The 72,089-nt window shown below is 35.7% G+C and overlaps 2 protein-coding genes and 1 pseudogene across 5 annotated transcripts; all 3 read left to right on the top strand.

Moving 5' to 3' along the window:
* Positions 1-37,719: 37,719 nt before the first annotated feature.
* Positions 37,720-40,290, top strand: LOC125492342 (putative pentatricopeptide repeat-containing protein At3g15200; annotated as a pseudogene).
* A 3,475-nt stretch (positions 40,291-43,765) lies between these two features.
* On the top strand, positions 43,766-54,089 carry LOC104906195 (putative pentatricopeptide repeat-containing protein At3g15200). Of its 4 annotated transcripts, none has more exons than XM_057393819.1 (3): positions 43,767-43,906; positions 47,526-47,958; positions 52,173-54,089. In XM_057393819.1, exon 3 carries the CDS (start codon positions 52,332-52,334, stop codon positions 53,871-53,873), a length of 1,542 nt encoding a protein of 513 aa, XP_057249802.1. In that variant the 5' UTR covers positions 43,767-43,906; positions 47,526-47,958; positions 52,173-52,331; the 3' UTR covers positions 53,874-54,089. The 4 variants fall into 4 exon arrangements, with proteins under 4 accessions (XP_057249805.1, XP_057249802.1, XP_048498094.1 ...); XM_048642137.2 differs by having other exon boundaries at positions 43,769-43,906; positions 47,529-47,958; positions 52,178-54,089; XM_048642157.2 differs by having other exon boundaries at positions 43,769-43,906; positions 47,529-47,958.
* Positions 43,766-66,507, top strand: LOC125496611 (uncharacterized). Its single transcript, XM_048642115.2, has 2 exons — positions 43,766-43,906; positions 64,837-66,507. The coding sequence occupies exon 2, from the start codon at positions 64,936-64,938 to the stop codon at positions 66,490-66,492; it is 1,557 nt and encodes a 518-aa protein (XP_048498072.1). The 5' UTR covers positions 43,766-43,906; positions 64,837-64,935; the 3' UTR covers positions 66,493-66,507.
* The last annotated feature ends 5,582 nt before the right edge of the window (positions 66,508-72,089 follow it).

The following is a 72,089-nucleotide window of genomic DNA, read 5'->3' as shown; positions in this document are numbered from 1 at the left end:
TTTGACAAGAGCGGAGGACTAAAAATCCGCTTGCCCCGACACCTGTTCAAATCTAGCTTTAATCGACTAAAGCCTCCAACCTATTGTCAATGTGTTGGCAAGCTTAGATTTATATAGTTACTTGCACCAAATTTGACCTAGTTAACAAATGAAGCAAATTATGTTAAAGCTTTCGTAGTAGTTAAATTCACATGATGACATGTTCTTAGAACATACTAATCATTTAAGTCGTTATAAAAACCAAAAGAGGCCTCAACACAATGAAAAGAAATGACGACATAACAGATTAACATTTGGGATTATTGGCATTTGTAAAATCCCACCATAGGCTAAAAACACGCACTACATCATTGGACGGCAGAAATCGTTTAGGCATTCCAAAGATCTTTATAATATACAACTTTGTAGTTTGTACAACCCATTAATATATGATATCCATTACTAATTCATTCCCTAATTAGTCAATCACAGCAAAACTTATTCTCGGCTAGCTAATCTTATTGGAAGGCCATGATATACTGCACTTCCTGACTTTAGGGCATAAATATTAATTTAATTATGACTTCTGAAGGATTCTATCATTTTAATTAACATATCAACCAGCACATTATAGTATGACGAATCTATTTGTGAGTTAGGCAACTAATATATACCAGCTAAATTTACTATATTGTCCCTATACAAAACTAGATCACAGCTAGGTTATTATGGCTGAAAAATCTAAACTAAGGAAATAATAGACTTTTTACTCTCGATTAGGTGTCTGACTGTAACACTTATTTGATAGATGAAATAATAGACCATGGCAATGCAAATATTGTAGAATTTTTTGGTGAGAAAAAAAAACTTGAAGAGTTAAAAAGACTACATTTTTATATATAAATGAGTAAACAAAATAACTTTTAAATAAACATACAAAGCACTACTAATAGCATCTTAATTATTAGCCACTAAATAGAGAAATTGAAAGCATGCCCATTACGTAACTCACTATTTGCTATCCCACTAAATATACAATTATGAGATCACTATTTGTTAGCCCACTAACTAATTATTAGCAGCTAATCCTAACTATTAGGAAAACTATTTGTCTAATTTTGAAACATAATCCAACAAATATAGCTCCCATAACTTACTTTTTCTTTTATAAACTTGGCCGGTACTACATATAATGATGAAATATGTGAACAACGATACCTTTAATGTATGTTCCAAAAATATTTGCAATAGGGATGTGTCACACAATTTGTAGTAGCTCATGTGATGAGAAAACTGATGGTGGAAGATATATAAGATGGACTTGTGCAATAATGAACACGAGATATAGAAATTAGGATCTATGTACATTATCTATATAGTATAATGTTATAATGTCAAAATCGGTCTCAACACCATAAATTATGGCGTGGATACATCCAGCACCACCAACTTTGATTAGTAGCGAAAATACCACAAATTATTGGCATGGGTGTAATGAGTGTCATAAATGAAGCCGAATCTATTTTTTCTCCACAAATGTTCACGTGACTTAGGCTTCTAATCAATGAAAAATAATAATAAAAAAAAAGGAAATGCAACATTAACATGAATTCCTCATCGCCGGCAAGGAAAGTTAGTTGTGGCCTCTTTCATGACACTTGTTGTACCGAGACCAATAGTTTGCGGTGTTTTAACTAATGACTACTAGGATGATGTTGAGTGCACCCGCGTTATAATCTATTGTGTTAGACCTCAGTTTTACCTATTATAATTAGTTTGAAACTTCCTTAAAGAAAAGGAATCGTTGTTATCATTTTTAGAAGAATAATGTAGATACACTCTAAGACAAACAAACAAATTAACCAGCCAATATACTATTACATCTACATACATTTATCTACTTGCATGTCATGATTATGGATGTGCAACAGTGCAAGTATGCAAGTCATAGAAGCGATTTAATACCAAAAGAAGCTACTCCATTAAAATCTAAAAAGGAGTCATTTCTATACTACATATGAGTAATTGAGCATGTTAGCCAGATACTTGAGAGAGAGAAAAAGGAGGTGGGGAAAGAAATCCAGCTCATTGTCCTGGAAGACTTGATACTGACCCCACGTGGAGCGGTGCTGCCAGTTCATGGAGTACAAACACAATTGTAAAGATTTCAATCATACTTGGGATTTTTTTTTAGGAGACCCTTCGGAGCTGTCTCACAGCTCAGTTAGTTAAATGGACTCCCTCAAACTATACGTTATACCCTACATGCACCCTGATGCCCTTAACTCCTTAAGTAATATACTGAGTAATTGTTTGATGGGAATGATTAGTATAAGTGTCCTTTTAAACATTCTTCTTTCATTGCTATTGCTATACCCTTTATGGAAGTTTTCAAATGAATTCCCTCGTTTTTCTCTTAAACCCTTTTTGCTTTGACTTGAGAAAAAGGACTTCAAGAACGCATGGTTTCTAAACTTTTTCAAGTTTATCCATGTTTCATCTCGTTTTCATATGTTAACTTTTTAGCTCAACTTGCTAAAGTATGATCATTAATCTATCACTCACTAGTCACTAGCTCAAATTGCTTGTCCTTGAAAAAAGAGGCCTTAGGTCAAGTATTACTCAGTTTGAAGGTAAGTGATTTTATAGCTTTTTTGGAGCCAAACTTTCAATAATTATTTTGAGGACGGATGGAAAAAAGAATGTCATTTTCGTTTTATGATAAAAGTAGCATTTTATAATGTACCCTCTGAGTACAAAGGTGCTTCTTCATTTCTAAACAATTACAACACTTTATTTCATGAGTCAATATCACAAACTTTCAGTTTCAAAATCTCATTAATGTATAAGAAAAAGATTATATATGTCTAAGGAGCTCTTTGATACTAGTATTTTTCATCTATTTGTGGTTTTGTATTTTAAGATAGTTTACAGGGTTTTAGGGAATTATTTTCATATAGGAGGCATGTGTGCGAGTTCTCGAGGCCTGAGGCTGCATCCTAAAGCCTTCGGATATGAAGATATTTGAAGAATTGGTGTCAAGTGCCAAGATAAGCTCATTTGAGGGACCGTCCAATCTGGTTTGGCGATACCCGCCCTTCGAGCGGTCGTTTTTTACATTCCCCCTTTTTGTCCCGGGCACGATCGGGAGCTGCTCGCCGGGTCGTGAATCACTGATGTTGCCAGATCAGGGTGTCTGCTCGATATGATCAAGCGTCTTGCTTTGCTGTGCTGGTGAACAATTTGTGCTGCTGAAGTCCCGCCCGCTAGGGTCGGGCGCCCCACGCCCGATCGGGTGGCTGATATAAAATCCTATTTACAGACTTTTTATTTCCTAATTAGTTCGTTTTTAGGAATTAATATAAATAGTTTAGTGAAATATTTTTTGCAAGGGACCTTTTTCAGATATTATTTTCAATTTATTAGTTTTCCTAAACATTAATTTTCTCTCTCTATACCTAATTAGTGTATGTTGGAGACTGTTCAAGTTTAATTCAAGTTCTTCCTTTTTCTTTTTGGTAAGTAAGAAATATATTGAAAGAGAACACCATTACCGCCTGTGTCTAGAGGACAGCTATCATCACAAACTATATACAACCAGAAAGGCATCAGTAGCTAGCATGAGCTACGCTAAACCATCCCACCAAACCATATCTTTTAGGTAGTTTAGACTCATTACGTTTCTTAACAGTATATTGTATGTCTTTAATTACATGTTGTATAGTATGTACATGTTGATTCCAAAGAGAGTTCTTTCTTTCATGCCACACCTTGTAAACAAGAGCCAGTATACTAGCCCTAATGATTTATTTCATGAACTTGCTTCCTTTGCATCTTATCCTGATCCATGTCAATAACTGATCAAGCGTATTAGAAGTTGTTCTGATGCCTAACCAGTGTTTTAACTTTTGTAAGCATTGCATACTAAAATGGCACTAGAACAATAAGTGGCCCTGATCTTCAAGAACATTATCACACAATAAGCATTGATTAACAGAGCTGATTCCTAAGCTGAACAATTTGCTCCTTGTTTGTAGTATCTGGTGCATTACAAGCCACCCCATGAAGCTGTGTTTAGGTATGTTGTGAACATCCCAACTCCAACTCAATTGTTGCCCTGAGCTATTAACTGTCTTATACATTTTTGATGTACTAAACAGAGGATCGGTCATCCACGCACAACCGCAAGTGCTGGAAATCTCTTGCTTAACCTTGCATATGAATTTCATAGCCCAGCTACCAGACTTGGGAGCTGTAAATTGGATCCAGTTTTGCTCTTTTATATACATTCCATGAACCCATTTAGCCTAGAGGTTGTCTGCCTTCATTTCAATACTCAAGGCTTATTTACCCACAAGGGTTTTATTCCAATGAATTAAGGATCTAAACCCCAGCCATCCACAGCTTTTAGGTATGCACACCTCCTCCCAACTAACATAGCCAGTCTTGAGAGAATTACAGGTGCCAGTCCACAGAAAGGATCTGCATATAGAATTCACTTGTTGCAAGACTTTCTTAGGCAGTAAAAAATTTGGGACCAGTACACACTTATACTTAGCAACACAGAGTTGATAAGTTGTCTTCTCCCTGCAAATGAGATATGTCTGGAGCTCCAAAGTCTTATTATGAGCACCATCTTTTCAACAAGTTGCTCACAATTAACTATTGAAAGCTTCTTAGTACTTATAGGAACACATAAGTACCTAAAAGGAAACTCCCCTTTCTTGAACCTAGAACAGTCAACCACCCTTTGCATCTCCTGGTCTTCCAGCCCACAACCATACACTGCTGATTTTGTGGGACTAGCAACCAGCCCCGTTGAAGCTGAAAAAAGTTTCAGGCCTTGCATTATCATGAGCACAAAGGGATAATCACCTTTGCTGAAAAGGATTTAATCATCTGCAAAACATAGATGATTGAGACCCAATGATTTGCATCTTGGATGGAATTGAAACTGAGGTTGTTTACCCACGTAGCTCATGATTCCAACAAAGTATTCCATACATAGGACAAAAAGCAAAGGTGACATGGGGTTACCTTGCCTTAGCCCTCTATTTGAGTTGAAAAAACCTGTTGGGCATCCATTAAGTATAAGTGTGAAAGTTGGACTTGTGACACAAAGCATCACCAACTTTATAAACTTATTAGAAAAATTGAGCAACTTCATCACCTCTTCTAAGAACCCCCAACAAACTGTATCATAAGCCTTTTGTGTTGAACCCTAGTTTTGATAATGACAAAGAAACAAAGACGCAAACTAAGTAGTGAACTAATGAGTTATTTAAGTGTATGATTTTTAAGGTATCAATGAAAGGAACTAGGAGAATACGAAGTCAAGGAAGAAGTCACGAGAGGATTTCAAAGGCTAAGTAAAGAAGTTTCTATAATTTCATACTGGAGCAAGCATTGGATCAAGAAGAATAAAAGCAAGGCGTTTTATTTTCTAGTTCCATTGTAAAGGAACAAAGTAAGGATGGTAAGGAACATTGGCAGTTTTATTTGAGAATGAGAGTTTGTTCCTTTCTAAGGAACAAACTAAGTGGCACTAAACGAATCTGTTAAAGGAACTTGATTTATAAAGGAACTAGACTTAGGCGTGCTGTAAACTAACGGTACAATAATGAATTGAGTAAGTCATGCCTAAATAATAGGAAATCAGTTTAACTTAAGTGAAAATCAGTTTTTAAATAGAAAATCTTTTTAAAGAAAAGATTTTTTTTTCGAAAAAGATAAGAAAAATATTTATCCGGTTTTTATGAAAAGTTTATTTAAAAGATAATATTTTCTTAAAGATTAAAATTCATTTTTAATACTAAAACTGTTTTGATATTTAAACTGATTTTCGGATAAAACTCAAGAAACTCCTAATGTTTAGGAGTTGTGGCTAAAATATATCCACGTTCAAAATGAGATCATGGGACATGATGAGGAACGTGTTCCTTAGGGGAAGGAACATCATGGGTTAATGGACTTAACATGAACTCGATTTTAACTCCCACGTTCTTTGTGTTTGTCACTATAAATATTGAAGTCTAAATAAGTTCCAAATGTGGCTATAAGTAATTAAGTGGGTTTAACTAATTAAGTGTCAGTGCCTTCATTCCCTCATAATAGTCATTTGTTCTTTGCTTTCTTACTCTAATTCCACTAAGCTTACTTTGATCAATTGTATTTTGGTTTTTGGGGTAAGGGAACTTTGAGTGAAGTTCTGTAAGAGAAAAGCTTTGAGTAAAGCTTGTAAGAGTGAGAAAACTTCGAGTGAAGTTGACAGGAACTACATGTTAAGGGAACAGTGGCTCAGGAACTTGAGTTTAGGAACTCAAGGTGTTTGGCCTAATTAGTGAAAGAGTTGAGTTTAAAATCCCTAGTGGTCGAGGTTGTTTCTTCTTTATGGACCCAAGAAGTTTTTCCTCGTAAAAATCTCTTGTGTTCCTCTAGCTTGTTTATTCGTTTAAGTTTAAATTTTCGCAAAAAGTTACGTTTATTTCTACACCTACAATTCACCCCTCCCCTTCTCTTGTAGTGTTCCTAGGGAAATAACAATTGGTATCAGAGCTAGAACTCACCTAAGATAGGAAACCTGTAACACCCCGATAATTCTCTCTTTCTAGAAAATACTTTTATAACTAATCTAGAGAATTACCCAGGCATTATCGCCCGTGTGAAAACGTTTCGGCTTACTCAGAATTTTGCAGCGAAAAACAAATACTAAAATAAAATTAACTTTATTAAACTTATGAAATAAATGACAACTGTTTCGAAACTAAAGCACACCAACTAAAAACCTCAAACTTAGTAAAGATGTCCCTACGAAAACTACTTCAACTATACTAAGTATAAGCCTCTCCATTCCAGATTCCCAATGCAATGCATCTGCAAACCTGTAATGTCAATGCAATACTGACTCTGCTCACCAGAAGGATCATCACAGGATCAATAGGCAAAGCCAAGATCACACACACAAACACGCACGTAATCAGCAAAGCTGAGTACTACATATCAGGCATAAATAATCCTAAACATGATACTACAACATAAATAATAATAATAAGCATATAACAAACTGCAGATGACTCTTATTGAACTAGACTCTAAACTTTTATTTCTTCTTTAAATGGAATAGTTATGGGACGAGTTGTCTATACTGAAGTAGGAGATATGGGAGCTAAAACATATTCCAATTGACCTGCTATATCGAGGAACCTTTGAGCTAAAAAGGAAAGGTGATCAATCCAATCCTAGGAAAATACATATCACGGCGGACTATGTATCCCAACCCTTAGTGTCCAACTCTAGACGTGCACCAGTCTAAAGTATATAACCTATCTCGTTTCACTTTACGTTGCATTCATTTTTACACTTGTGTTGACACCAACCAAGCACATAACACTCACAACTAACAATCACATAAACATCACAAACTCCTTTTTAATCTTAGAATCAACAAGTGTTCACAACTTATCATTCAAGACTCTTTTAACTTCTTTTATTCTTTACTAACTTGTCTGTTGAATCTAGCCAACAGTAAACTGTATCTTTATAGAGATATAACTCATACTTACCAAATAAGATCCACGGTTCTTATAAGATAAATAAATAACTTCAAAGAATCTATGTAACACATGATTCCAACCTACTTACATTAATTCACTCACGAATTAACACCAAAAACTAAACTTATCTGCTTGCATCAAACTTCCATACAACCAGTCATACTCATACATATTCTTAGTTTACATGTAGCACACAGGCAAGTAACATGTAAAGCAATTTCAGTGAATCATATATATGAACAACAAGGTCCTATACATGATACTACAAAATAAAAACATCCCTAAAGCATGTTTCTAACCATATAGCACGTAGACTATGTACGTACTTTGTGTAAACACAACGGTAGGCCACTTTTATGTTCTAAAAGTCCCCTACTATAAATTCTCCGCCTACAACAATAAAATAATCAAGTAAATACTTGAACTAAAAAAAAATACAGCAACTTTAAAACGTCCCAAACCTTTTTAAACGTCTTTAAAAATCGTTTTTATAATTTAAAATCTCGTTATTTTTAATCCCTAGTATAGTACAACTATTCTAGTGATTAAAAATCATTAAAAGCCTTAAAATACTAACTTTCTGAATTTCCAGCATTTATAAAATTTTCTAAACTTTCTAAAAATATTTTAAATGCATATAAAAATCGTATTTCAATCAAAATTCATATTCATACTCTAAATATACGGTTTCTAGTGATTTAAAACCCTAAAAACCATATCTTTCATGATTAAAACTAAAAATAATAAATCTGAAATTTTTTTCTTTTTATACATATGAGAACCGAAACTAAATTCTTCATAATAAATAATAACTCAAATCATAATCATGTAAATAGTAATAAAATAACAATAAAAATTAGGACTTTAATGGAATCTTAAAGGAGAAGTAAAGAAAAACAACCGAAATTGGAGGAGGAAGAGCAGCGCCGGACTGAAGGACAGCAGCAAGGACCGGCGGTAGCAGGGTTTCGGCTTCAAGAATATATTTGTGACGTTTCTTGTTCACAACAAGAAACGTTACTTAGCGAAGAAGAAATAATTTTTGAGAGCAAAATAGGAACTCACGCCCAAAGAGAGAGGAGAGAGAAAATGTCGAGTGAGAGGAGAGAGAGAATTCAGAAGTACGTGCAAGGGAGGAGAGAGAAAATAGAATGTAGGGCAAAATAATTGGGTTTTTAGGATATTTAAATAGGCTAATCCTTTTAGGCTTAGGAAAAGAAATTTCAATAATTAAAACTTTGATGACTAACAAGATGGGCTTATTAGGACTTTAGTCATCAAATTATCCTTTCCCTTTTTTATTACTTTTGGGCTTTCGATTCCATTAAGTTTTCTTTTTAAATATGCTTTTAATAATTAAACTCTTATTCACTACAAAAAAAAGCTCATATAGCAACGGATTTTTGGCGACGGATATATATCCGTTTCTAATTTAGAGACGGAATACTGATAATCCGTCTCTAAATAAATTTAGAGACGGATTTTAAAAATCCGTCCCTAAATTAGAGACGGATTGTTAAATCCGTCTCTAACTTAGAGACGGATTTTAAAAATCCGTCCCTAAATTAGAGACGGATTTTAAAATCCGTCTCTAAATTAGAGACGGATTTCTAAAATCCGTCTCTAACTTAGAGACGGATTCTAAAAATCCGTCTCTAAATTTAATTATGAATATTTTATTGCGCTTCTTTAATTTAGGGACGGATTTTAAAAATCCGTCTCTAAGTTAGAGACGGGTTTTACAAATCCGTCTCTAATTTAGGGACGGATTTTTAAAATCCGTCTCTAAATTTAGATATGATTATTTTATTGCACATCTTTAATTTAGGGACGGATTTTGAAAATCCGTCTCTACATTAATTAAAATCCGTCTCTAAATTAGGGACGGATTTTTGAATCCGTCTCTAAATTAGGGACGGATTTTTGAATCCGTCGCTAATATTTCTTCTACATATTACCAATATTACAGAGAGAAGTATACAAGTTGTATTTGGTGTAGTTGGTTAGAGCTTCTTCTCGTTTCTTTGAGGTCATAAGTTCGATTCCTACGAACAGCGATTCTTGCGACTGTGCTTTCCCGTGTAGAGCTGAACCGGGTTTACTTAAGGGATATTCCAAAATGATAATGAGATCAACTTGAACTAGGTAGGTAATTAGGTGATTAAATATAATCATGATAATATTAGGAACTATCGTGTTATTAATTTCGTTTATATATTTTTCATATTTTCAGCGAATTTAGAGACGGATTTTGGAAATCCGTCTCTAAGATTAGAGACGGATTTCCAAAATCCGTCTCTAAGTTTAGAGACGGATTTCCAAAATCTGTCTCTAAGCTTAGAGACGGATTCCCAAAATCCGTCTCTAACTCGAATTAGCGACAAGGGTTTTAGAGAGGGACAATATCCGTCTCTAAATCCGTCTCTAAGCCCATATAGCGATGGATTTGACCTATTTAGGGACGGATCTTGTCCGTCTCTAAATGGACTTTTTTTTGTAGTGATTTAAAACATGCTTAATTAAAATATTACAAGTTTTGTTATGCCATGCAAAATATTTTTAGTTGACTTTTAAAATAGTCAACCTTTTTTAAAAGTCAAATCATTTTCCAAACTCATTTGGATTTAAATATAATTACATAAATACTTAATATATTTATGAAAATCCTTTAAAAATGTGGGGGATTACAGTCTACCCCCCTTAAAAGAAGTTTCGTCCCGAAACTTAACACAAAACCCTCGTGCTTTCGAAAGTTTGAACTCATCATTTCGAAAATCTTTGAAGAAGGTAGTGCTCTCGTGCACTTTCCCATTTTTAAAACACTTGTGTCACTTATGAACACTTTTCTTATGCGGAGACTCTACTTCTTTTGCACTAACATGTGCAAATTGCCCAACATAGGCATACATATACATGAAAATCTCATAAAAATAGACAAAAAGCGCGAAATTTATCGCATTCTACCCCCCTTAAAGAAAACGAGTTACGCCCTCGTAACTCACCTCAAGGAATAGGTCTGGATACTTTTTCTTCATATCCTCTTCGGCTTCCCACGTTGCCTCTTCTGACTCGTGGTTAGACCAAAGAACTTTGACAATATGAACATCCTTGTTACGCGTACTACGCACTTTCCTGTCGAGAATCTTGACAGGTCTTTCCTCATAAGTGAGGCTACTATCTATCTGACTCGTTCAGGCTCTAACACATGGCGCTCATCAGGGATATAGCGCTTCAATTGGGATATATGAAACACATCATGCATCTTTTCAAATCCATTGGCAATGCCAATCTATAAGCTACTTTCCCAATGCGCTCCAAAATCTCATATGGGCCTACATATTTAGCACTCAGCTTGCCCTTTTTCCCAAATCTCATAACGCCTTTGGTGGGTGATACTTTCAGGAATACTTTATCACCTACAGCGAACTCTTTTCGCGCCGTTTTAAGTCTGCATAACTCTTCTGCCTATCTTGCGCAGCTTGAATTCGAGCCTGAATCAATCTAACGTTCTTGACGGTCTCCTCAATGAATTCGTCCCCAAAACTACATTCTCACTATAGTCATTCCAGCAAATGGGACTTCTACACTTCCGTCCATATAACGCCTCAAAAGGTGCCATCTTATACTCGCATGGTAACTATTATTGTAAGAGAACTCAATCAAATCTAATTGGTCCTCCCAACTTCCTTGAAAATCTATAGCACAAGCTCGCAACATATCTTCCATAGTTTGGTTAGTCCTCTCAGTCTGACCATCGGTCGCAGGGTGAAAGGCGGTACTCTGTTGTCCCAAGGTTTGATTGACCTTTTCCAAAACTTAGATAGAAATCTAGAGTCACGGTCTGAAATAATGTCCTTTGGGACTCCGTGCAATCTCACTACATGCTTGATATAGGTTGTAGCGAGTTGCTTCTTCTTCCATGTCTCCTTAATAGGTATGAAAACAGCGGACTTGGTCAGTCTATCCACTATAACCCAAATGGTATCATTTCCACTCCTCGACTTGGGTAAGGCAGTCACAAAGTCCATAGAAATCGAATCCCACTTCCATCCAGGAACCTCTAGTGGTTGGACTTTCCCCATGGGCCTCTTATGGTCTATCTTCACTTTCTGACAGGTTAGACACTTAGACACATACTCAGCTACCTCTCGTTCATGTTCGGCCACCAATATATCACCTTAAGATCCTTATACAATTGTCACCCCCAGGGTGCACAGAATACGGAGTATTATGCCCTCATCCATAAGACGTCTCTTTAAGGTCGTTCACTTCTGTGGTACACACCACCTCCTTTAAACCTTAGACTCCCATCTCATGAATCTTGAAGTCTACTTCCTTACCTTGCTTCATTTTCTCTTTATCTTATCTAGATGCTCATCCCCCTTGACCCTCAATGATCTCATCGAAAACTGACACTCCCAAAGAAAGATTACTATCTAGCCTCACTTTCCCCAGGATTTAAAATTTCTAGGTTCAACCTTTGCATATCTCTACACAACTCCTCAGGGACTATCAAAGCACTCAAGCTATGACTCGATTTTCGACTCAAGGCATCAGCAACCACATTTGCTTTCCCCTCATGATACTGGATGTCTAGATCGTAATCCTTAATCAACTCTAGCCATCTCCTTTGTCTCATATTCAAGTCTTTTTGGGTAAATGTATTTCAAGCTCTTATGGTCTGTGAATATCTTGCAAGTTGCCCCATAAAGATAATGTCTCCAAATCTTCAATGCAAACACTATGGCAGCTAACTCTAGATCATGGGTAGGGTAATTAGCCTCATAAGGTTTCAGTTGACGCGATGCATAAGCTATTACCTTCCATTCTGTTGCAATACACAACCCAAACCATTCTTCGAAGCATCACTATAGACCTCAAATCCCTCATTCCCTCAGGTAGGGTTAAGACAGGTGCAGTGGTTAAACGATCTTCAAGATCTGGAAGCTTCCTCACACTTCTCATTCCACTCAAACTTGGACTCCTTTTTCATTAAATTGTCATAGGTCTCGCTATCTTTGAGAAATCCTCACAAATCTCCTATAATAGCCAGCTAAACCCAAGAAACTTCTAATGTCAGTCACACTCTTTGGAGTTGGCCACTCACTCACAGCTTGAATCTTAGCAGGATCTACAGAGACTCCTTCCTTAGACACAAAATGACCCAAGAATGCTACTTTCTCCAAACGAAACTCACACTTAGAGAACTTGGCATATAGTTGGTTCTTCCTCAAGGTTTCCAAGATAATCCTCAAATGTTCATCATGTCGGTTTCATTCCTCGAATAAATCAAAATGTCATCAATGAAAACCACTACGAACTTATCTAAAAACTCATGAAAGATTCTATTCATCAAATCCATAAATATAGCAGGAGCATTGGTTAACCCAAATGGCATTACAGTGAACTCGTAGTGACCATAACGCGTTCTAAAGGCAGTCTTAGGTACATCCTTATCAGCTACCCTCAATTGATGATATCCTGAACGTAAGTCAATCTTCGAGAACACACTCGCTCCATTAAGTTGATCGAATAGGTCATCTATTCTAGGCAAAGGGTACTTGTTTTGATGGTAACATTATTCAACTCCCTATAGTCTATACATAACTCATACTCCCATCCTTTTTCTTCACGAACAAAACAGGAGCTCCCCAAGGCGATGCACTAGGTCTGATATAACCCTTATCCAAAGTTCTTGCAATTGTGTCTTTAACTCACTCATCTCAGGAGGTGCCATTCTATAAGGTGCCTTAGATATAGGTGCAGTTCCAGGAACTAAGTCTATGGTAAACTCAACAGCTCTTGCAGGCGGCATCCTGAAATTTCACTCGGAAATACGTCCATAAACTCATTCACTATTGGAACATCCTCAAGTTTTAACTCGCTTCTTTACTCACATCTTGCCACCTACAGAAAAACAGCTCACACCCCTTTCTCATCAACTTCTGCACTTGCAGAGCAGAGATCACCCAAAGTTTTTAGGTTTCCCAAATCGTCTATATGAGGTAAATTTTCCCGAAGGGTTTCTCAACACTACTTTCTGGACTTCACAATCGATCCTGGCCTTGTAATGACTCAACCAGTTCATCCCAAGAATCACATCTAAATCTCCTAAGTTAAACTCGATCAAATCGGATGGAAAGACACTCCCTCCTATCTTCAAAGGTAAGTTCTTAACAACTTAGTACACTTAACGACTTCCCCAGTAGGAATACTAACAGACAAGTCAATTGACTCATACTCCACCAATCCCAGACTCTTTAAAACAGAAGGCGAAATAAAAGAATAAGTAGCCCCCGAATCGAATAACGTTTTAACGAAAACTGAGTTGATAGAGAAATTACCAGTTACCACATCCGCAGATCTCTCTGCCTCGTTATGACTCATCACGAACACTTTTCCTGCAGGTTTGTTCTGGGTAGGATTATCATTAGCAGAGGCCTACTATGGTTCCCTTGGTTATTCTGACCTCCAGGCTTAGGACCCTGGTTCCCTATTTGATTAGACCCTGGTCTAGCCTGATTACCTGTTTCCCTGATCTCAAACCTTTTCCGTGCTTAGCGTAGCACTCATACTCTCTGTGCCCTTCTTCTGCAATAATGCAGTCACTGCTCTCCTTACAGTCTTCCCAGGATGGTTTTTGTCGCAGATTTTGCAATTGTGAACCCTCTCAGGTCTACCCTGACTACGGTTATCCTGGTTGTTCCTTCCTTGAAAGTTCCCATTCCCATTCCGGTTTTTCTTAAAGTTACCTTGGTTTCCCCAGTACTAACCTCTTTTTCTTTCACCAACTATTCCAGCCTTCTTATCCTTCTCGATTGCAACCATAAATATGAGAAGCTCTCCCATACACTACATCTAAGGATGTAAAGGTCTCACCCCCTAATCCCAGCTGGATTCATCAGTCAACCCTGTTCGAACCTCTGAGCCTTAAGCTCCTCAGTAGCTACCACCTCAGGTGCAAACCTAGACAAGGTTATAAACTTACTATAGTATTCAGAAATGTCATACTACCCATTCTAAGGTTGATGAACTCTTGGGCTTTCTGCTTTCTCATGAAGGCAGGGTAAAACTTTCCTCTCAGCACAATCACAAAGGCTTCCCAATTGAATCCCTCAGCAGCACTCAATCTAGCCCCATTTTCTCTCCACCACAATCAGCCTCATCCTTTAGGTATAAAACAGCTTGTCCTACTCTCATATCAGCAGGGCAATTACTACCTCAAAAACTTTTCAAATTCCCTAATCCAGTTTTCTAGGAAAGTAGGGTCAGCTTGTCCCTTAAAGTATGGTGGTTTCACTTTGGACAGTCTTTCAAACATCTCTCCAGCAGTCTCTGGACGTTCAACCTTGTCCTGGTTCAGTTTCTCCGCCAATAGGCGAATAGCATCAGCTAGTTCAGTGTTGTTAGCCATTCTACTTCGGGACCTGAAAGTAATATAACTCTACTCAGGTTCCAGAAAACTTTTATAGTCATCTAAGCAAGACAATACTTGATTTGATCACTAAAGATCGCATCAACATACAATTTCACTAAGTTTCAACATGGAATGTTCACTAATATTCATACAGTTATTCACGTAAATAAATTCATATTCATATGAATTTAAGCAAGAAAATTGTAATCACATAATGAAAATAAAAAAAATATTCCCCATTACGTGCCCAAAAATAAATTCTTACTCCTTGAATAAACAAACTAAATTTTATTCTTCCATAGAAGGGAAAAAGAAAAATGTGAAATAAAATAACACACTAGTTATATATATATTTCCTAAAATGCTAATCCTATAAAACACTTTGTCTTGTTGGCACATACCCAACATTATTCTTATAACTAAAACCTTATGTACGTCTATATATATATATATATATATAATATATATATATATATATAGTATTATAACTATGGCACTACACTGCCATCCTTATCCTTATCTTCCTTATATTGTTGAGGTACAAAGTCTTCATCACTAACTTCGTCCTCTTCGTCAGTCTCATAGTAGTCAACGAATTTTCTCTTGATCTTAGACTGCCTAGTAGGTATGGTGTCCAAGTCTTCCTCAGGTTCAGATTCCACCCTCATACATGCATCATATATGTCTTCCCTGGTAGTCCTCTAGCATGATCCATTTCTATGATGACTTCATCATCCCTAGCATATGTCTTCTCAAGATGCGACGCATTATCCAATGCAGTTCTTCATATTCCCTATGGTCAATGGGTGGATGATGGTCGTCGTCTTCATCGTCAGTCAGGACGATAGGGTTAAATAGTTTCCTAAATTTGCAGCCATAATAGTAGAGCTACATCACAATAACCAAAAGGTTTAGCACTCTTCCTTAACGTTTCCCACCAAAATCAAAGGTAAAAAACAAAGGCATGTAAAATATAACACCTTAATAGGCAAGAAGGATATAACAATTAGCAGGGAAGAAAACATTCATGCATCGTTAGTAGGGAAGAAAAATAATAATGCACTTATTTGCAGGGAAGAAAATAATGATGATGCTGAACTAATTTTCAATGCAGGCATATAATATTTCTATCCTATATGCCCTTCTTATACTACCCATTCTCACAATGTCATGCTATAAACCTTAAAGGCATGAAAAATAATGCAGACACTTTTTATAAATAACATTACTTTTGTCCTAAAATAAATTTTCTAAGAAAAATTTGAACTCCAGTACTCGAAAAAAAAATTTACTCGAAAATTTTTTTTTTTTTTTTCGGACGTCGCACATTTTTCGAAAAAAAAAAATTTCGAACTCGTAAATTTCGGAAAAGAATTTCGAACCTCAATTTCCGAAAATATTCGGTTCTAAAAAAAAATTTGATCCTCAAAATATTTTGTCTCACTTTTCGAAATGAAACGTAGGAGCATACTAAGGTTTCCTTCAAATAACCTAAGCTAGGTAACTTAAAACTAAAGTCACTTAATAAGCTAGTTAGTTAGGCGCCTATAAGTCTTAAACTAACCTAAAGCTCCCAGATACCACTTTGTAACACCCCGATAATTCTCTCTTTCTAGAAAATACTTTTATAACAAATCTAGAGAATTACCCAGGCATTATCGCCCGTGTGATAACGTTTCGGCTTACTCAGAATTTTGCAGCGGAAAACTTACTAAAAAAACAACTTTATTAAACTTATGAAATAGATACAACAATGTTTGAACTAAGCACACCAACTAAAACTAAACTTGTAAAATTCCTAGAAACAACTTAATATACTAAGTATACAAAGCCTCTCCATTCCAGATTCCCCAATGGATGCATCTTGAACCTGTAATGTCAATGCTTTCTTGACTCTGCTCCCCGAAGGATCACCACAGGATCAATAGGCAAAGCCATGATCACACAACACAGACCACGTAATCAGCAAAGCTGAGTACTACATATCAGACAAAATAATCCTAAACATGATACTACAACATAATAAATAATAACATAATAAAACTGCAGATGACTCTTACTGAACTAGACTCAACTTTTATTTCTTCTTTAAATGGAATAGTTATGGGACGAGTTGTCTATACTGAAATAGGAATATGGGAGCTCCAACATATCCAAATGACCTGCATATCGAGGAACCTTTGACTAAAAAGAGGTGATCAATCCAATCCTAGAAAATACATATCACGGCGGACTATGTATCCCAACCCTTAGTGTCCAACTCTAGACGTGCACCAGTCTAAAGTCTATAACCTATTCTCGTTTCACTTTACGTTGCATTCATTTTATACTTGTGTTGACACCAACCAAGCACATAATACATCCAATAACAATCACATAACATCACAAAACTCCTTTTTAATCTTAGAATTAACAAGTGTTCACAACTTATCATCAAGACTCTTTTAACTTCTTTTATTCTTTACTAACTTGCCTGTTGAACCTAGCCAACAGTAAATGTACCTTTATATAGGTATAACTCATATTACCAAATAAGATCCACGGTTCTTATAAGATAAATAAATAACTCAAAGAATCTATGTAACACATGATTCCAACTTACTTACATTAATTCACTCACGAATTAATACCAAAACTAAACTTATTGCTTGCATCAAACTTCCATACAAACAGTCATACTCATACATATTCTTAGTTTACATGTAGCAACAGGCAATAACATGTAAAGCAATTTCAGTAAATCATATATATGAACAACAAGGTCCTATACATGATACTACAAAATAAAAACATCCCTAAGCATGTTTCTAACCATATAGCACGTAGACTATGTACGTACCTTGTATAAACGCAACGGTAGGCCACTTTTAAGTCTAAAAGTCCCCTACATGAATTCTCCGCCTAAAACAATAAAATAATCAAGTAAATACTTGAACTAAAAAAAATACAGCAACTTTAAAACGTCCCAAACCCTTTTAAACTCTTTAAAAATCGTTTTTATAATTTAAATCTCTTATTTTTAATCCCTAGTATAGTACAACTATTCTAGTGATTAAAAACATTAAAAACCTTAAAATATAACTTTCTGAATTTCCAGCATTATAAAATTTTCTAAACCTTCTGAAAATATTTTAAATGCATATAAAAATCGTATTCCAATCAAAATTCATATTCATACTTAAATATACGATTTCTAGTGATTTAAAACCCTAAAAACATATCTTTCATGATTAAAACTAAAAATAATAAATCTGAAATTTTTTCTTTTATACATATGAACCGAAATAAATTCTTCATAATAAATAATAATCAAATCATAATCATGTAAATATAATAAAATAACAATAAAAATTAGGACTTTAATGGAATCTTAAAGGAGAAGTAAAGAAAAACAACCAAATGAGAGGAAGAGCAGCGCCGGACTGAAGACAGCAGCAAGGACCGGCGGCAGCAGGTTTCGGCTTCAAGAAAATATTTGTGACGTTTCTTGTTCAACAAGAAACGTTACTTAGCGAAGAAGAAACGATTTTTGAGAGAAAATATGAACTCACGCTCAAGAGAAGAGGAGAGAGAAAATGTCGAGTGAGGGAGAGAGAGAATTCAGAAGTCACGTGCAAGGGAGGAGAAGAAAATAGAATGTAGGGCAAAATATTGGGTTTTTAGGATATTTAAATAGGCTAATCCTTTGGGCTTAGGAAAAGAATTTCAATAATTAAAACTTTGATGACTAACAAGATGGGCTTATTAGGACTTTAGTCATCAAATTATCCTTTCCCTTTTTATTACTTTTGGGCTTTCGATTCCATTAAGTTTTCTTTTAAATATGCTTTTAATAATTAAACTCTTATTTAAAACATGCTTAATTAAAATATTACAATTTTTGTTAAGCATGCAAAATATTTTTAGTTGACTTTTAAAAATAGTCAACCCTTTTAAAAGTCAAACCATTTCCAAACTCATTTGGATTTAAATATAACTACATAAATACCTTAATATATTTAAGAAAATCTTTTCAAAATGTGGGGGATTACAAAACCCTATTGAGAAAAAGATCCAAGGAACAATGAATACCACCGAGAAACTTGAGGAAGGTTACTCCACTCAAAGGCCTCCTATGTTCAATGGGAAGTACTACAACTACTGGAAGAACTGCATGGAGATATTCATCAAATCTGAAAATTATCAGGTATGGAGAGTCATTGAAGTTGGTGATTTCGAAGTCACAACTACAAATGACAAAAATGAGGTAACTCTAAAACCCTTCTCTGATTATGACAAATCTGATTTTGAAAAGATGGAAGTAAATGCCATGACTATTAAACTATTGCATTGTGGACTTGGACCCCATGAACATAATAGGATCATGGGATGCAAATCCGCAAAGCAAATATGGGATTACTAGAAGTAACCCATGAAGGAACTAATTAAGTCAAAAGATCCAAAATTGATTTACTTATGAATCAATATGAACTGTTCTGCATGAAATCTAAGGAAAGCATTCGAGACATGTTTACTCGTTTTACTAACATTATTAATGAGTTGGCTTCTCTTGGAAAGTTTATTTCATCTGAGGAACAGGTTCGAAAGGTTCTTAGGAGTCTTCCTAAGGACAGATGGATGGCCAAGGTCACTGCTCTACAAGAAACAAAAGACTTCACTAAGTTCAACTTAGAACAGCTGGCAGGGTCACTAATGACTCATGAGCTTCACCTTGATACTGAATATGGTGAAAGCTCCAAATCAAAATCAATTGCTCTCAAAGCAGATGATGAAGATGATTCGGATTCAGAAGAAGAAGCAGCCCTCATGGTTTGAAAATTTTGAAAGATGTATAGGAACATGAAGAATGGGAACTTCAAAGGTAAAACTAAGAAATTTTCTAACAAAGCTGCTTGTCATAAATGTGGTAGTACAGATCACTTCATCAAGGAATGTCCTCTTTGGGAAAATGACAAAACTAAAGAAAGGAACAAGGAACGCTTTGCTGAAAGGAACAAAGAATCAAAGGCACATTTCTCTAAGGCAAATGTGCGCAAAGCTATGATAGCTGCTTGGGGAGATTCAGAGATGGAAGAGGAACAACAAACTGAAGAAACAGCAAACCTTTGCCTCATGGCAAACACTGATGAAAAAGAAGATGAAGAAAAAGTTGAGGTAAGTTAACATGGTCTTGAGTCAGACTTAGATTGTAAAACTAGGCCTGAAATATATGATCTTCTTTATGATGCAATTCTTGAATGTAGAGATGAAGTGAAAAACGTAAACAAACTGAACAAGCCCTAAAGGTCTGCAAAGAACACATAGAATGGCTTAAGAAAATGAGAACAGATGTTGAAACAAGATTCTTTGATTTATTTGATAAAAACTTGAGAATCAAAGAATGTTATGAAAGCTTGAAAAATGAGAATTATCTAATTAATTTAGAGATTTCACACTTGAAGGAGTTTGTCCCTATTCTGAGTTCCTTTGATATAAGATCAACTCCTTTGAAAGGATACAGATCTGAGATTGAAAATTTGAATAAAGAGAAAAATGTTATAAAGGAACAGATCTGTAGTCTTAGAAAGGAACTGGTTGTCGCAAGGAACAGAGGCAAAATTATGGCAGTTCCTAAGTGGATTGAGAAACCACAGACCAAAAGGAAAGAAGGTCTTGGTTTTGAAAACTACAAGAAAAGGAACAAGACAAAGAAATATGTTGATCTACCTAGTGATAAATTATGTATGTATTGTGGAAAGGTAGGTCATTACATAAATCAGTGTCAACTAAAATCTGAGATGATTGGCAAAAATGTAAAATTAAGTAAGAAAAAATGGGTTATCAAAACAAGTCCTAGTCAAGAACAGGAACCCACGAAAGATGGGGTTCCTACAACTAACAACTAGTTGATTTTTGCAGGTTAGAGTGAGGGGGAACAACACATGGTATCTCGATAGTGGTTGTTCCAAGCACATGACAGGAGACAAAACTAAGTTTCTCTTACTCACAACCTATGAAGGTGGAAGTGTAACATTTGGTGACAATAAGAACGGTAACATAGTTGCCATGGATAAGGTTGGTAAGTCACCACTACACTCCATTGAAAATGTATTTTTAGTTGAAGGTCTAAAACATAATTTATTGAGTATTTCTCAATTCTGTGATAAGGGAAATACTGTAATATTTGATAAAGAAAAATGCTTGATCATCAACATTAAAACTAAGAATGTTATCTTGGAAGGAACAAGGAAAGGGAACACATACATTGTAGATCTTGACCTTGTTCCTCAAATCAATTTAACCTGTCTTAGTGTTTTTGAAGATGATTCACTTCTTTGGCACAAGCGTCTAGGACATGCTAGCTTTTCATTACTCGAGAAACTTAGATCAAAAGATCTTGTTTTAGGATTACCATCCATAAAATTTCATATTAATCAAGTTTGTGATGCATGTGCACGAGGTAAGCAAGTAAGATCCTCTTTCAAATCTAAAACGATTGTAAGTACCACTAAACCATTAGAATTAATTCATATGAACTTATGTGGACCCCTAAGAATTCAAAGCAGAAGTGGAAAGAGGTATGTACTTGTTATTGTAGATGACTACTCTAGGTATACTTGGGTTATTTTTCTCTCTAGTAAAGATGAGACTTATGATGAGTTCCTTGTCTTTGCTAAAAGAGTTTAACACTTGAGTGGTCATAAAATAATGCACATTAGATCAGATCATGGCAAAGAATTCGAGAATTATAAATTTGATGATTTAAGTAGAGATAATGGCCTAGATCATAATTTTTCTGCCCCTAGAACACCACAACAAAATGGTGTTGTAGAAAGGAAAAATAGAACTTTGGAGGAAATGTCTAGAACCATGCTAATTGCTAGTGAGCTTCCAAGGAACTTTTGGGCTGAAGCTGTTAATACTGCTTGTCACATAATTAATCGTGCCATGATGAGACCTATCATTAATAAAACTCCTTATGAACTTTATTTTGGAAAGAAACCAAATATCACCTATATTAGAACATTTGGCTGCAAGTGTTATGTGCATAATAATGGAAAAGATAATCTTGAAAAATTTGATGCAAGGAGTGATGAAGCAATATTTTTAGGATACTCATCACATAGTAAAGCTTATAGAGTATATAACAAGAGAACTATGTGTGTTGAAGAAAGCATTCACGTAATCTTTGATGAATCTGACAAATACAATCCAAGCATACAGGTTGATAACTATGAGATTGGGTTGGTACAACAAGTGAGAAAAATGCAGATTCACAAGAAGATCAAGAAGAAGTGAAAGAGGAAAGGAACGAGGAAATTGGAAACAATAACATCGATGACGTTCCTGTTCCTCAAGGAGGAGAAGATGTTCTTGTTCCTCAAAATGAAGGAACAGAGTCCACCGAGGCTAACAGAGGAACAACTGATCAGAGTTCCTCATCTACTCAAGGAACTCATGAGGAACAACATGTTCCTATAAGAGAGTTTCAACCAAAACCTTGGAGACAACAAAAGTCACATCCAATGGAACTCATAATCAGCGACAGATACAAAGGTACGTAAACTAGATCTCAGTTAAGGAACTTTTGTGCATTTCATGCGTTCCTATCAATGATGGAACCAAGAAATCATGAAGAAGCCTTAACTGACTCTGCTTGGATTATTGCTATGCAAGCTAAAATAAATGAGTTTGAAAGAAACAAGGTATGGCATCTAGTTCCCTCATCTAAACAACAAAAAGTAATTGGCTTAAAGTGGGTGTTTAGAAACAAACTAGATGAATATGGAACCATTGTCAGGAACAAAGCTAGACTTGTAGTAAAAGGTTATAATCAACAAGAAGGAATAGATTATGAAGAAACCTTTGCTCCTGTAGCTAGATTAGAAGCCATTAGAATTTTAATTGCATTTGCTGCTTACATGGGATTTAAATTATATCAAATGGATGTTAAGTGTGCATTTCTAAATGGCTATCTAAATGAAGATGTATATGTTGAACAACCCCCAGGCTTTGAAAATAATAATCTCCCAAATCATGTCTACAAGCTTGATAAAGCTCTTTATGGGTTAAAACAGGCACCTAGATAATGTATGAGAGATTATCAAAGTTCCTTTTAGAAAATAATTTTAAAAGAGGAAAGGTTGATAAAACCTTGTTCCTAAAATCTAAAGGAACTGACATTTTGCTTGTTCATATATGTTGATGACATCATATTCGGAGCTACAAATGAAACATTATGCAAAGAATTCTCAAGTCTCATGAGTAATGAATTTGAAATGAGTATGATGGGTGAGCTAAATTTCTTTCTTGGTCTACAAATCAAACAAACTGAAAAGGGAATAATTGTTCACCAACAAAAATACATAAAGGAACTATTAAAGAAATATGGCCTCGAAAACTCAAAGATAAATCACACTCCTATGGGAACTTCAACTAGATTAGATGAAGACCTCATAGGAACAAGTGTTGATCAAACAAAATATAGAGGAATGATTGGTTCACTTTTGTATCTAACTGCTAGTCGTCCAGACATATAGCTTTCAGTGTTGGTTTGTGTGCTAGATTTCAAGCAAATCCAAAAGAGTCTCAACTTACTGCTGTGAAGAGAATTCTTAGATATCTTAAAGGAACAATTGATCTTGGACTCTACTATCCAAGAAGTGATACATTTGAGCTAAAAGCATATGCAGATGCAGATTATGCTGGAGATCTTGTAAATAGGAAAAGCACCTCAGGTATGGCACAATTCCTTAGTCATAGTTTAGTTTCTTGGAGTACCAAGAAACAAAACACAATTGCTTTATCCACTGCTGAAGCAGAATATGTAATTGCTGCTGCATGTTACTCTCAAATGCTTTAGATAAAACAACAACTTAGTGACTATGGAATAAACTTTGATTATGTTCCTAATTATTGTGATAATACTAGTGCTATTAGTATTTCTAAAGATCCAGTGCATCATTCTAGAGTTAAACATATACATATCAGGCATCACTTTCTAAGAGAAAATGTTGAAAAAGGTTTGATCAAACTTGAGTTTTGTCAAACTGAGAATCAGATTGCTGATATACTAACTAAGCCTTTGCCAAGAGATAGATTTGAAAAATTAAGGCTTGAGTTAGGATTAATAAAAATTAAGTGATTGTTCCTATGTCATTCCCCCATGTTTGAAACAATTTGAGTGACTTTGTGTGCTAAAAATAATTGTGTTTAATTGCCTAAGACCATTGCAAATTGGAATGTTACAAAACATAAACATGAATTCAAAGGAATTAAACAACTCACAAATGTCACATAATACTCCACTTACTGTTCCTAAGATAAAGAAACATGCATGATATGAAGAATATTAGCATTAGCTGTTCCTATAGCACAAGTTCCTTAGCATTTACTTTCCTTCCAAAAATTAAAACTCATAAAAATTCGAAAAATCCGAAAAATCCCAAAATTATAGGAATCGGATTTAACTAAATCTTGATCCTCATTTATCATCTTTTTGTTTTCTTTTTCTTTTTATTTGTTTTATTTTTTTCCGCGTGTCAAAGACACTGTTACATACAAATTCCCTCTTTAATTCTTCATTCAAAGAAACCGTGTTCCTCCAACCTTTCATCTTCGCCATTGCCGAAAACTCTTCACACCTCTTCACACTCCATAAAAACCTCAACTCTTCTTCAAAACATGGCAAGAACCTTACGCAACTCTCCTTTTCCAACATCCAAAAATTCCAACTCCTCTAAAATGGAAAATTCTCCTTCTCCTACCAAAATCCTAGAAATCGACCCAAATCAAGAAACCCCCATAAATGAACAACAATTAGAATCTCCAAGAAGGAGCATGCGCAGAAGAAAATTAATTGGGGAAGATGATGAAGAAGAAACCCCGGAACAAACTCAGGGGGAAGAAGATGTCACGCCTGTTCCTTCCAAAGGAATTGTTCCTTCTTCTTCCAAGAAACGGGTTGAACGAAGCGAATCTAGGTATGTACTGGGTTTCTCTGTAGATCTAGAATGGGCAAATAAAGTAGAATTTCATGAATTAACAACCATTCTAAAGGAACAGGGTATGGAATTCTTATTTGAATTCGCGTTTAACAATGCACTTGTTCCTTTAGCAATGGATGAATTTTGTGCGAATTTTACAAATGTTGATGGACTTTGCACAACTGAGGTTAGGGGAAAGAAAATTAAGTTTAATCAAGCCACATTGGGAAAGGTTTGGGAAGTTCCTTGCAAAGGAACCGATTTAGAGACTCCTTTAACTTTTTCAATTTCTGGCAGACTTGATACATGAGACATCCCCTGATAGGCTTGGTCCAAGCTTGCTGAACTAGATCCATGAACCTAGCTATAGGAGCTTGAACCCACATGTAGAAGAATCTAAAGGGTTTCTTCTTCCCACCTACCTTAGGATATACACACAGAAGACTAGGGCAATGATCAAAACCCTCAGGGAAGTAAGAGACCTCAACATTTTCATAGCAAGACATCCATTGCTCATTAGCCACTGCTCTGTCGATCTTAGAGAATACCCTATTAGGCCCCTCTTTTTATTAGTCCATGTGAAAAATCTTCCATTGTGTTTCACATCAGTCAAATAACATTGCATGAGACAATCCCTAAAAGTTCAAAACACTATTGAAATCCCCTAGAACAATCCAAGGTTCAGCAGTTTTCACAAGATATCCCTCCACAAATCTTCTCTAGCACCTCTCTCATTGTATCCATAGACAAAAGTACAGTAAAAAGCATGACAAGGACCAACTGGATCCACCTTGCAATGACTAACTTGAGTTGTGACATGAATGATATCAACATTAAAAGCTTCAGGCCTCCACCCCATAATTATTCTACCTTTATCTACAATACAACTATTAGTAATTGTAAAGCACCACCCTAAACAAAGAGTTTGGTAAAGCATTCCCATCCTAGGAATCTTTACCTTAGTTTCTAGGAAATTGCATAGCTTAACATTGTGGTCAGTAATGGATTTCCTGACCTCTAACTATTTAGCATGTCTATTCAGCCCCCTAGTGTCCCACACTAAAATATTATCCATGTTGGTCAGGGGATTTCAACCCCTGCACACCAACATCCATATGTTGCTCTGCACCATAGAACAAGTCAGTAGTGCTTGTATCATTCAAAACATCAAATTGGTTCTTCAAAGGAGTAGGAGCTCTTACCTCACTACCAGGCTTTGGTACATTGGTTGGGGAACCTCTTTGAACTGGAAACCCATCCTCCTTAGGTCCATCATTAGGCCCAGATGCTACTATCAATAGATTGGTTGCAATCAACCCTTGGGAAGTGCTTGAACCCTTTGACATATCCTGCTTCTTAGCCTCCATACTTTCTTTACTGGACCCTTCTTCACACATGTCTCCATTTTGTGTCCATATCCTTTACAACTAGTGAAAAGTAGAGGTTTCCATCCATAAGTAACTCTCTGGTCCATTATTACACCATGTTAATTTTTGAAATTAAGCTTTTTAGGGAAAGCTTGGTCAATTTCAACTTCAACCAGAATTTTGGCAAATTGTAATCTATCCCTACTATGCGTAGCTTGATCAATTTGACTATTTTGCTCACAATTTTGGTCAAACTCTTCTCACCCCAATACCTCAACTCTAATCCGTGGAGTTCAGTCCAGATGGGTAAATTTTTCATACTTTTTGATTGCAAATCCATCTCCTCCCCCATGCTTGCACAATTAGTGGTTTGCCATCAAAAAAATGGACCACCATTCAAGATTTGATCTCTACTATAAATTGAGAAACATCGCACAATAAAGAAGCCCCTCCCAATGCTAGCAACCTTATCGATCCTAATTTTCCCCCAAATCCGCCGCAAGAACCCTTCTACCACCGACAATGGCGGATTAGCACCCAGAATATAACACACAACATATGATTCCCAAAAATTAATCTCATCTTTAATATCATCCAATTCAATCTCCAGAATATCATCATTCAATTTTTCAGGAATTGATCCAAATTGAATATCAGGCAATTGACCCACATTAACATTCAGATGTGCAGAATTACCATTCAAATTCTCAGAGTTAACATACAAGTGCTTAGAATTATCATTCAATTGAGTAATTTGAACATTCGATTGTTGAATAGAATTATTCAAACTAACCTCATTTGATTTCTCGTTTTCTTGCGCCCAAGAACTTGGAACAGGGGTTTTAGACCCACTATTAATCACCGTCAACCACTCCGAGAATAGTTGCTTATCCTTGGATTGCTGTTGTAGATCCTTCAGTGAAGATCGAGGAGAGAGAATTTCGCATTCTTCTTCACTTTCGAAAATGGGGACATCCAACATTCCAACACCAAGTATTTCATCCATGGATTTCGTCTTACGAGCTTGAGAAGGTGATGGCCCAATTGCCTTCCCCTTGCCTTTTGCCACACTTTTGGAGTTCTTCGACCCTCGAGGTCTGCCCATTGCGCCCATCGAGAACCGCTAGAAGACCCGCGAAGAGAGAGAATTCAAAAGCTCAACTTAAGTTCTTCCTTTTTTTCCTTTCAATTGGTAAGTATTTCTTCTATTATTCTTTATTGATTTCAAGTATTTGTGCCTTTATTATTTTTAACTGCTTCAAAGTTGAATATCTCAATAGTTATTATTTTTGCCATGAGTGAGTAGATTCATTTTAGAGGTGATCAAGATTAGCCCTGCCCGACCTGATTTTGGGCGGGTTTCAGGCACGTTTTTTCGGCCCACGGACTCAACTCGATTTCTTGGGCAAAAAAAATTGGGCTATGGGCAACCTAGATTTGGAAAAAGATGCCAATTTTCGGCTCGGTCCGAAAATGGCCCGAAATACCGGGCTTTGGCATGAATTTTTTTGGCCCGAAATAGGGCACTTTTTTGGGCCAAATGATCACCTCTAATTTATCTCTAGGGTTTAGTGAGGGAAGCCATGCTTATGCCATGATTCCTTTTAATACTTAGGTTGTGATTAGAGCAATTATAATGTGATTCATTATAATTTGCGATTTACGTTAGTATACAATCTCATGAATTGTAATCTGACTCATATTTGTTTATATTGACCAAGATCTTACGTTTAGAGGCTAGAACACAGTGGTGTATGATTATGTTACGTGACCATACTGCATATGCTGCCTTGAGAGTGTCAAGAACCAACTGTAGGATTAACGCCTGCTCTAATTGCTCGACCCTATATCTAAGTATTATTAGTTGTCTGAATCTCCCTAATTGGTATAAGCATGATGGATCGATCAAATGCCCTAGGTTTTTAATTATTTGATAAATATCCATCTCTTGTGATCTAGTCTATTTTGGTTTAGCTATTAATCATTCAACATTTTTTTCTCTTGGAGTAGTTAAGTAATTGAACATCAATCTATATAATTCATCTACCTGTGGATCGACCTATATTTTCTAAGTATCTGCTAACAACAAACACCGTGCACTTGCGGTATTATTTTAAAACCCATCAAGGTGATGTGAAATATATTAAATCTTGTTATTTTGTGGCTTCAAAATATCTACTTATGATTTTCGCAAATACATAGTACAGATAATACCCTATTTGTAATTTTTTTCACAATATATTTTAAAAATAAACTTACTGAAAATGAACGTTTTACAATAATTTTAACACTTACATTTTTACTTAATTTGGATTGGTTTTCTTTCTGTTGCTCTCCTACCACGTGGCCAAACCTTTTTTTATCGTGTTAGTTTGGCCAAGAATAATGCTAACCTTATTGTGAAACCGAGAAAACATTACTTTGATAATGTAGTAGACTAAAAAGCATAAGATATAGACATATAGTATAGTAGTATGTGAGATTGCGATGACTGTTGCAATCTTAGACACCTAGGGACTGTGAAGTATGAACGAATTTTCTACGATAAATTTTTGCCATCTCATTGTTGTAGTCCATTTTAGACTTCAACAAAGGATTCTAGTAATTTTATCGACTAAATGTACCGAAGTAAAGTGTAAGTAGATACCCAAATGCAATCAAGTAAGAATCATTTTGGTATTAGTATCATAACTACTATATCGTTACCAACTTTACATTCATTTTCGACTCCAATAATTAGATGTCAATCATCCATCATCCTCAATCTTTACGATTTTCAGCCAATACTATGAATAAACAAAGACCCCTATGAAGCCTTTTTTTTAACTTAATTTCAATTCAATTCGGTTCAATTGGTTTCCTCTCGCTCTGCACGCGTCCAAAGGTTTGAAAGCCGCAAATACGAACATGCACCCAATTGCATGTAGAGGATGCTGCACTCTGCTAAACGGTGTAGTTATAATATTTAAAGAGTATGATTTTAAGAAAAAAATTGTAATTTTTTTCCATAATCCTGCAACTTGTTAATTTATTTTAAAAAATACTTGTTAGGATATTCTTTTATGAATTTTAATTTAAAAGATATGTTCTTTTAATTTAAACTAGATGTTTATCTACAATATGTATTTTTTTCTTTACCACTTATGTTCTTTTACATTTAGAGATATACATGCTCTTTAATTTTATATTGTGCATTCTTTTTATGTTGAAAAATTGTTAAACAAAGTTTGTGTTTTTTATATGAATGATGCGTTATGTTTGGTGCATTATAGTCTTTAGAGCCAGTGGCGGATCTTAATTAACGATTTAACAGGGGCCGAGTTGATAAAATAAAAATTTTAGTGTAAAATTTTAAATGATGAATAAATACACTAATACACAACAAAATATTAATATACTATTATTTATGGTTACAAAGAGCTCGTAGCTAATGTAACAAATCAAAATCTCGAAGGTGCAATTTTTAAGAAATTGTTTCAATTTATTTGTTTGACCATTATGGAAAGTTCAAAAAATTGAGTAATTTTTTAAGAAATTGAAGGTATATTTCATTAGCAAGTAAATAAGTTACTCCAGTTAAAAAAAAAAAATTGCCAAATTGGTTTCGTAAGTCACAAAAAAGAGATATACTTATATTTTATGATGGTTAGGAATGAGTTTGAGGAAATAAGAAGTAATATTATAGTTAAATAAAAAAGAAAGTTTTTTGGAGAAGAAGAATAAAAGATAGTACAATCAATGAATTTTTTTTTCTAAATTAGGCAAATTGATATAAGCCAAAGATAAAGGAGAAGAAGAAACAATTAAGTAAACAAAAGAAAGAACGAAAAGAAAAAAGGAAAAAAGAGAAGCATTTAAAATGAAGAAAAACAAAAAAAAAATCCTAATGTGTTGATGCAAGGTTTAAACTTGCAACCTCTAGAGGTCAAACTTCTTTTTACACACCTTGCTTCAAAGTCACTGTGTCATAGTTTGTTTAGTGACATAAATTACAATAATTTATCTTATACATTTATAGGGGGCCAAGCCCCCACCCGCCCCAACCAAAATCCGCCCCTGTTTAGAGTAATGCTAATGGTGATGGGTTTGATCACCAAATTTCCCTACTTACTCATGTTTTGTTCATTTTATGAACAAATGTATCACCTCCATTCCACATGAATAAAAAAAGGGTTTTTTCACCAGGTACCCCTGTGGTTTTTCAAAATTCATGGGGTACCCCTGGTTTTAAAAAAACGCACAAGGTACCCTTATTATTTAAGTTAAATGCACCAAATACCCTTAATGACTAACAGTGTCAAGTCTCCGTTAGTCATTAGGGTTAATTAACTCCTCTAACCCTAATCAAATCCTAATTAAGCCCTAATTAACTAACTAAACTCTAACCCCATAACTTGAAACCCTAACCCCACAACCACCACCCAACCCACCTCCACCCCCACCCCCACCCTCGACAGCATACCCCCACCCCCACCCCCACCCCCATGCCCACCCCCGGCAACATCTCCCCTCCCCCACCCCTACCGCCGGCAACATCCCCCCTCCCCTAGCAGCAACCACCACCTCCTCCCTGTAGACTGACCACCACCGCCTCCTCTAAAACTGATTTCGAAAATCATTTTCGAAAATTAATTTCGAAATCATTTTCAAAAATCATTTTCCAAAACATTTTCGAAATCATTTTCGAAAACTATTTTCGAAAACATTTTCGAAAATCATTTTCGAAAACATTTTCGAAAACCATTTTCGAAACCATTTTCAAAAACCTTTTTCGAAAACCTTTTGCGAAAACCATTTTCGAAAACCAATCTTGAAATCATTTTTGAAAACCATTTTCGAAACCATTTTCGAAATCAGTTTTTGAAATTAAAAAAAAAATCAGTGAAGAAGAAGGAGAGAGAAAAAGAAATGAAGAAGGAGTTCCTGGGTTGACTTGCGGTGAGGGGGAGGGAAGAACGTTGCGGGTTGGGGGAAGGGTAGAGGGGTTCTGGGTGAGGGGAGGGCAGAGCGGCTACGGTGGGTGTGAGGTGTTAGATGAGGCGTTAGGGTTGGGGTTAGGGTGTGGGGGCTGTTGGGGTGGGGAGGGAAGGGGACTGGGGTGGTGGGGGTGGTAGGTGTTAGGGTTAGGGTTAAGGATTTAGGGTTAGGGGGTTAACAATGGCAAAATGGTAAATATGACTAACGGAAACTTAACACTGTTAGTCATTAAGGGCATTTCATACATTTGTTTGAAATAATAAGGGTACCTTGTGCATTTTTTAAAAACCAGGGGTACCCCATGAATTTTGAAAAACCATAGGGGTACCTGGTGAAAAAACCGATAAAAAACCATCAAACTCCACTTTATCTCTCCTACTTTTCACTACCCCACCTCAAGTTTCTCTTTCTCCTATTTCTCTTTCCTATTCCAATTAATAATATCATTTACATAAAAAAAATAAAAATTAACCATCTTATGATTACTTAAAACTATAATAATTAATTAGAAAATATGATTTTTTTTCTTCTTCTTTTTAGGTGAGGAGAAGGTAAAAAATTATAGAGAAGATGGTGTATAAATATTTTTAGAGAGAGAAAGATTGAAGAAGTGTTTTTTTTTGTTCAGATATATACCAATATGGGTATCATTTTATAGAGGGGAAAGAAATATGAATTTTGGTAATATTTTTTTTTTGAAATAGGGATTTTCTGGAAAATTCCGTGGAAATTTCCACGAAATTTCCCAAAAATACACAGCAGCAGCCACGTGGTAGCGTGCCACTGGCTGGCTATGTGTCATTCTTCCCCTTTTTCTTCAATGCACGGTGATGAGTTTGTTCACATGATGAACAATGATATATTTTGTCATTTGGTGAACACTTTTATGTCACCAATGGGATCCAAGTTTTTTTTGTTCAATCCAAAATTTCAGATTTTGGTGATCAAATTCATCACTATTGGCATCGCTCTTATAGACACCCGTGCATAAACCATATGCTTGGTTGAAGCCTTGAAGGCAAACAAACAGCACACCAACTTTTATCACTCCTTACCGTCACACACACATGCAAGTGACACAACCTAAGTCCTAACTCCTAACCAATCTAACCACTTTTTACTCTGTTACGCTCTCCTACTGCATCCACCTGCGTCTAATATGTTGTGCTTGTGCGAGTAGGCAGGCCCAGGGGTGAATTTACAAGGAGATAGTGGGTACATTTGTATCTCCATTCCAAAAAACAAATTAAAGAAAATAAAAGCTAAAATGAAAAAAATAAAAAATTATTATATCCATGTCTCCTCTCTTTTTCTAGTTGGTCTTGTAAGAGAGCATCTACTTTATTTTTAAAATTAAGCACCACCCAAGTCCAATATTAAGAAGAGAACATGCCACCTTTTTTTTTAATATTGTGACTAGTTTAATCTATTTAGGGACTAGTTTAATCGATTCAGTAATGAAGTGACTAGTTTAATCCATTTAGTGACTAGTTAATCCGTTTCATAAGACTACCGAGTTATTTATCGAAATTGTCTATTGTAGTTCGAGAATCAAGAAAATAAAGAAAGGAGAAAAGAAGCGATACCTAAAATAGTCTTCGACTAGAGTGAAATATAATGGGCTTGTTAGAAAAATTCAGTATTAGGTTCGTCTAATCTATACTAATATATTAAAAGGCGTTCCTAAATAAGGAATGGTGCCATGTGACACTCTAGTTCATTTTACTCCAAAAAAAAAATTAAAAATTACATAGTGTAATATTCAATCCCATAATAATTTTAAAACATAATATTAATAAATGAAATTTTTTCTTACCCATAGCATAACCCGAACCTAATAACTAGTTTTATGTTAAAACTAGTTTTTTTTTTTGCCCGGGCGATGCCTCGGGCCAGTTACAATAAACAAATATGTTATTATTTTTTATTTTATATTTTATTTTGCTACTTTTCGTAATTTTTGTCCATTAAGAAATTGAAAAATTCACGTCACGTAATAAGATTGTTAAAGATGTACTTTCTCCTTTTTTTTTAATTGGTACATTTTCCTTAAATGGTTGTTTTTTAAAATTTCTACATTTTTCTTATTTGGCCCATCATAAATTGATACTTTTATATTTGTTTTTCTCTTTTTCGATCCAAAATACTACTTTTTCACTTTTTCTCATTATTTTACATTAAATGGATCAAAAAATACACTCCAATTTGAAAGTAACATTGCATAAATGGTTGCGCATACAACAATGTATCAATAAAAAAACGGAGGGACTATATACTTGTTAAGTTTTTTTAGTTAACTACAATTATTACAAGACTTTATCATATTTTATTTCAAACATTAAACAACAAAGTCATAGTGTATTGATGGTTAAGCTCTTATTTTTCATTTTAAAGGTCACGTGTTTGATACCTTACACTTACACTTTTTTTAACATAAACGTTCTTCCGCACGCCTTTTAATATATTTGTATAGATTAAATAGGCTATTCTAATAATAATTTGTACCAATGATGTCTTGGTCTAGTGGTTAAGATTGAGGTGCTGTGAACGATAGGTCACAGGTTCAATTCCCCCTCCCCTTCTTTGTATTTTGTACCACCTTCGTGGCTCATATGGATAAAAAAAAATAATAATAATTTGTGCTCTTTCTTAGTTTCTCTCTCCTCTCCTCCCTCTTTCTCAGTTTCTCCTCTTCTCTACCTTTCTCTCACCTTTGGGCTCCTCTCTTTCTCAGTCTAACGTTCTTTTTTTCTGGCTCCCTCATACTCTTCTTTTTCTTCTCTGATGTTTGTTGGACGCACTGCCGCCTGCCGGAGCTCGGAGAAGGAGCATTGCGGTCTGCCGGAAGCGCGGAACGAACCCATATATAAGGCCAGATTCACAAATTCATCGGTTCTAGGTATATTTTTCCCGATTTTTTTTATTTTATGTTAATTTATAGACTTTTCAATTTTCTTTAATGGAATTTGGAGTATGATTAGATGTTGTGAAATTAAAATCAGATGTGAAATGATATTCTGAGTTGAAATCATAAATTATGAAAGGAAAATTAGATGTTGTGTAGTTGTGATTTTTTTTTTTAATTCTTGGATTATTTACAAAGTGGTAGGTATTCGTTAGTGAGTAGTGACCCACCTTCCATAATTTCCAGGATCCGCCACTTCAGTCATTAATGGATAATGTAGTACAATGAGAAGCTTAAGATATGACATATGAGTGTTGTAATATTAGAAAACTAGGGAGTATGAAGTATGAACCAAGCTTTCTGCAACTTTCGGCCAATACTATGACTCATATGAATCACACACAATGGATGATGAAGGATATCGAAACCCTGAAGAAATAGTAGAGTGGTTAGGGGATAAGGTTAATAGACAGACCTAATGCAAGAAAGAGTTGTGTCATATGAACTCCCATATTTCCACGAGCATATAGAGGGAGTATCGTTTTTTTCTTTTGGTGTAAATGAGCAACTAAGCATAATGATATAGACAAGGTTCGGTTCCAGGTCTTGGGTACCACCTCTACAAGGCTTTACCAACTAAGCTAGATAACAACCACTAGAGGGAGTATTGTGTAATTGACTAAATGCTTTGTGGCTGTATTTCCTTTTGTGATTTTAATCTGATATTAACAAACAACAATTTTGCATTTGCGCACAACCTAGAAAATAGAAAGCTTTTGGAACCAATTATGAAATTAATTTGGGTTTTTTTGTTTTTTCATTATATTGTTTTTCTTTTGCTTGTTGGTTTGGTAGCATTAGGTTTGGTGCGCTAGACATTATGCTTGGTTTTGGGAAGAAAATTTGTAGCTCATGAATGTATCTAGGTCATAATTAACAATTCTGAAGATATTGCTCTTTAGACTTTCCCCAAACTGGGAAATACATGAGGTGTGAGAAATTGTACATCAGCAAATGGAGGATGTTGTTTGTTTTCTAAATCTTCCAAGTATGTCGGAGTAATCATGGATGTTCGTAATTTAGGATTGTGTTCGCAATTATCTTCATTTCTTTTTGATACGACTTGGTTCTCATTGTTTGTTGTGAAAGGCTTACAACATGATAAGAGTCTGCGAATTCTTTTTTCTTACTTTATATAGAGAAACATATGCTATACTGGAATAATTTATCAAATTTAGCGAGCTGTGAGAAACTTGCTGAATGGACGAGGCAACTTACCTTATACAGTTTGATGCAGAAAACATTCAAGAATCGTATTTCTGTCTTTCAGCTTGGTTATTTTGTAGTGCAAAGGAGGGCTTACAATTAACATAGTATTCAATTGTCCCCACTTTTACAAGCTTGAAGAAAGTGAAGTAAGGTCGCAATTTCTGGTAAATTTCACCTTTAAACTATTAGGATAGTTAAGGAAAGAAGAGAAATAAAGTGTGCTTTGAATTATCAGCGAGTCAATCTGTTTGAGGCGATATAGCAGAAGATTCTAGGAGTAAAACTACTGACTGTAATCTCAAAAGTATCTAAAGTCATTAGTTGATGTCGAATCATAGAACATAAAATATCTCATCTACAGTTATATAGGTGGGATTTTTCTTGTAAGATGGCAAAATTTTTGGTCATAAACTAGAAAATAGTATTTTGCTGATGAATATTAAATTATATTCTTTGATGCCTTAGTAAGTTCGATTTTGTCTCTTTGCTGAGCTGCTCTGTCCTGTCGTGTAACAAAATCTGTCTTCAACATTGTTTCGCAAAGTAAAGTCGTTCAAAGGAGGTTGTGAAATGTACATATTAGGAGTTGATAAGCTCCACATAACTACAGTTTCAGAAATTGAAGATGTAGCACTTGAAGCCACTCTTATTAGTGTAGCGCAAGATATGAGCTTCCCAATAGTAGCCACTAATAAATTTGATGGTGGATGAATGTGCTACCATAAATTGCAATTATGTTGTTTCCACCTTGATTCTCTAATCATCTTGTATGTCTCCCACATAAAGTTTCGAATTGGGTGGCTAAATTGACATAGTTGGCCTTTCAAAGAGTCTCTTGCTTCTAGTGCTTTACCACTAATTTTCTCGGAATTGAGTTCTTTACATAGTACAAACTCTAACTAATGAATGTGATCCAAGAGTTATGACTGAGGGTATGCCTATATTCATGATAGAATCTGATGGAAGACAAGATTATAAGTTTGGCGATAACTGTACCTAGAACATTGACCTGTAGGATCTAAACTTGAAGTTTTTCGATGCCTATCTTAGTGAAACTGTAGCCCTGATGGTTATTTTAACTCCGGAGGGGGTTATAGATTAAGGAACTTGGTGATTGGCTTAGCATCAACGTGTGCTCTAAATGGTTTTTTCATTGAACTAATACATTCTCAACTCTGTTTGATGAGTAGATCCTTATTGTTATGCAACCCCCCCCCCACCCTGTTGATTAGGTGGGTTGAAAAATGATTGCTTAGATTCCAGTTATTGTGCCTTGGACATTCTAGCCCCCTACGATTTCCTTTATGCACAGTCTAGGCATGAGCCTGATGCTCTTCAAGAGAAGATGAGGAAAGGGTTAGTAGCAAATACCTGAGAGGCCCGCTATTTTGGATCATGAATCACAAAGTATCTACACAAGGGGTGAGAGTGAACTTCTAGTTTGTGTATTAGGTCAACAAATTCTTGCTCCTTTCATCATATAATTTGCGCATCATTGAAACATTGATTAAGAAAGACAATGTGTATTGTTTTGGTATAAGTGATATAACATTATAACATTTTGTAGTTGATTAAACGTCCGGAATAGTATTAATTTTGGATGGGAATATGATGAAATCACGCTTCTATCGTTGTTTTAAGGCTTAATTTATATATTTTTAACTTCTTATACATAGCCTCTAGAAGTATGTTTATTATTATCCTTAAAATTATATGGATATATAATGAAGTATCAAATCAAATGATCGATAGAGATGTTATATACCAATTAGTGTTTAGCATTGTTTAGTTGGAACGCCTTAAGATAGAAAATAGGAACATCAATGTTGGCAAATTTAGGAAGTAATAATTTAATTTCAAGTCAAACTAGGCTAGCTGGCTAGTAGAGTAGTTCCATAATAATTCATGAATGTAGTGTATACATGACTCATCTGTCCTATGGGTGATTAGAAGGAAGATATACGTTTGATTTTAACAATTGTAGGGTAGTTGATAAATTATCTAGCTGAGTGCTCTTCATTTCTTGAGGACAAGGATCATCTGTATCCTCGTAGTTTTACTGCTCTCAGCAACCTTTGGGTGCAATAGACTTGCTTCTTGTAACGCTTAGGCTTTGATCTCATTTTTTGTTACCTAGTTCCAGTTCTTATGTGAAATTATCACTGTAGGACAGAGTAAATCATTACTTGTACAAATGTCTTTTTTCTGGTTCCAAAATATATTGATTCTTATTGGGAGAAAATTAGGGTGCCCTTTTTCTTTTTTCTTTTCTTTGAGAAACTTCAAATCTGAATTGGAACAGAAAATGATAAAATTAGTGGTTAAACCTTATACAGTTTTCTCCTTGGGGTATGTGCTGAAGTTGATCTAGTGGGGTTGCCGCCTTCCGTTTATCAAGGACACAGATGATCCTTGTCCAGATTAGGCAGCAGTACTGTTGACAGAATTTGCATCTGTCAACAGTATTTTTCTTATTCTATTATCTTGCTGAAGTTTATTATCTGTCCCCTTGCCTATGTGTCTCTGTGCACTCTGTAACCCTTCCATCCTATGCCCTGTCACCCATGACTTTGTCCTACCCTTTCTTCTGGACTCTGTTCATTGTATTATTAATTTTTCCTTTTTATTTTTTTAGGTGATATCTCTTTTTATCAGCCTGATTGATTAAATCTGTGGTTTAGGACTTTAGGTTATACTGAATTGATTTGAGTATTATTATCTGAACATTGTTGTATCAGGAAGGAGATTTTGGATAGTACCCATTTATATGTAGCAAAAAAGTATATCAGACTGTGTGTTAATATCTATGTTGCTGGGCCTTTGCTCCTGGAAACCTTTGCTGATCAAAATGATTTTTTTATATTACTCTAAATTATCGAGATCTTCTGGATTCTTTTGTTTGATGCATATGTTTCCTATCTAAAATTCTTTTTGTTGTCACATGATTATTTGCAGTATAGTTTGCTGGTTTGTGCTAAGTGAGCATATCGTGGACTACCTTTTCCTTGGTTTTTCTCCCCTTCTTTGATACTAGGGCCATTATGAAGGAAAAGAGCTTTAGCATTGCCTTTTGAGAACTTCATTTGGCTTCATTGAGATTCAGAGGAGACTACAATGCATCGTGAGTTTGGACGGCTACTTATCATATGCCGAGGATTTGTACAACACAATTTGAAATGTAAATTAGGCGGAGTACCCCAGTATCAATTTCTCAATGCTCCTCCATGTTTTCCCTCCAAGTTGGTCAAATTCCGTGCTTTCCACCTTGAAGAAGTTTCAGTTTTAACCAATCAAGGAACTGAGTTCCAAGAACTAAATGATTCGAAAGAGCAAACTATCAACATTGATAGGATTGCTTTAAAGGCTCAGAACTTGGTCAAAGAGTTCTCAAATAGCTCAACTGAAGAGCTTGTTCAAGCTCTTGATAGTAGTGGACTTTCTTTAAGTGAGAATCTTGTCCTTGATGTTCTTAGACGTCTTCAATCTGATTGGAAGTCAGCATTTCAATTCTTCAGCTGGGTGTCTAATAATCCAAGTGGGTCTTTCCTAGGGATTAAGGCTTACAATGAAATGCTTGGAATACTGGGCAAGGCAAAGCGGTTTAACGAACTCGACCAATTATTTGACGATATGTTTAACAGAGGAATCATGAATGAGAGGTCATATGGGATTGTGGTTCATCGATATGCTGTTGCTCATAAGATTGATGATGCAATTGACTTCTTTTATAAGAGGAAGCAGTATCGCTTAAGGTTGATTTAATTGCTTTCCAAACACTTCTTATGTCTTTGTGCCGGTACAAGCATGTTGAGGCTGCTGAATTTTTGTTTCATTCAAAGAAAGGTGAGTTTCAGTATGATACCAAGACTTGGAATATTATTCTTAATGGATGGTGTGTGTTAGGCAATATACGTGAAACAAAAAGATTTTGGAATGAGATCATCCGTTCTAGGTGTAGACCCGACAAAATCACATATGGGACTTTCATAAACGCACTATGCAAGTCCGGAAAAATTAGTACAGCGGTGAAGTTGTTACATGCAATGTGGCAGAAGGGTTGCAACCCTGACGTCGAATATGTAACAGTGTCATTGACGGGCTGTGCTTTAAGAAAAGATACCTGAAGCAATTCAGATAATGCGTGAGATGAATGAGAAAGATTGTGAACCTGAGTGGTTACTTACAACTGTCTTATTAAGCACTTGTGTAAGATTCGAAGGATGAATATAGTGTTCCAGTTCTTGGATGAAATGGAGAAGAAGGGAGGGAATGTTTCCCCAAATTCTAGAGCATATAGTCACTTGTTGACATCTGCAAAGAGTCTAAAGGAAGTTCAGAGTCTGCTAGAAAGAATGAAATCAAATGGATGTGAGATGACAGGTGACTTGTATAATTTGCTACTTAAGCTGTATATGAATTGGGATAATGAGAAACTGGTTCAATGAACTTGGGAGCAAATGTCCAACGATGGTATGGGACCTGATCAGCGATCTTACATGATAATGATCCATGGTCGGTATGACCAAGGGAGAATAGTAGAGGCGTTGGATTATTTCAAAGAAATGACTTCAAAGGGAATGATGCCGGAGCCAAGGACGAACTTGTTGATTGATGCCATGAAAATGAAGATGAGCGTGAAAGGTGTCGAATAATCTAGCAAATACCATATTGTCTGCCAATGTCTGGATAGACGAAAGTTGTTGAACATTGCTTAGGACTTTGTTGCGTATAACCATCCTCTGATATATGACTGTTAGGTTTTAGTTAGTTAATTAGGTCTCTGTATATTAAGGTGGATCTAAAGATTCTTAGGTACAATTTTGTAGGCCTGTTTAATCATCAAATAGTAAAATGTTTTTCCACCACATATCTCCGACAAATCGAAAAATTCACCATATACCCCCAATGTGTTTCAGATATTCACCATATACCTATGAGTTTCCGAAAACGTTCACCAAATGCATTTTTTCTAATGGACGTTAACTTGCCTTTTGTGTTGTTTACAATTTTGTCATTATTTACCCTTAATTCTGATCCCTAATCCTAACCCACCACCCCTCCATATGCTACCCCCAGCGTAGCCCCCAACCCTTTTCCCCTCCCCTCCATCCCCCGCAACCCCCCAACAGACAACACACCCACCATCACGCAGACCCCCCAACCGCGACTCCTCCCCTTCGATTTCCCCAGCCCCATCCATCCCCTTAATTTTCCCAGCCAGCCACCACCAAACAGACCTTAATGATGTTGCATCAAACCCCCAGCCCCCAACTTCCCTCCCCCTCCCATCCACCCCCGCAACCCCCTCCCCACACACACAAACAACCCATCCACCACCACAGAGACCCCCCAGCCGCCACCCTCGCAACCCGAAACCTCTCCCTTTCGATTTCCCCAGCCACCCACCACCAAGAAAAACCTTAACCCTATTGTAGTAAGAAATTGAAGGGGAGGGGGACTCGACAACAAGAAATTGAAGGGGGAGGGACGATGTGGCAAGGACATCGAAGGGTAGGGGAACGGTAAGAGACTGCGGGGGGTTCCGGAGGTGGAGGTGGAGGGGAGGGGCGGTGGGTTAGGGTTAGAGTTAGGGGTCAGGGTTAGGGGTTGCGTTTAGGGGTTAATAATGACTATTGTAAAAACGCAAATGACAAGATAACATTCGTTAGAAAATGGTTTTTGCCTTTTTGGTGAACATTTTCGAAACTCATGGGTATATGGTGAATATCTAAACATCGGGTATATGGTAAATTTTACAATTTGCCAGGGGTATATGGTTAAAAAATCGTTAGTAAAAACTCAAAAAGTTGAAAGGAAAAATTTCATAAAAGTACCTTTATAACCAAGTTTTTTTCAAAAAACTATCTTTTAAAAATTTTCTTTAATTTCAAAATACTACCTTATATAACAAATTTCTTTCAATATACCACCATTTATGATTTAACCTCTTAATGAGGTTTAACCACCAATAATGGGGGTCACCACAAAATGCTTATCACTCCCCCCTCTACTTTCCCTCGTCTTTTTCCGTTGCGCATGCCCCGGCCACCAGTAGCAACCCTTAAGGCGACGATCGTTTAATGATTAATAATAACTATAAACATAAAATGGTAGTATATTGAAAAAATTTGTTATATAAGGTAGTTTTTTAAAGGAAAAAAAGTTTAAAAGGTAGTTTTTTTGAAAAAAAAAGGTCATAAAAGGCCGCTTTTTGAAAAAAATGGTTATAAAAGGTTGTTTTTTTTTATAAAAAAAAATTCCATATTGAAAATATACATGGGAAAATGTTAAGCATTTTATATACTAACACTTGTTTTCATGTACTATTAGTTTTTTAAAAAATATGGTTACATAAAGAATTATCTCTATAAAACTATGTCACAAATGGTAGACGCTCTTGTAGAATGATGCATGATTCAATGTACAAACAAGGGATATGCTATATTGTTAGATTTAGTTCATTATTATCCTAGTTATATATTTATGTGAACTATACATGGGGAAAGATTTAGCATTTTATGTACTAACACTTGTTTTCATATACATTTAGATTTTTTAAAAAATATGGTTACATAAAGAATTATCTTCTCAAAACTAGGTCAGAATGGTAGATGCTCCCGTAGAATGATGCATGATTCAGCATACAAACGAGGAATATGCTATATTGTTAGATTTGGTACGTTATTATCCTAGTTCTATAGTTGGGGCATTTTATTTGATCAATTTAGATGGTATTTCGTTTAATATAAATTGTAGATGTCGTACGCCTTTCGATTAATGAAATTTATATTTCCCTTTAAACAAAGTTAGAATATAGTCAAAATAGATATGTGAATTGTATAGAAGCTAAACCATTGCAAGTAAATTATGATGAAAGGAGTTTAAATTGTTGATTTTTCTAAAAATATCGTTTTTAATTTAAATGAAATGGATTTTAAAATAGTAACCTAATGGCGGTGTTGCTGTAAACATGAAGGGAGGTTATAAGTTATTGTTATATCAAATTAATTACAAACTAAACCTTGTCATAATATTCGTTTACCCTTTTTGTTTTCTCATGTATAATAAACAAATTGGTGTATGTTGCAAAAGATATAACTTCTTTAATTTGATTAATGAAATTCATAACTTCTATGTGTAAAAAGTCTTGCATTCAAGCATTGGTTACACCTTTTTCACTCTTTTATTTGGACTTATCTTTTTGGCCAATAATAATAACACAAAATTACTCCCTTCATTTCCTTAAGATCTTCCCACTTACTATTCCTATAGATACCAAGGAAAATCAAGTTGTGTGGGGCATGATGTGAGTAAAGTAGGAGAGAGAAAGGGGTTAAAATAAATAAACAAAGAAAAAGGGGTTAAAGTAGGAGAAAGAAATGGAGTAAAATTGAATTAATAATGTAATGATGGACCATATGATAGTGACATGAGAGGGTAAATAAGGAAATTTGTTTTGCCAAATAAGGAATAAAACAAAAGAGGGAAGATCTTTTGGAAACACCCTTAAACGGAAAGAGGGAAGATCTTTAGGAAACGGAGGGAGTATAACACAACATGGTATTTAGAGTATTTGATAATAAATAGAGGTCATGTGTTTAAAACTCGTGTCTAGTATTTATAATAAGACATCCCAAACATATCAGCAAATTATGACGTGGCACCATGTTATTGCTGAGAAAAGGTGACATGTCGGAAACACTATCAAGAATTAACTTGTCATCATATAAAGATCCACAAAGAATGGTTAAAGAGTTCTACCTCAATCTAGGTTTTGCGTACAACTAGACATGAAATCTTATATGATTTTAAACTCTATTCAAATTAGTTAGAATTGAAATATTATACAAGAAATTAATCTGACTCGAGATTGACTTAGCCAAATTATTATCATATAAAAAAAACATAAACGACCAATATTGGCCTTAACATTTAAGATACCCTCACAAAGTAGTAGTAGTATACTTGTAATCTTATAATTCTCTTTCTTGTTTTTTTTGAGAGAATTATCTTTCTTGTTAAACATATATACTCATCGTCTTAGAAATTTATAATTAATTTTTAGCCAATTGATTTATTTTATATTTTCTTTAATCTTGAACTTAGCCTACTTTTACTTAATTAAATCTTTATTATCATGTTCTTCTAATATTTCAATTTCAACATATTCACCATTCTCAAAGATCATAGACTTAAATTTTACTTGAATCCAAATCATATGACCCAAAACCAACCTTAATCCTAATCCAAAAGGAAGACAAAATCAAATCAAACTCGACATAGTACAAACAGAACTTTGATTCGTACGGAGTATACCCTAAATTCTCTTAACATTTCCTACTTCCTCCACTTCCTTCAATTTTACTGCTAAAATCGTAGCGCCACCAGAAAACCCCTTCTTCTCTTTCTTTATCTCTCCTCTCTCTCTCTTCGCATCTTTCTCTGAAACTCACAATCACTCAATTAAAACCCAGGTTACTTTCTTGTCTCTCTTAATAGTATTCATTTTGCTCTTGATTTTATTTAATTCGTAGCTTCTTTGTTGTTCTTTTGTGTTTCTTTAATTTGAGATCAGTAGATAACAGTTTTAAATTTGCGGGCAACCTATAAAGTTTGAAGCATTTTAGCATGAATTTTTAATTTGGATTAAGGTTTTGCGTTTGTTTGTGTAGTTTTTAAGTTCATGTAGTTGGTTCTTGTGGATCAAGGTTTTTCAAGTTGTTTGTTGTTTGTTTTTAGCGTAGTTGGCAACTGTTGATAACTTAGCTCTTTTAAGTAAATGTTTTCTCTGTGATGTGTTTTTAATATTGCAAGTTTAGTTGGTGTGAGCTGAGGGAGGTTGAGGTGGAAGGATCTTTGAAATGTTAGTACTATGTGCTTAATTGTGTTTTTTTTGTTATAGTTTGTTGATAAGAATTAGGAGATGCTTAATACGATTACTCGTGAAAGACGTGTTCAGGCTGTCGGAAAGATTGTTGATATGTTAGTATTATGTGTTTGTTTGGTTTTTGTTTTTGTAGTTTGTTGATAAGAATTGGGAGATGCTTAATAGGGTTACTTGCGATAGACGTGTTGAGGTTGTCTTACATCGAATATGATTTTGATGTTTGGTTGTTTTGGTTTATTATCAGTATAATGAATGGCCATATATCTTCAAAAGATGGTTTGGTGGTTTGGCAGCATTGGTTTGGTGTGCAAGTAATTATGGTTTGTTTTGGGAAGAAATAGAATAGCTGGTGAATTGTATCTGGTTTCTTTGAAACTTCTGGAATAATAGATTTTGTTGTTTAGACTTGCCTCAACCTAGGAAGTACATGGCTTTGTGTGATGGATTATATACCGGCCAATGAAGGATTTGGTTTATATTTGTGGATATTCCCAGTATGTCGGAGTAATGGTAAATATACTTAATTTAGTAGATTTCTTGCATATGCTGTGAAGATGGTCTTGATTCTTTTTGGATACAGCTTGTTTTTCGGAGGATCTTGTAGAAATACTCACAGCATCATGCTTTGAGTTGAGATTCTGCATGTTTCCTCTTCTAACTTTATGTAGAGAGAGTGAAAAACATGTTTTATTGGAAGAATTTGTCGTAAATGTGGCAATCTGATAAATATCCTTGAATTTCAAGACAAATTACCTTTTAGATTTTGAGGGCAATTAGAATCTTAAATTTTGTCTTTCAGCTTAGCCATTTGTAGTGCAAGTAAACGATTGCATTTTACTTACTGTTCAACTGTCTCCCCAAAATGGTGGAAAACATTTTAAACAAAGTTTCATGAAGCCTTATTCTGTTTTTAAATTTGCAATTCGTAAGGGAAAAAAGGAGGCGATATTTTACAAAAATGTCAACAAGATCCTTCATTTGCTGATGTACAATTTCTCACACCTCATGTATTTCCCAGTCTGGGGAAAGTCTAAAGAGCAATATCTTCAGAATTGTTAATTATGACCTAGATACATTCATGAGCTACAAATTTTCTTCCCAAAACCAAGCATAATGTCTAGCGCACCAAACCTAATGCTACCAAACCAACAAGCAAAAGAAAAACAATATAATGAAAAAACAAAAAAACCCAAATTAGTTTCGTAATTGGTTACAAAAGCTTTCTATTTTCTAGGTTGTGCGCAAATGCAAAATTGTTGTGTGTTAATATCAGATTAAAATCACAAAAGGAAATACAGCCACAAAGCATTTAGTCAATTACACAATACTCCCTCTAGTGGTTGTTATCTAGCTTAGTTGGTAAAGTCTTGTAGAGGTGGTACCCAAGACCTGGAACCGAACCTTGTCTATATCATTATGCTTAGTTGCTCATTTACACCAAAAGAAAAAACGATACTCCCTCTATATGCTCGTGGAAATATGGGAGTTCATATGACACAACTCTTTCTTGCATTAGGTCTGTCTATTAACCTTATCCTCTCACCACTCTACTATTTCTTCAGGGTTTCGATATCCTTCATCATCCATTGTGTGTGATTCATAGGGGCCTTGGTTTACTCATAGTATTGACTGAAAGTTGCAGAAAGCTAGGTTCATACTTCATACCCCCTAGTTTTCTAATATTGCAACACTCATATGTCTTATCTTATGCTTCTCATTGTACTACATTATCCATCAATGACTGAAGTGGCGGATCCTGGAAATTATGGAAGGTGGGTCACTACTCACTACCGATTGAATTAAAAATATAATAGACGGTTTACGTTATGTAAGAAACATATGTATATTTTATATTAGATATTGTCAAGTTTCCGTTAGTCATTAGGGTTAATTAACTCCTCTAACCCTAATTAAGCCCTAATTAAACCTTAATTAACTAACTAAACCCTAATTAACTAACTAAACCCTAACTCCATAACTTGAAACCCAAACCACCCAACCCACCACCCAACCCACCCCCACCCCCACCCCACCCGGCAGCATACCCCCTCCCCCTCCCCCGGCAGCATACCCCCTCCCCCAGCAGCAACATCTCCCCTCACCCGGCAACATCTCCCCTCCCCCACCCCCACCGCCGGCAGTATCCCCCTCCCCTAGCAGCAATTTCGAAAATCAATTTTTTTTTTCAAAGACTGATTTCGAACATCATTTTCCAAAACATTTTCAAAATCATTTTCGAAAACATTTTCGAAAACATTATTTTCGAAACCAATTTTCGAAAACCATTTTCGAAACTGTTTTCTAAAACCTTTTGCGAAAAACATTTTCGAAAACCAATTTTGAAATCAATTTCAAAAACCATTTTCGAAACCATTTTCGAAATCAGTTTTTGAAAAAAATAATAAATGAAGGAGGAGAGAGAAAAAGAAATGAAGAACAAGGGATGCGGGGTGGGGGGGTAGGCTGCGGGGTGGGGTATGACGGTTACGGGGGTAGGCTGCGGGGTCCGGGCTGCGAGATGAGGGGAGGGTGGTTGTGGGGTGGGGGAGGGGCTGGGGAAGGTAGAAGCCAAAAGGGGGATGTAGTGGGTGGGTGGTAGTTAGGGTTAGGGTTTAGGTTGGGGGTGGGTGTGGAGGTGTTAGAGGGTTAGGCTAATTAGGGTTAATGACTAACGGAAACTTAACGCCGTTAGTCATTAAGGGCATTTGGTGCATTTTATTGAAACAATAGGGGTACCTTGTGCATTTTTTTAAAATCAGGGGTACCCCATGAATTTTGAAAAACCATAGGGGTACCTGGTGAAAAAACCGTTAGTTTTATGTTAAAATGAAGGCTATTCTAATAATAATTTGGGCTCTTTCTCAGTTTCTCACTACTCTCCTCCCCTCCCTTTTTCTCAGTTTCTCCTAGTGATGGCAGTGGGGCGGGTCAAGTATGAGACCCAATTGGGGCGGGGATGGGTCTAGGTTTGGCGGGGATGGGGATTAAAATTGTACACGCAATGGGTGGTGAAGCGGGTGTGGATTTTATGTTATACCCGCCACATCCCCGCCCTTCTCCCGCCCCGCATATTTATTATTAAAATTCCATTTATATACATATATTATTAACATATTTGAAGACACTTTTGAAATGTAATAAAACATTTGCCTTTGTTAACGTATTTTAACTTTTCTTTTACTATATTATATTGTGATTTTGTGAAGTAGACAACTGTAATGGGCTTATGGCTTTTGGTGGATTTTTTGCGGGGATGAAGTGGGTATGACGCGGGAGCGGGGGTGAGTCTAGAATTCCTCCGCAATGGATGGTGGAGCGGGGATGGGGATGAAATCTTTCCCCGTAATGGGTGGTGGGGCGAGGATGGGGATGAGAATTTAATGCGGGTGCGGGTGTGGATACCATCCTCCACACCTCAACTTTCTCCTCTTCTCTCTCTTTCTCTAACCTTTGGGCTCCTCTGTTTCTCAGTCTAACGTTCTTTTTTTCTGGCTCCCTCATACTCTTTTTTTTCTTTTTCTCTGATGTTTGCTGGACGTACTGCTGCCTGCCGGAGCTCGGAGAAGGAACATTGCGGTCTGCCGGAAGCGCGGAATGAACCCATATATAAGGCAAGAGCCACAAATTCATCAGTTCTAGGTATATTTTTCCCGATTTTTTTTATTTTCTGTTAATTTATAGACTTTTCAATTTTCTTTAATGGAATTTGGAGTATGATTAGATGATGTGAAATTAAAATTAGATGTGAATGATATTCTGAGTTGAAATCATAAATTATGAAAGGGAAATTTTTTTTTAATTCTTGGACTATTTACAAATTGGTAGGTGGTCGGTAGTGAGTAGTGACCCACCTTCCATAATTTCCAGGATCCGCCACTTAAGTCATTGATGGATAATGTAGTACAATGAGAAGCATAAGATAAGACATATGAGTGTTGCAATATTAGAAAACTAGGGAGTATGAAGTATGAACCTAGCTTTCTGCAACTTTCAGCCAATACTATGAGTAAACCAAGGCCCCTATGAATCACACACAATGGATGATGAAGGATATCGAAACCCTGAAGAAATAGTAGAGTGGTGAGAGGATAAGGTTAATAGACAGACCTAATGCAAGAAAGAGTTGTGTCATATGAACTCCCATATTTCCACGAGCATATAGAGGGAGTATCGTTTTTTCTTTTGGTGTAAATGAGCAACTAAGCATAATGATATAGACAAGGTTCGGTTCCAGGTCTTAGGTACCACCTCTACAAGACTTTACCAACTAAGCTAGATAACAACCACTAGAGGGAGTATTGTGTAATTGACTAAATGCTTTGTGGCTGTATTTCCTTTTGTGATTTTAATCTGATATTAACACACAACAATTTTGCATTTGCGCACAACCTAGAAAATAGAAAGCTTTTGTAACCAATTACGAAACTAATTTGGGTTTTTTTTGTTTTTCATTATATTGTTTTTCTTTTGCTTGTTGGTTTGGTAGCATTAGGTTTGGTGCGCTAGACATTATGCTTGGTTTTGGGAAGAAAATTTGTAGCTCATGAATGTATCTAGGTCATAATTAACAATTCTGAAGATATTGCTCTTTAGACTTTCCCCAGACTGGGAAATACATGAGGTGTGAGAAATTGTACATCAGCAAATGAAGGATGTTGTTTGTTTTTTAAATCATCCAAGTATGTCGGAGTAATCATGGATGTTCGTAATTTAGGACTGTGTTCGCGATTATCTTCATTTCTTTTTGATACGACTTGGTTCTCGTTGTTTGTTGTGAAAGGCTTACAACATGATAAGAGTCTGTGAATTCTTTTTTCTTACTTTATATAGAGAAACGTATGCTATACTGGAATAATTTATCAAATTTAGCGAGCTGCGAGAAACTTGCTGAATGGACGAGGCAAATTACCTTATAAAGTTTGATGCAGAAAACATTCATGAATCGTATTTTTGTCTTTCAGCTTGGTTATTTTGTAGTGCAAAGGAGGGCTTACAATTAACATAGTATTCAATTGTCCCCACTTTTACAAGCTTGAAGAAAGTGAAGTAAGGTTGCAATTTCTGGTAAATTTCACCTTTAAACTGTTAGGATAGTTAAGGAAAGACGAGAAATAAAGTGTGCTTTGAATTATCAGCGAGTCAATCTCTTTGAGGCGATATAGCAGAAGAATCTAGGAGTAAAACTACTGACTGTAATCTCAAAAGTATCTAAAGTCATTAGTTGATGTCGAATCATAGAACATGAAATATCTCATCTACAGTTATATAGGTGGGATTTTTCTTGCAAGATGGCAAAATTTTTGGTCATATACTAGAAAATAGTATTTTGTTGATGAATATTTACTTATATTCTTAGATGCCTTAGTAAGTTAGATTTTGTCTCTTTGCTGAGTTGCTCTGTCCTGTCGTGTAACAAAATCTGTCTTCAACATTGTTTCGCAAAGTAAAGTCGTTCAAAGCAGGTTGTGAAATGTACATATTAGGAGTTGTTAAGCTCTACATCACTACAGTTTCAGAAATTGAAGATGTAGTACTTGAAGCCGCTCTTATTAGTGTAGCGCAGGATATGAGCTTCCCAATAGTAGCCACTAACAAATTTAATGGTGGATGAATGTGCTACCATAAATTGCAATTATGCTGTTTTCCCCTTGATTCTCTAATCATCTTGTATGTCTCCCGCATAAAGTTTCGATTTGGGTGGCTAAATTGACATAGTTGGCCTTTCAAAGAGTCTCTTGCTTCTAGTGCTTTACCACTAATTTTCTCGAAATTGAGTTCTTTACATAGTACAAACTCTAACTAATAAATGTGATCCAAGAGTTATGACTGAGGGTATGCCTATATTCATGATAGATACTGATGGAAGACAAGATTATAAGTTTGGCAATAACTGTACCTAGAACATTGACCTGTAGGATCTAAACTTGAAGTTTTTCGATGCCTATCTAAGTGAAACTGTAGCCCTGATGGTTATTTTAACTCCGGAAGGGGTTATAGATTAAGGAACTTGGTGATTGGCTTAGCATCAACGTGTGCTCTAAATGGTTTTTTTCATTGAACTAATACATTGTACTCAATTCTGTTTGATGAGTAGATCCTTATTGTTATGCAACCCCCCCCCCCACCCTGTTGATTAGGTGGGTTAAAAAATGATTGGTTAGATTCCAGTTATTGTGCCTTGGACATTCTAGCCCCCTACGATTTCCTTTATGCGCAGTCTAGGCATGAGCCTGATGCTCTTCAAGAGAAGATGAGGAAAGGGTTAGTAGCAAATACCTGAGAGGTCCGCTTGTTTTGGATCATGAATCACAAAGTATCTACACAAGGGGTGAGAGTGAACTTCTAGTTTGTGTATTAGGTCCACAAATTCTTGCTCCTTTCATCATATAATTTGCGCATTACTGAAACATTGATGAAGGAAGACAGTGTGTATTGTGTTGGTATAAGTGATATAACATTATAACATTTTGTAGCTGATTAAACGTCCAGAATAGTATTAATTTTGGATGGATTATATGATGAAATCACGCGTCTATCGTTGTTTTAAGGCTTAATATTTATATTTTTAACTTCTTATACATAGCCTCTAGAAGTATGTTTATTATTATCCTTAAAATTATATGGATATATAATGAAGTATCAAATCAAATGATCGATAGAGATGTTATATACCAATTAGTGTTTAGCATTGTTTAGTTGGAACGCCTTAAGATAGAAAATAGGAACATCAATGTTGGCAAATTTAGGAAGTAATAATTTAATTTCAAGTCAAACTAGGCTAGCTGGCTAGTAGAGTAGTTCCATAATAATTCATGAATGTAGTGTATACATGACTCATCTGTCCTATGGGTGATTAGAAGGAAGATATACGTTTGATTTTAACAATTGTAGGGTAGTTGATAAATTATCTAGCTGAGTGCTCTTCATTACTTAAGGACAAGGATCATCTGTATCCTCGTAGTTTTACTGCTCTCAGCAACCTTTGGGTGCAATAGACTTGCTTCTTGTAACGCTTAGGCTTTGATCTCATTTTTTGTTACCTAGTTCCAGTTGTTATGTGAAATTATCACGGTAGGACAGGGTAATTCCCTACTTGTACAAATGCCTTTTTTCTGGTTCCAAAATATATTGATTCTTATTGGGAGAAAATTAGGGTGCTCTTTTTCTTATTGGGAGAAACTTCAAATCTACAATGGAACAAAAAATGATAAAATTAGTGGTTAAACCTTATACATTTTTCTCCTTGGGGTATGTGCTGAAGTTGATCTAGTGGGGTTGCCGCCTTCCGTTTATCAAGGACACTGATGATCTTTGTCCAGATTAGGCAGGAGTACTGTTGACAGAATTTGCATCTGTCAACAGTATTTTTCTTATTCTATTATCTTGATGAAGTTTATTATCTGTCCCCTTGCCTATGTGTCTCTGTGCACTCTGTAACCCTTCCATCCTATGCCCTGTCACCCATGACTTTGTCCTACCCTTTCTTCTAGACTCTGTTCATTGTATTATTAATTTTTCCTTTTTATTTTGTTAGGTGATCTCTTTCTATCAGCCTGATTGATTAAATATGTGGTTTAGGACTTTAGGTTATACTGAATTGATTTGAGCATTATTATCTGGACATTGTTGTATCAGGAAGGAGATTTTGGAGAGTATCCATTTATATGTAGCAAAAAAGTATATCAGACTGTGTGTTAATATCTGTCTTGCTGGGCCTTTGCTCCTGGAAACCTTTGCTGATCAAAATGATTTTTTTTATATTACTCTTAACTGTCGAGATCTTCTGGATTCTTTTGTTTGATGCATATGTTGCCTATCTAAAATTCTTTTTGTTGTCACATGATTATTTGCAGTATAGTTTGCTGGTTTGTGCTGAGTGAGCATCTCCTGGACTACCTTTTCCTTGGTTTTTCTCCCCTTCTTTGATACTGGGGCCATTATGAAGGAAAAGAGCTTTAGCATTGCCTTTTGAGAACTTCATTTGGCTTTGTTGAGATTCAGAGGAGACTACAATGCATCGTCAGTTTGGACGGCTACTTATCATATGCCGAGGATTTGTACAACACGATTTGAAATGTAAATTAGGGGGAGTACCCCAGTATCAATTTCTCAATGCTCCTACATGTTTTCCCTCCAAGTTGGTCAGATTCCGTGCTTTCCACCTTGAAGAAGTTTCAGTTTTAACCAATCAAGAAACTGAGTTCCAAGAACTAAATGATTCGAAAGAGCAAACTATCAACATTGATAGGATTGCTTTAAAGGCTCAGAACTTGGTCAAAGAGTTCTCAAATAGCTCAACTGAAGAGCTTGTTCAAGCTCTTGATAGTAGTGGACTTTCTTTAAGTGAGAATCTTGTCCTTGATGTTCTTAGACGACTTCAATCTGATTGGAAGTCAGCATTTCAATTCTTCAGCTGGGTGTCTAATAATCCAAGTGGGTCTTTCCTAGGGATTAAGGCTTACAATGAAATGCTTGGAATACTGGGCAAGGCAAAGCGGTTTAACGAACTCGACCAATTATTTGACGATATGTTTAACAGAGGAATCATGAATGAGAGGTCATATGGGATTGTGGTTCATCGATATGCTGCTGCTCATAAGATTGATGATGCAATTGACTTCTTCTATAAGAGGAAGCAGTATGAGCTTAAGGTTGATTTAATTGCTTTCCAAACACTTCTTATGTCTTTGTGCCGGTACAAGCATGTTGAGGCTGCTGAATTTTTGTTTCATTCAAAGAAAGGTGAGTTTCAGTATGATACCAAGACTTGGAATATTATTCTTAATGGATGGTGTGTGTTAGGCAATATACGTGAAACAAAAAGATTTTGGAATGAGATCATCCGTTCTAGGTGTAGACCCGACAAAATCACATATGGGACTTTCATAAACGCACTACGCAAGTCCGGAAAAATTAGTACAGCGGTGAAGTTGTTACATGCGATGTGGCAGAAGGGTTGCAACCCTGACGTCGTAATATGTAACAGTGTCATTGACGGGCTGTGCTTTAAGAAAAGGATACCTGAAGCAATTCAGATCATGCGTGAGATGAATGAGAAAGATTGTGAACCTGATGTGGTTACTTACAACTGTCTTATTAAGCACTTGTGTAAGATTCGAAGGATGAATATAGTGTTCCAGTTCTTGGATGAAATGGAGAAGAAGGGAGGGAATGTTTCCCCAAATTCTAGAACATATAGTCACTTGTTGACATCTGCAAAGAGTCTAGAGGAAGTTCAGAGTCTGCTAGAAAGAATGAAATCAAATGGATGTGAGATGACAGGTGACTTGTATAATTTGCTACTTAAGCTGTATATGAATTGGGATAATGAGAAACTGGTTCAATCAACTTGGGAGCAAATGTCCAACGATGGTATGGGACCTGATCAGCGATCTTACACGATAATGATCCATGGTCGGTATGACCAAGGGAGAATAGTAGAGGCGTTGGATTATTTCAAAGAAATGACTTCAAAGGGAATGATGCCGGAGCCAAGGACGAACTTGTTGATTGATGCCATGAAAATGAAGATGAGCGTGAAAGGTGTCGAATAATCTAGCAAATACCATATTGTCTGCCAATGTCTGGATAGACGAAAGTTGCTGAACATTGCTTAGGACTTTGTTGCGTATAACCATCCTCTGATATATGACTGTTAGGTTTTAGTTAGTTAATTAGGTTTCTGTATATTAAGGTGGATCTAAAGATTCTTAGGTACAATTTTGTAGGCCTGTTTAATCATCAAATAGTAAAATAGTTTTTCCACCACATATCTCCGACAAATCGAATTTTTAGCATGAATTTTTAATTTGGATTAGGGTTTTGCGTTTGTTTGTGTAGTTTTTAAGTTCATGTAGTTGGTTCTTGTGGATCAAGGTTTTTCAAGTTGTTTGTTGTTTGTTTTTAGCGTAGTTGGCAACTGTTGATAACTTAGCTCTTTTAAGTAAATGTTTTCTCTGTGATGTGTTTTTAATATTGCAAGTTTAGTTGGTGTGAGCTGAGGGAGGTTGAGGTGGAAGGATCTTTGAAATGTTAGTACTATGTGCTTAATTGTGTTTTTTTTGTTATAGTTTGTTGATAAGAATTAGGAGATGCTTAATACGATTACTCGTGAAAGACGTGTTCAGGCTGTCGGAAAGATTGTTGATATGTTAGTATTATGTGTTTGTTTGGTTTTTGTTTTTGTAGTTTGTTGATAAGAATTGGGAGATGCTTAATAGGGTTACTTGCGATAGACGTGTTGAGGTTGTCTTACATTGAATATGATTTTGATGTTTGGTTGTTTTGGTTTATTATCAGTATAATGAATGGCCATATATCTTCAAAAGATGGTTTGGTGGTTTGGCAGCATTGGTTTGGTGTGCAAGTAATTATGGTTTGTTTTGGGAAGAAATAGAATAGCTGGTGAATTGTATCTGGTTTCTTTGAAACTTCTGGAATAATAGATTTTATTGTTTAGACTTGCCTCAACCTAGGAAGTACATGGCTTTGTGTGATGGATTATATACCGGCCAATGAAGGATTTGGTTTATATTTGTGGATATTCCCAGTATGTCGGAGTAATGGTAAATATACTTAATTTAGTAGATTTCTTGCATATGCTGTGAAGATGGTCTTGATTCCTTTTGGATACAGCTTGTTTTTCGGAGGATCTTGTAGAAATACTCACAGCATCATGCTTTGAGTTGAGATTCTGCAGGTTTCCTCTTCTAACTTTATGTAGAGAGAGTGAAAAACATGTTTTACTGGAAGAATTTGTCGTAAATGTGGCAATCTGATAAATATCCTTGAATTTCAAGACAAATTACCTTTTAGATTTTGAGGGCAATTAGAATCTTAAATTTTGTCTTTCAGCTTAGCCATTTGTAGTGCAAGTAAACGATTGCATTTTACTTACTGTTCAACTGTCTCCCCAAAATGGTGGAAAACATTTTAAACAAAGTTTCATGAAGCCTTATTCTGTTTTTAAATTTGCAATTCGTAAGGGAAAAAAGGCAGCAATTGCTGGTCTGTCACAAGCAATGAAGTTGGCTATTTTGAGGCGATATTTTACAAAAATGTCAACAGAGCTACTGTTGAATCATAGAGCACAGGATCATTTATATACAGTTTTGTTGGTGGGATTTTTTTTGTGAGATGGTTAATTGTGTGATTATCTATGCATCTTTCTTCCTATTACTATATAGTACTAATCATATTCTAGAATTTTAGTATCTTTGTAATAAGAAATTACTTATGTTCTTGGATGCATGTTCAGATCATCTTAAATATGATATCTTACATCTTACACCCTTAAAAAGTTGGAAGTTGAGCACTGTTCCTTTCTACAGTGTTATGAGTCACAAATACCCGCAATTCACTGTTCATAAGCACCAACCAATCTGAGCCATCTATTGTTCCTTCACTTTCAACCACCCGATTATTCTCCTCCTCTCTTGTGTCCTCTCCTAACCCTTCTTTCTCTGTCTTTGGTTTTCCCTCCACACAACCGCCAACATCAATTTCTCTCTCCTCTTTCTCTTCGTCTTTGAATTTCTTTATTCAATTTCTAGGGTTTCATCTGGTAAGAATTTTACCTTCTCTCTCAAGAAGACTTCAATTTCACCGACAATCGCAGATGCCTGGGGTTTGTTTTGGCAGGCCATGAAAGAAGCAATTCTCTACTAGGATGTAATTGGGCTTTGAAGAAACCTCACATAATTCTCATGGATTTCATAAATCGAAACTCGAATTTCCGAAAAATCGAAGGTGTGTTTACGAGTAATTCTTCATACAAGCTTTAAGATTGAACACTTGTATTTTTCACACTAATTTGAGTGAGAAATCAGAATTTAGAAATTTAGCTTGAAAGGTTATGGAGTCCAACGACATTTTCATCTAATGTAATCTCTTTATCTCTTTATTTATATTCTTTTTGTTATTGTTACCGATTAAATTTCCCCAAATTTTTTGTAGTAAGATTATAAAGTTCTGATCTTTGATATACCCTGACTGATTTCTGAAAATGGGGTATTTTTGATGCAGTTGATGAGTCACTGAAGCAGACTTTTCAGGTCAGTTGAACTAATTCTACTATATTTTCAGATTTTTTTTAGTAATTTTGGGTATTTTAGATTATTCTGATCTGATTTGGTGTAAATCTCTTGTAATTCTGTGATTTAATGCTATTTTGGAAATAATTGTTGCTTGTTTGGTTGAATTGGTCTGATGAAATTGGTTAAAAAGTCACCAATTTTGACTTTTCCTCATCTTTACATAGATAATTGAATGTCATAGTAGCTAGATGGGTGGGAAAGCTTTAGTAACAATCACATCATTGTAATTGGAATTTCTGGTACACCGACACTGTTTAATGGCTCTTCGGTCTGTAAACTATAATCAATATGTGGGTGGTTGAAGAATTATCCAAACTTCTGCATGATCTTCATAGTTTGCGGCACGAGATGCAAATTCCTCACTTTGTTGATGGATATGGTGATTGGTGATGGTTGTATTCTGTTTGCTGTTGAAATTTTGGAGGATTCTTGACCCGATAATATCAAGTTGACTGAATTTTGCTGCAGCTCCAATTTATGATTGTTATTACATGGATTTAGAGTTGATGGTGATCATGGTTCTGTTTCTTGTGCTGGTTATGTGAAATATTGTAGTGTTTATATTTTTCGGAGTTCTATGACTAGGATTGCTTTTACTTAGCTGCCCTTTCTTTCTATCGTGTATTTCAGAATATGCATCAGGGGTACCCAACTGAGACTCTTACTCAGTTTCTTAGAGCTAGGGAATGGAATGTTGACAAGGCACACAAAATGGTAAATGATATTGATCTCAGTTGATACTCTGTTACATATGGTGTAAAGTTTCTTTGTGGACTACACTAATTTTGAAGTTTTTTTGACATGTTAAATTTCTGCAGTTGGTTGACGCTTTGAATTGGAGGGTACAAAATGAGATTGACAATATATTAACAGTAAGTGGAAGCTTATGATTTTCGCTCTAGCTACTGCCCATGAGACATGTCATACAACTCATGGGTAATGATGAATATCATCACTCTTTGCATTTTTGATGGATAGCATTTTCGGTTATTGTTTGGAGATTGATTTGAATTTACAATTTGTGCTTGATTTTTTTTGCTGTTCTAGATGCTACTAAATATGATATACTTCTTGATGCTTGATCTTAAAAAGTGGTAGGTACGTTATCTAAAAAAGCAAGTTAAAAGTGTCTTTGTTAGATGTCTATCTGTATTCAATCACACTCTAGGCATTTCGGGGGGCTCTTCTTTTTCAAATCAAAAACCCATTAAAATTCTCAGCCGACCAACAAAAAACCACAAGCTCAATTTTTTATTCTATTATTTCTTTCTTTTTCTGGGTTTTTTTTTAGATTACATTTCTTTTTTGTGGATATACCTTTGCTCTTTGCCTACGCAATCTTCTTACAATTATTTCTTAAACAAGAAAACCCAGTTTCATAATCTAGAGAAAAGAGTCAAACTTTAAAACCCAACAAGATTTTTGCTGGAATCAAATCTGCAAGAATACAGATTGTGTTTATATTGGTATGTTCATTCTAATTCTTTCTTTTTTAGTTAAAAATGGGTTCTTTTCTTTTTGGGTTTTTATGATGTAGTATTGAATTAATGAAACAGTGCAATTTTCTTTTTTGGTGACCATTTTACTGAAATACTATTTCTGTAAGATTAATTTATTGTAATACTTTTCCCATTTCTCAATTTTTTTTCCAATAATTAATCCCTTGATATTTATATGTAGGAAATAATTGCTGTTCTGGTGAGATTTCAATCTGTTTCCCCATCAATTTGACTGATTGGGGAAGGCAAAAATGTCTGGTTATGCTGGTGTTGTTGTTTCTGACCCTTTACTTCATAGTCAGTTTACTCAGGTCGAACTTCAAAGCCTGAAATCCAAAGTAAATTCCTTTAAACCCTGTTTTTTTTTAGGATTTTGTTAAAATTATTGGGATTTTTATGATATTTTGTTATGTTCTTGATTTAGGTGTTCTTTGTTTGATTATAAACTGTGTTTGTTAGTATACTTCGGTGAAGAGTCATAGTGGTAAAGTCACCATTGGAGATTTGCCTTCAATGATGGCAAAGTTGAAAGCTTTTAGTCAGTCATTTAAAGAGGATGATATTAAGGGGATTTTGACTGAGTCTGCTTCTGATATGGATCAAGAGATCGAGTTTGAGGACTTTTTGAAGGTAAACCGCGTAATTTGTGATTTTCGATTTCTTAATTTATCCACATTGTATGATTGTGTATTAATCTTGACTCGTGTGGCCGAATTTAACTGATAGAGATTAAGGCGTTGGCATCGCCGTTGTTGGTGTTGTTGTATGATTATGAGTTAATGCATTAAGAATTTTGTAGCTGGAAATGATAAAGTTTAATCATCAGAAATCCTGAGAGTTACAGTTGTGGAGAGGTTACATTTTGATTATTTATGAAGTTGGAGGTTGAAATGTAGTAGAATATATAAACATGAGTAACATGTAGGTTAATTTATTGGCATTGGCAGGTTCATCTAAGCTTTCAAGCTAGAGCGTCAGCTTAGCTCGGTGGTTCAAAGGATTCATCAGCCTTTCTCAAGGCCTCAACGACTACCCTTCTTCATACAATTTGTCAATCCGAGAAGGGATGTTATGTTCATCACATTAATACTTATCTTGGAGATGACCCTTTCCTGATGCAGTTTCTTCCTATTGATCCTAATAGTGATGATCTTTTCAATCTTGCAAAAGATAGAGTTCTTCTCTGGTAATTCCTTCAATGAGGTTAATTCAAAATATCGTTTTTCTTTTCGTTGCAGATGTCTCGTGTTTGTATGAGATGATGACGTATCTTGTATGGTTAATGCAGTAAGCTTATAAATGTTGTTGTTCCTGGCACAATAGATGAAAGAGCAATAAACACCAAAACGGTACTTAATCCATGGGAGAGAAATGAGAATCATACTCTGTGTCTTAACTCTGCAAAAGCCATTGCATGCACTGTGGTTAACATTGGACCCCATGACTTGGTTGAAGGCAGGGTAAGTAGAACTTAACCAGGTAGGAATTATTTTTAAACTAACGAAACCGTATCTCTAATGATGAAGATTTTCCTTCCCTTTGCAGCCACATTTGGTGCTTGGCTTAATATCTCAAATTATCAAGGTACATGTTTTCCATCATACCTAGGATTGAAGGTAGGAGCTCTTCTTTTTCAATTTCTCTTTCTTATATTTAATTTGTTGCTTAGCTAGCATTTTTTGTGGTGCTTATTTTCATTAATTGAATTCATTTTTGAAAGTTTTCCCTAGCTCTTTGCATGCAGTACACAAGAAGTTTCTTATGTCAAGCATCTTTGCGTTCAAACCTTTTAAAAGTGGAAAGTTCTCCATTATTCATTTTAATAGTGCTTTGGGGGAGAAACCTTGAAATTTTTTATTCATAAGGAATTGGTGAATCTCATCCCTCCATCTGTAGGCTAATCTGACTTGCAAGATCTCTGTCTTTGTCTCCTCTTCTTTGTATATCTATCTTCCCTTTCCTCTTTCCTCATTCTTGTCTTCCTTGCCTTTTCTATTTATGACAATTTTTCATTTTGACTGTTGTTTGGCTATGTTCACAAGCGATTTGCAGTGTAATTTCTGTTCGTTCTTCTAAATTTCGTTTTATTTTTCTCTGGATATTTTTTCTAGGAGCAAGTTGAGTAGTCCCCTTTTGTTTCTCTAATAGGCAAGGTTAGCTTATTATAATTGTTTCAACATCATAAGTTTTTTTAAACATGAAACCTAATAAATTGACAAGAAAAATGTTTTTGATCTAATTAGGTCTAAGCAGCATCAAGTCTTTAGATCTTGCACAAATGTAGAAAAATTCTAACTAGGTCTAAGCAGCATCAGGTCTTTGCAGTATTGTTTTTAATCTTCTCTTGAAGCAACTGCTTGATGCCCATAACATGTACCTCTTTTTTCTAATGACAACATGAACCCGTTTTACAACTTTGTGATATATTTTTGTGATATATAGAATTTGTATAACCATAATAACCAAGCTTCTAAAATATTACAACCTCTTCAAGGATTTTAGATATATCAGCCCATTGAATGAGAACCTTTCTTTTCCTTGAGAACTTTCTGCAATGACCTGAATTCAAAAGAACCTCAGTTAGACCGAAAGAGAAAGAAAGCTTCAAGGAAGAAAAGGCTACAAACAATGCACTCGAGAGTTGAGAGTGCTAACTCTTAACTCAACTTCTCCCTAAATGGGTGAGTCTTTGTGCTTATGCTGAAAGCCCCGTTGTTTTAAAGCACTTTTTTTTTTGTTAATAGCTTATAGCTTTACATGCTGAATTCTTCTAAGAAGGTTTCAGTGGGAAAATTTTGTGTTATATGGAGGCCTCGTCATATATTTTGATTGGTATAAATGTATGATTAGAATAGGATACCTTTATTCCATTTGGAGTAAGTGAAGGCTTATGTTGATTTATTCCAATTATCCACTCATGAAATCAACAATTACAAATGAGATCAATGAACAACCTTTTGTCATTCAAACCTTATGCTGAATTACTCCAATTATTCACTCAAATATTAACATTTCACTCAAGAGATAGGTGGTAATGAACAATCTTTCTTTAGGTCTGATGTTCAGCACTTTACAGAGGCGTTTGCCTTCATCTTTGCATTCATTTGTCTGCTTATTGACAAGGGCAGAAAAGAATACACCGGATTGCTCAATATTCCCCCTATACCTGCATCATAAGCTTAGAAGGCTTGGAAAATGTTATTTCTTCTTTTTGAAAGTCTCTAATTTGAACTCTTAACATATTTGTCTGTATTGATGCTTTGATCTCAAATAATCTAAATTGTTGAATTTACACAGGATTTGAGAGAAATAATCATGGTCGCTAGAGTGATCGTCTAGAGGGATGATTTTGAGATTGTCACTGTAAAGGACCCTCTCATCACCATTAAAGTATTCGTTTGAAGGAGGGCGGAGAAAGGAGAGGAACAATACAATGATTGCAGAGTTCTACACATCTCTCTTTTTTCCTATGTAGATCTATGAGAAAATATTAGCTGTTGTTCTATTCTTTTAGTATAGTTTTTGGTAATGTAAGCGTCAAATGGCCTATTCTTCTTTGAATGTACATGTTGAGTGTATTTTTACAATGAACTGGTGTATCTAAGATAAATTCTTATTTAGAAAGCAAGTTCAACTTAATTTTTTTACAATGGGCTATTATTTAGAAAGCAAGTTCAGCTTAAATTTTTACAATGAGCTGGTGAATTCAGCTTTTTTTTTAAAAGCTAGATACATTGTTTTTAGATTCAATTGTCTCTTTGTTCTTAGTTTGGGTCTTATGTGAGTTGCTCTTTGCTACTTAAATAATTCATGACTAAACTGTTTGAACAAGCACCCATGAATCTTTACTGGAGCTGTTTCATTAGTGATGTTAGTATAGAGTTAAGTGGCTATTGAAAATATCTAAACATTAGGACATGTTAGAATGTTATTATATTCACTGTATGTTGGAGGCAAAGGTACTCATATAACTCGGTTTATAATGGCGTATATAGTTTTCTTATATATCCAAAAATAAATAGAAATCTAGCTTTTTATTAGAAAGAGGAAGATAGAAGGAAGAGAGGAAGATAGAAGGAAGAGAGGAGTAATGTAGATAAAAAGGTCTGAGAGGTTGAATAAGAGGGAAAAAAAATTGAGAATAGCATGAGATAAAGAAATAGTAAATTTTGAAGTGGAGTGGTTTGACTTTGTATCTAGATAGCTAAAATATATTTTTTAATAAAAATACAATAGTTACTAAAATTATAAAAGCAACTCAACTAAAAGAGTACTTGCATGAACATCCTTATTACATACTTCTATGACAGATTAATGAGTAAAATAGATCCAAATAAATAACACATTCTTTCATAAAGAAGAAGATGGCGGGAATATAACTTGATGTTATCCCCTTTTTAATGACTACAATCCAAAATTGAACATAAGACTCTTTTTAAATTCGGTTCCGTAATGAAAAGCGAATAAACTTAACCCTAATTTATGATGGAAACAATATAAAATAAAGGTCTTTCTAAAAATTGCAAAACAAAGGGGAAGTGGAGAGAAAAATTTACTCCCTCTGTTTTTTTATATGCTACATTCTTGTTTTGGGAAATCAACCACTAATTTTGACTGATTATTTTAATTTTTTAAAAGTGAAAAAATAGTCATGTGTGGTCTTGTTAAATTTGTCTTGATGTGTAGATTCATAATATCAAACTTTTTAAAATAATTTTTACTTAACTAAATTAAAAGATATTAAGAGTTATATAACGTTTTGAAAACCGCGCAAAATAATGCAACAAATAAAAAAAAAGCACTGATGTAAATGAGAACGAACGGACACAGGCAGGGGACGGAGGGACCAAGTAGGAGGAGATTTTCTAATGTGAAGAGGTAATATAGGAGGGGAATTAGTCTTACTCAATACTTTCTCTTTCATTTTAGTCCAATTATATGACTCACTTAAATCATAATATTTACTTATGAGTGGAAAAGGATAAAGGGGAGGGAAGGAGAGAGCGAGAGGATGGAGGGACCAAGTAGAACGAGTATTTCTCATATCAAAAGGTTATACAAGATGGGAATTAATCTTATATATACTTTTTTTTATTTTCATCTTAGTGTAATCATATGGCCTCGTTGGATTCTTACAATTAAAATGGAATGTTCAAATATCAGATTCAGTATTGTCAAAACATCTTTGTACAATATGTTACTTACGTTTGGCTTGTTTGGTATTCCATTTAAAAATGCTATTTTGTTAAGCTTCAGTATTATATAGAGAGAGAGAAAGTTTTTTCAAAATATAATAATTTTCCACCTTGATGTCTAAAGACGATTCACTGCAAAATATAGAACTAACATGGGGAATATGACCATATGAAAAGAAAAATGTTTGGGGGGGGGGGGTATTAGATAAAAAATGAAGTTACCACAAGGAAAAATAATGTGCTTCTCGTGATAAAAACGGACAATTCTTATAATACAAGAAACTATAGGCCATTTGACCCGCATTGACGTCAATTTGGTTATTACTAGCCATGCGCGCGCGTAGCGCGCGACCAAACCACTAGTTTAGTAAAAATAAGTAGTTCAATTAAAACCAAATAAGTGGGTTGAGTAAAACTCAGTGAAGTGACTAGGCCATAGTGTCTGTCTCCTTGCTCTGTGTGTATCAGAATCTGTTTGCCACATCGTATTGTTGTCTAAGTTTATTATCAACCTCCTTTTCATCAACAGCGCAGTTAATAGCAGAAGAGAAATGTTCTGTGAAGTAAAAGTGTCCCAAAGCAGGTTGTTAAATATTTAGAACAGTAGTTGATGAGATATACATCACTAGAGCTTCAGGTTTAAGTGATGTAGTGCCCAAAGCCACATTTACTAGTGTACGGCAAGATATAAGATACCCCATAATAACTGTTAATGACCTTTGATGGGTGATGAATAAGCCTGCCATGATAATTGCAAGAGCCCCTTGGATTCGCTAATTACTATGTATATTCTCAAGAAAGCTTCCTGTTGGTTGGCTGGATTGACCTAGTTGACCTTGCAAGGAGTCCCTAACATTTAGTGCTTAACCTGTGATTTTCTTGGGATATACTTCTTAATAGAAAACACACTTTAAAAAATGAATATGATCCAAGAGGTATAAGCAAGGGTAAGCCAACATTTCATGAAAGAATCTGATGGAAGACAAATTGATCACTTGTGTTTGTTTGTAGTTATTGCTCTTTTCACATCGACCTGCAGGATCTAAACTCAGTATCTATGTGAAACTATAGTGCTAATGCTTTTCTTTACTGTGAAAGGGCTTGTACAAAATGATGTTGTTGATTTCCTTGATTCATGTCATATTATGCAACTTCAATTGGACTTTTTTTGCATCTCCTTGAATTAATATTGTACTCGGACTTTGTTTGATGGATAATTCCATGTTGGTTTGCATCCTCACCCCTGTTGGTTGGTTTTTAATAAATGGCCGGTAGGTCCACTTGATGGTTGCTTCAACATTTTAGGCCCCAACAATTTTCTTTTATGTGCAGCCTAGGCATGGGCTAATTCTCTACAAAAGATGGTGAGGTTAGGGTTGTTAGTTGCAAATACCTGAGAGGAACACTATATTGGCATCTTTAAGGAGTAATAAATTTTCAAGTATAACTAGGCTAGTAGATTTTACTATTATTGTTTGAGTGTTATTATCTGAACATTGTTGTTTCAAGTGGAGACTGAGTGGTATCCATTTATACGTAGCTAACATCTGTCAGGTAGTGTCTTTACATCCATGTTGCCGTACCTTTGCTCCTAGGAACTTTTTCTGATTTACTAGACTTTCTTGTATAATCTTTAGCTGTCAAGATCATTCAGATATTTTTGTTTTATGCATATTTTGCTGATCTAGATTTCTAAATTTTTTGCTCATGAATGGTTTTTTTTTGCAGATTGCCGTTTGCTGGTTTGTGCTACTTGAGTAATCTTTGGACTACTATTCCTTGGTTTCACCACCCTTATTTTTGTTCTGGGCCCATTATTAAGAAATAATGGCCCAGCAAGTGAGTATTGTACGACGCATATCCTATACACAAGAGCTTGAAGATGGGAAGCCGCTCTATGTTTCTTCAAATTGTCTCCCTTTCAAGGTGTCAAAGTTTGAACCTGCAGGCCATTCTTTTCACTCTGCTGCACTTAGACTTTCTGGTTACTGTGAAGAAGATTCAGACAAGGATGATCAGAGTGTATCAAGTGATAAAGAACCTACTTTTGTTCCTTCTTTTGAGTCGTATAGTGGTAAGAGTAAGAAGAAATCTGGATCTGATGGTAAACAACAGGATCATTATGCATTGTTGGGCTTGGCACATTTGAGATACCTTGCGACCGAGGAGCAGATAAAGAAAAGTTATCGTGATGTTGCTTTGAAATATCATCCTGACAAACAAGCTGCCCTCCTTCTGGCAGAAGCAACTGAAGCTGCAAAACAAGTAAAGAAAGATGAAATTGAAAATCATTTCAAGGCCATTCAAGAATCTTATGAGGTGTTAATGGACCCTCTGAAACGAAGAATTTATGACTCGACTGATGAATTTGATGATGAGATCCCCACTGACTGTGCACCACAGGACTTCTATAAAGTTTTTGGTCCTGCTTTTATGAGAAATAGTCGCTGGTCTGTTAACCAACCTGCCCCTTCATTAGGAGATGATAATTCTTCATTTGACGAGGTTGATAAATTCTACAATTTCTGGTATGCCTTCAAAAGCTGGAGAGAATTTCCACATGCAGATGAATTTGACATTGAGCAAGCAGAATCTCGTGATCATAAAAGATGGATGGAACGACAGAATGCAAAGCTCACAGAGAAAGCTAGAAAAGAAGAATATGCCCGTGTACGTTCTCTTGTTGACAATGCTTATAAAAGAGATCCAAGGATTGTTAAGCGAAAAGAATTTGAGAAAGCCGAGAAGAAGCGGAAAAAGGAAGCCAAATTCTTAGCAAAGAAGTTGCAAGACGAAGAAGCTGCACGAGCTGCTGAAGAGGAGAAGCGTAAGAAAGAGGAGGAAGATAGAAAAGCTGCTGAAGCTGCTTCGCTTCAGAAGAAAGCAAAAGAGAAGGAAAAGAAGCTCCTGCGCAAAGAACGGAACCGTCTTCGATCACTTGCTGCTCAAGTTGCATCTGACTATGTGTTTGACATTTCTGGAGATGATGTAGAAAGTCTTTGTATGTCACTTAACATGGAGCGGCTCAAGGAACTGTGTGATAGGATTGAGGGGGAGCAAAAAGACGATCAAGTTAAAAGTCTCAAAGAATCACTTGGCGGTGAAGTCAATGGGGAGGAAAAGCCAAATCCAAATCAGAATCCAAATCCTAAGCCAAATCCCGCCCAAACTGGTGCAGCAAAATCTAATGGAAGCCTGACATCATCGAGTAGCCACGAAAAGAAAGAGAAACCTTGGGCTAAGGAAGAAATAGATCTCTTGAGAAAAGGTATGCAGAAATTTCCAAAAGGTACGTCACGGAGGTGGGAGGTTATATCGGAGTATATTTGTAACAGCCCGCTCTTCCGAGCTGCTAATGAAACACACTTAACAACTATAAGCTAGAATCCAAATCTTAATTAATAAAATCGCAGTGGAAAAACAACCTTAATTATACTAATATCTCAACCAATATTCCCAAATATTATACAACGAAATATAAATACCTATTCTCAAATCAATTATCTAAAATACAAGCTCAATCCTTAATCTAGGTTGACATCATAATCTTGATTCACTTCCATTCTCGAGCTCTGAATATCAAACCTGCAAATTCAAGGAGAAAATACAAAACAAACACAATTCCAAAATGAGTGGAAAACTCGTAACCTTTACTTCAGCCCGTTATAAACAATTTATTTCTCAAATCATTTTCATCTCATTACAACGCTGGCATAGCTCACTCTCTTAAACAAATCTGTGGCAAGTACGAGCTTTGGACAAAGGATAAACACTGCCTCTAAGGTTCGTTATGGAGCCCAGCAATACTACCCCCAAGGTTCGTTATGGAGCGTAGCCGACCATATCAGGTCAAAAGAAGTAACCATCCTCCACTCATATCTTGCCCACTTTCTATTTTCAGTTCATAAACTAAGCCAGCAAAACATTTGCGTATTCATAATCAAACAATGACATTTCATCATCACATTCATATCTATGGCCATAGTACAAAGTTATTTACGAAAATATAACAAAGAGATTCACACACATGGGCATAAGTAATACATTTTACTGAACATAAAAGTTACCTGAAGTGCAATCCAATTCCAACACCACCTTCAATAATCTTCATCTCCAAATGATTCAATTCCATAATCATTCTCCAACAATTTACCTCATAACAATAACGATAATTAACAACCATTCTCCCTATAATTCGAATGAGGGTATTGACTTGTCTATACTTTCTAAACCTATTTCATGAAACAACTACAACCCTTATAGGCTAACTATGATTTCCTATATAATAACAACAATTCTTAACTTCATCTATTCTAATTAAACCTTCTCCTAAAACTACGAAATTCATTAAATATACTTAGGCTAGTATAGTAAGCTAGAAACCAAATCAACCAAAAATCAATCTAACAAACTACATTAAACAAATAAGAAACTAACAACCTTCCTTTTGAGAATAACAACAGGAGTACTACTAACAACAACACAACACCCTGCAACAATTCAATGATCCAATAACAATAAACCACCACTACGACAATACAACAACATCAACGTAGCATTAACAACGCACAACCACACCAACCACCATAACAATACCATTAGACAACAATGAACAACAACAGAACAACCGCTAATACAACAACAAACCACAGCAACAACTTGGCTTAATTTACAAATAGAAAATCAGAAACAAAAAGGGAAAGGTATATTATACCTCTGCTCTATTGAGCAGGGACAAACAAGGGAGCAAAGCTCCGGCAGTTCGCGGTGGTTCGTGGTGCGACGCAAAGCAGCACCGAACACGAACAACAACAACACAACGACGACGACTACATGTAGCAGCAGTAGCACCACATCGACACGAGCAGCACCGCACAGTCGCACACACGACCGTGATGAGGAGGCGGAGAAGACACAGCAGAAGAGCTAGCACAACAGCAACAACAACCAGCGAGAGGAGAGAGAGAAGGACGCAAGCATGGGAAAAAGGAAAACTCCGGCCGACGAGGGAGGTACAGCAAGCGAAAGGGAGAGAAAATGGCAGTGATGGCAGTGGGGCGGGTCAAGTACTCTCCTCCCCTCCCTTTTTCTCAGTTTCTCCTAGTGATGGCAGTGGGGCGGGTCAAGTATGAGACCCAATTGGGGCGGGGATGGGTCTAGGTTTGGCGGGGATGGGGATTAAAATTGTACACGCAATGGGTGGTGGAGCGGGTGTGGATTTTATGTTATACCCGCCCCATCCCCGCCCTTCTCCCGCCCCGCATATTTATTATTAAAATTCTATTTATATACATATATTATTAACGTATTTGAAGACACTTTTGAAATGTAATAAAACATTTGCCTTTGTTAACGTATTTTAACTTTTCTTTTACTATATTATATTGTGATTTTATGAAGTAGACAACTGTAATGGGCTTATGGCAGATTTTTTTGGTGGATTTTTTGCGGGGATGAAGTGGGTATGACGCGGGGGCGGGGGTGGGTCTAGAATTTTCCTCCGCAATGGATGGTGGAGCGGGGATGGGGATGAAATCTTTCCCCGTAATGGGTGGTGGGGCGAGGATGGGGATGAGAATTTAATGCGGGTGTGCGGGTGGATACCATCCTCCACACCTCAACTTTCTCCTCTTCTCTCTTTTCTTAACCTTTGGGCTCCTCTGTTTCTCAGTCTAACGTTCTTTTTTTCTGGCTCCCTCATACTCTTTTTTTTCTTTTTCTCTGATGTTTGCTGGACGCACTACTGCCTGCCGGAGCTCGGAGAAGGAACATTGCGGTCTGCCGGAAGCGCGGAATGAACCCATATATAAGGCAAGAGCCACAAATTCATCAGTTCTAGGTATATTTTTCCCCGATTTTTTTTATTTTCTGTTAATTTATAGACTTTTCAATTTTCTTTAATGGAATTTGGAGTATGATTAGATGATGTAATATTAAAATTAGATGTGAATGATATTCTGAGTTGAAATCATAAATTATGAAAGGGAAATTTTTTTTTAATTCTTGGACTATTTACAAATTGGTAGGTGGTCGGTAGTGAGTAGTGACCCACCTTCCATAATTTCCAGGATCCGCCACTTCAGTCATTGATGGATAATGTAGTACAATGAGAAGCATAAGATAAGACATATGAGTGTTGCAATATTAGAAAACTAGGGAGTATGAAGTATGAACCTAGCTTTCTGCAACTTTCAGCCAATACTATGAGTAAACCAAGGCCCATATGAATCACACACAATGGATGATGAAGGATATCGAAACCCTGAAGAAATAGTAGAGTGGTGAGAGGATAAGGTTAATAGACAGACCTAATGCAAGAAAGAGTTGTGTCATATGAACTCCCATATTTCCACGAGCATATAGAGGGAGTATCGTTTTTTCTTTTGGTGTAAATGAGCAACTAAGCATAATGATATAGACAAGGTTCGGTTCCAGGTCTTGGTACCACCTCTACAAGACTTTACCAACTAAGCTAGATAACAACCACTAGAGGAGTATTGTGTAATTGACTAAATGCTTTGTGGTGTATTTCCTTTTGTGATTTTAATCTGATATTAACACACAACAATTTTGCATTTGCGCACAACCTAGAAAATAGAAAGCTTTTGTAACCAATTACGAAACTAATTTGGGTTTTTTTGTTTTTTCATTATATTGTTTTTCTTTTGCTTGTTGGTTTGGTAGCATTAGGTTTGGTGCGCTAGACATTATGCTTGGTTTTGGGAAGAAAATTTGTAGCTCATGAATGTATCTAGGTCATAATTAACAATTCTGAAGATATTGCTCTTTAGACTTTCCCCAGACTGGGAAATACATGAGGTGTGAGAAATTGTACATCAGCAAATGAAGGATGTTGTTTGTTTTTTAAATCATCCAAGTATGTCGGAGTAATCATGGATGTTCGTAATTTAGGACTGTGTTCGCGATTATCTTCATTTCTTTTTGATACGACTTGGTTCTCGTTGTTTGTCGTGAAAGGCTTACAACATGATAAGAGTCTGTGAATTCTTTTTTCTTACTTTATATAGAGAAACATATGCTATACTGGAATAATTTATCAAATTTAGCGAGCTGCGAGAAACTTGCTGAATGGACGAGGCAAATTACCTTATAAAGTTTGATGCAGAAAACATTCATGAATCGTATTTCTGTCTTTCAGCTTGGTTATTTTGTAGTGCAAAGGAGGGCTTACAATTAACATAGTATTCAATTGTCCCCACTTTTACAAGCTTGAAGAAAGTGAAGTAAGGTTGCAATTTCTGGTAAATTTCACCTTTAAACTGTTAGGATAGTTAAGGAAAGACGAGAAATAAAGTGTGCTTTGAATTATCAGCGAGTCAATCTCTTTGAGGCGATATAGCAGAAGAATCTAGGAGTAAAACTACTGACTGTAATCTCAAAAGTATCTAAAGTCATTAGTTGATGTCGAATCATAGAACATGAAATATCTCATCTACAGTTATATAGGTGGGATTTTTCTTGCAAGATGGCAAAATTTTTGGTCATATACTAGAAAATAGTATTTTGTTGATGAATATTTACTTATATTCTTAGGCCTTAGTAAGTTAGATTTTGTCTCTTTGCTGAGTTGCTCTGTCCTGTCGTGTAACAAAATCTGTCTTCAACATTGTTTCGCAAAGTAAAGTCGTTCAAAGCAGGTTGTGAAATGTACATATTAGGAGTTGTTAAGCTCTACATCACTACAGTTTCAGAAATTGAAGATGTAGTACTTGAAGCCGCTCTTATTAGTGTAGCGCAGGATATGAGCTTCCCAATAGTAGCCACTAACAAATTTAATGGTGGATGAATGTGCTACCATAAATTGCAATTATGTTGTTTCCCCCTTGATTCTCTAATCATCTTGTATGTCTCCCCATAAGTTTCGATTTGGGTGGCTAAATTGACATAGTTGGCCTTTCAAAGAGTCTCTTGCTTCTAGTGCTTTACCACTAATTTTCTCGGAATTGAGTTCTTTACATAGTACAAACTCTAACTAATAAATGTGATCCAAGAGTTGTGACTGAGGGTATGCCTATATTCATGATAGATACTGATGGAAGACAAGATTATAAGTTTGGCAATAACTGTACCTAGAACATTGACCTATAGGATCCTTAAGAAGTTTTTCGATGCCTATCTAAGTGAAACTGTAGCCCTGATGGTTATTTTAACTCCAGAAGGGGTTTAGATTAAGGAACTTGGTGATTGGCTTAGCATCAACGTGTGCTCTAAATGGTTTTTTTCATTGAACTAATACATATACTCAATTCTGTTTGATGAGTAGATCCTTATTGTTATGCAACCCCCCCCACCCTGTTGATTAGGTGAGTTAAAAAATGATTGGTTAGATTCCAGTTATTGTGCCTTGGACATTCTAGCCCCCTACGATTTCCTTTATGCGCAGTCTAGGCATGAGCCTGATGCTCTTCAAGAGAAGATGAGGAAAGGGTTAGTAGCAAATACCTGAGAGGTCCGCTTGTTTTGGATCATGAATCACAAGTATCCACACAAGGGGTGAGAGTGAACTTCTAGTTTGTGTATTAGGTCAACAAATTCTTGCTCCTTTCATCATATAATTTGCGCATCACTGAAACATTGATTAAGGAAGACAGTGTGTATTGTGTTGGTATAAGTGATATAACATTATAACATTTTGTAGCTGATTAAACGTCCAGAATAGTATTAATTTTGGATGGATTATATGATGAAATACACACGTCTATCGTTGTTTTAAGGCTTAATATTTATATTTTTAACTTCTTATACATAGCCTCTAGAACTATGTTTATTATTATCCTTAAAATTATATAAATATATAATGAAGTATCAAATCAAATGATCGATAGAGATGTTATATACCAATTAGTGTTTAGCATTGTTTAGTTAGAACACCTTAAGATAGAAAATAGGAATATGTTGGCAAATATAGGAAGTAATAATTTAATTTCAAGTCAAACTAGGCTAGCTGGCTAGTAGAGTAG

This window comes from Beta vulgaris, chromosome 1, assembly GCF_026745355.1.
Source record: "Beta vulgaris subsp. vulgaris cultivar EL10 chromosome 1, EL10.2, whole genome shotgun sequence".
NCBI lineage: Eukaryota > Viridiplantae > Streptophyta > Magnoliopsida > Caryophyllales > Amaranthaceae > Beta > Beta vulgaris.
The sequence above is the reverse complement of the archived record's forward strand: the minus strand, read 5'-3'. Positions and strand labels throughout refer to the sequence as shown.

Excerpts from the sequence above, each read along its gene's own strand:
- LOC104906195 (XM_057393822.1), top strand. The coding sequence starts at position 52,332 with ATGCATCGTCAGTTTGGACGGCTACTTATCATATGCCGAGGATTTGTA.
- LOC125496611 (XM_048642115.2), top strand. The coding sequence starts at position 64,936 with ATGGCCCAGCAAGTGAGTATTGTACGACGCATATCCTATACACAAGAG.